The sequence below is a fragment of the Dicentrarchus labrax genome, unplaced genomic scaffold (genome assembly GCF_905237075.1).
Source record: "Dicentrarchus labrax unplaced genomic scaffold, dlabrax2021, whole genome shotgun sequence".
Lineage (NCBI taxonomy): Eukaryota > Metazoa > Chordata > Actinopteri > Moronidae > Dicentrarchus > Dicentrarchus labrax.
The window spans coordinates 19,548,645-19,604,631 of NW_026136720.1; the positions used below are offsets into that span (position 1 = coordinate 19,548,645).

The following is a 55,987-nucleotide window of genomic DNA, read 5'->3' on the forward strand; positions in this document are numbered from 1 at the left end:
TACAGTTGCTGTGAGTCACTTCTCTGTTTCATCAACCAACAGTTGCTCGTTCCCCAGTAAACAAACGTAACTATGGCAGTGAATCGCAACACAATGTGGCTTTACCAGGAATCTGAGGTGAGTAATAAAGAAACAATCAGAGCAAAGGCTGGCTGATCTCAAGCTTGATCACACTAAACGTAAGAAACCCTCATTATTTACATTCACTTTCTATATCCTCATACTTTTATGGTGTGTAATGACCACCAAGTCGGAAAACAGAAATCTAGTATGCTTGCACAACAACAGGACATACAGGTCCATCTTCAATAATCCAGATCACTATAGGCCTACATAATCCTTGCATATACTAGGCCTTAACTTCAGATTTAAAGGAGAATTATACTGCATACTGTGCATTCCAGGACTTATTTTTGACGCTGTCTTGTAATTTATCTCTTGCTGTACCTTTACCAGAAATCCCATGAATCAAACTTATAAATGAGTGAAAGTAAATGATCAACACATTGATTTAACAAGTAGTACTGATTTGAACTATGGTGGCAAATCAGAAAACGCTCATTAGTGTCATATCAGATGCAAAGTGCGCTTGATGGTGCAATGCACTATAGTAACTTAGGCCATTAAATGCATCGTGGGTTGCACATTCTGTTATTTAGACACATCAAATCACTTGTGCTATTTTATTTAAATGCTCAGTGTTTCTGTATATATATATAAAAACTTTATTGAGGCATTTGAACCCCTGAGAACTTGCCTGGACATGCCTGCTGTCAGTGTGGATGGACATAGAAATACTAGAACAATAAAACCAAGTTTCTCCAGTGACGAGACAAGAGAGTCACACAGTTTACTCATAAACATACATACTGGTATGTTGAGGCTTCTCTTAGCATAGAAATGTGTATCCCTTATTCTTTTGTGATGGGCGTCTCCCTGAGGGATGTTGCTACGGTCTGAACATAGACAGAAGCGTTTACAGTCCTGACACCACAGCTTGACGTTTTGACAGGTATGAAAACAAAATGGTCATGCTCAAGCACACACATCACTGTCAGTGTAACTGGAGGGCTTTATGTCTTTGATATCTTAAAAATAACATGAAAAAACATTCAGCTTTGCTTCTTTTGTTGCTTATTTCCCCAATATGGTTGATTGTTGATAATTATGAAATGTTGAAATTGGAGAAATGTGTGTGTTTCATTTTGTTTATCTGCGATTATTCAGAGCAGTTTACAGATTAAGTAGACAACCGCAGGGACACTGGTTAGGGGTTATTATTAGCACAGTTTTGGGTTCAAAGTGACACCTAATGACAATAGCAGTGGCTTGATGCTTATTACATTACAATGAGGCACTTACTTAGCTGTGATAAATAGAGCCTCATAAGTTATCCAGATGTCAGATGACGGGTATGTGATTTCTTTTTCTATGCAGGAATGTCTTGATGTGACAGACGTGATTACTTCCACTAAAAAGACAAAGATGAAGTTGATTGCCTCGTTTGTTTCACAGAATTAAGTGAGAAGAGACAACCTGGGTGGAGACAGCTGTTGGATTGAAACTTTGGTGTCATTATCTAGACGTAAACTTTCACATGCTAATCAATGCTAACGATAGCAAACGTTTGGCTTTATGATAACAAAAATTGTCCACCATTGCCTACTGAGAGGAAAGTGTAGGGCTAAAAGAGTGTACTTCTGGTATACCATATGAACAACAACACACACACAGGCACACTTACATAAACTAATTCACATATGTTTTAAAGGAAACCAGGGAAGGAATGATCTGTAAGTAAGCAGGCGCCTATAGATGAGTCAGGTTCAAGTGGGTCTTAAAACTGTCAGAATACACATCTGGTAGGCCTCTGGCAGCCTCATCACCACCCTGCTGTGAGAATCCCCCCAGTATTACTGAGCACCACGGTGAGGAGGAGATAGTTACAAGCATCCTGTCACCTCAGAGAATCAGAAAGGTGTTTGGTCCAACACATACAGTATCTGGTCCAGCTCAGTCAATTCTCAGTGGGGGCTGTTTGCCAGATTTCAGCTAATCTGGTTTTGCGGGACAAGAGACAAAGCTCTTATCCATCAAATCTGTAAGACTGACACTAGAAGCTCACTTATAATTCATACATACACCTCTTTTATTTATGTTCAATGAGACTGTCTGCAGCCTATGGCCCAGTTAAGGGCATCCCAAGTCCAATGATGTCACCTGCAGGTGAAAGTGACACTGTTGTTTTTGCGATCTCCTCCTTTTCTTCCTGTGCCACCATTACATAATCCCCTCTGAATAAAGAGCAGGGGATACTTACCTGCCTACTTTATTCACCATACATGGTGGCCCTATATCCCTTACCTGTGGTGAATAGTACTTAGTGCGGCAGGTTCTATTGTACCTGCAGATATAGAGAAGGAGGCCCGGGCCCCCTCGGTGATCCAGTGTCCTGCAGTCTCATGTTTCCTTCAGGGAACCCCTGGTATCTTTCCGTTTGGCCAACATTATGTGTGACTTCCTGTCTATGGCAGGAATATGACTGGAGGACCTCTCTGGGGACAAGGTGACAATTGTCCTCCTCTTTAGTTTCTCCTTCTTTTCTTCTTGTTTGGCCATTTTTTTTACAAACAAGAAGAGATGTCTGTGTAGTGTGTGTGTGTGTGTGTGTGTGTGTGTGTGTGTGTGTGTGTGAGCACGTGACAGAAATGTTGACAGAATAAGGCCCAATGTTGAAACTTATTGTCCCTCTCTATAACTCTGACTTCTGCTGGTTGTTAGTAAGTAAATAGAAAATAATTGGCTCCATTTCAAAGTTTATAACAGCAATAACACATCTGAAAAACACTTTATTTTTTGGTGTTGATGGTGTATGAACAGTGGATCTAAGACCTCCTCAAACAAGTTGGAGTTCCTGTTGCTAGGGATACTACATAGAGACCACAGGTACTCTAACTGGTCAAACTGATGGTCTTGTTTTTTATCCTACATAAAAAGATGTTAGTAGAGAATATTGATATGGAGAGAACAAAGTGAATTGAAAAATATGTTCCTTTTCAGGGCTCACAGCCTCCTGCTCCCTGCCATCATTGCTCGACATTACAATGTGAATACAAATTCTTTGTAGCATACCGTATGGTTAAAGAACAAATTCACATATCTATTTTAAAATACTCACTAGATGTGAACTGAAGGTTTAATGGTGGTTATAATCATTCCTCCCGTCTATACAGGCTGTAAAGTGGGCCCATCCCAGTGCAACTCCAATTGCAACTGAAGTAAAATGTCAAATTTATTCTGAAGTTCAGGTGAAGCTACTATGAGTTAGTCAAATGAAGCAGGTATCTTCTTTTGAGTACAACATTCCCTCTGTGAGTTACTATCTCTCGACTGAAGGATATTGTGTACTATCAGTGTACATATGGGCATGTGAGTATTGTATTAAGACAGACATGAAGAACCGTAATCTATCTTTTAACACAGCCTGATAATGTACAACACATTCAGCTAGTGCTGTGGTTGTGTCAACACCGGGGTGAAATCCAACACTGAACTATAAATCAGAAGCACCCACTGCTGTATGCTGTGATGCAGGAGCATAAATCCACTTTTAGATACATTTGTGGCTCCTTCTGTCACAGTGTGCCTTTCGCAAAACCTGCAAAGGTAACACTAGCGGGTAAGATCTTCAAAGGTATTTCTGTGATCGCACAGATGTCTGGAAAGCTAAAACCAATGTTTCATAAATCCAAAATTTCCATAGACTGTGTGGCTACACTAGCTGTGGCGCTGTCTGAGGAAATGCTGGATTTAAACGCTGGTTTTGCCCAGGGCAAACATTTTATCATTCAGAGCAGACAGGACACATCTGTGGGATCACAAAAATACTTTTGAATATGTGTCTGACTGCTGGAAAACAGGTTAGAAAAGTCACAGTATAACGTATGCAGTGTTGACTCACAAATGGGACTAGGTAAGAAGGCACACTGTTTAAAAAAGTATATCTTTGCAATCAGTAACACCATCAGTTGTGCATCAATCAAGTTAAAACCACTTTCTCCAAACTCAGTTCATCTACAATGATGCCTATTAGTAGATATTTATACATTTCTGTACCTCTGTATCTATACTTATTCTTTCTTTCAAACTAATGTCACAGTTCTTTCTGTTCTGCTTTAGAAAAGGTTGTCATGTTTTTCTCAACCTGAGAAAAGCACATCCTAATGGGACTGGTAAAAGGTGAAACTCAAGATGATCTCTAGTTAGTGTAGCGTAGGTTAAAATGAGAAAGAGGGAAGGAGACAAATAGGTTCCCACCAACAGAGAGAGGTCAGCTCTCCTGGGAAGCCTCTCCACTATTCTCTCAGAGTGAGGTGTGCTAGAAAAGAGTTTTTTACTTGGGTCTAGAGTGAAGAAAAGGCTCCCACCCATAACCTCACAGTCTGCCTCCAATGTGCACGCAAAAACACGCACTATTCCTGTCTTGCACACACACACACACACACTGCATTAACCTGCTAATGGATCGACCCCCTCTGCCCTCACCTCTTTGTTTCGAGGCACAGATCACTTTCCTCCTGCTCGATTGGAGAACAGCAGGCGAGCTGCGTTCCCTCACACACCCGTCAAAATGTTCAAGAATAGGTGGACAACCTTTCATATACATTGTGTTATATGGAAGGAGGTCTGCGGTCTCACACAGGGACAGCAGCTGTGACTTGCATGGTTTCACTTGACTTCTTCCCATGTCTGCAACATTTGATGCCTCTGAATGGCCTTCATGCCAACATAATGCATAAATAAGATTATTTTCTGGCAGTTTTCCTTATTCTAATATATATTATTCTCTGGAACTCAAACCAAAACCATTTTTAACGAGGAAGCAATAATTTATGTAAATGTAATTTAAGTTATACTTCCACATGCACAGGCTTCTGCTCAAGCTACCTGAAGTAGTGTACACCAGTATAAATACACACAGTGATAATCATGGGATACATGTGCCAGATTTGATTTCATAACAAAAGAGACAAGTTTAGGTAGTTTAGAGTTTTTTAGCAACAAACAATATTAACAGAAAGAAGAAGGTTTTACAAGTGACTTTGTACAGTATATCACTTTCCATTGTATTAATTCACCAACCTATAATCTGGGGATTCATGAACATTCAAGAACCTTATGAGGTTTTGGTTGGTTCTTTCCTGTATTTCCACTGTATTTTACAGACCCAAATATTTTCTTCTTCTTTTTTGAGGTTTTAGGTGACGTCCTTGATGTTGCATTACTGCCACTAACCGGATATATTTCATTAAAAAGGCAAAGGGTGTTTGGTAGGCAAGTGAAGTAAATGTTGTTTTTTTATTGGGTAGACAACAACGCAGTCATTTAAATTGTTTTAGTAGTAATTGTCTTTCACATTTATGTGAAATGTAAATGGAAGTTTGATAAAGGCTTTATCAACCACAATCACCAGCACTGTTGGTACACCCTGAAAGTACCTGAAACTTAGCATTTAGTATCACCTCTTGAGCCGTGTGGCAATGTAGTTCCAGGAACTCGTCCCAAGGGCTGCAAAGAATAGTGGAAACAAAAGTGGAACCTGTGGCAAAAGTTATGTTGCATTTACTTTCTGTTGTGAAAAAGGGCTTTAAGTGTACTGTCGACTGGATGGATTGTGAGTTAATGCGTTCAGCTTGAACCCAACTTGGCAGGTTAGATCTGATTTAACTATTCCCTTTGGGCTTTAATCAGATTCAGATTGGGTATTATTTTATTAATTTAATGTATTTGGGCAAATTAAATGCTGAAGTTGTTGGATCAAGTCAGGTAAAAATAGAACCCATGACATTTATGTGACATTAACATCATTAGAAAATAATATAAATTATGGTAAATTTGATTTATGTTTGGATTAACATGAAGACTGATCAAACCTTTTTTCACAGTTCAGTTGTATGTCAAAACCAACATTATTTGAACAATTTTTGTCACACTAATCCTTTCAAAAGTAATCAGTTACTTGAACCTCTTTGTGTGATTCAGGATCCATCCTGTCTTTCCATTGATCTCAGCTGCTCCCTCACTCTGACCTTTCATTTTGAACAGATAATCCCTCTGTCCACAGACATGTGCGATGTTTGAGTATCTGATGAATGCCCTTGATCCACCTGGGTGAAGGATTTTGTGACAAACATGCTACTTCACACCAGTATCTGACTCTACACAACCGCTTCAAAGAGATCTGGGAGACTACTTGAGTTTCACATTTATCCGTCTTGTTTGGGCTTCAGCCCAGGAGTTGTATGTCTGTGTTTAAATGTATTTGAGCAGGACTGTTTGTGTGTGTGTGTGAGTGTTTGTGTGTCCCATCGCATCATTACTAGTACCACTCTGTGTACAGCGTGTGAATAGCTTCAAGCTTCCAGTCTAGTAAGGGTATTCACAACAGAGCTCGTCATGTACTGGAAGGTCACAGTTTTTTTCCCCCTGAACTGGCAGATGAGAACATCTTCAGCCTCTCTGTTTAGATGTTCTTCAACAAGACAGTGAACACTTACCTACTTGCTCATTAAACATTAGCCAAATACTTAAGGTGACATGTAAATGCATCAAGGAATGTCTTGTCTAAACACTGATCTTCAAGGCTGCGTTCACACTGTATAGTCTTTAAACGTTTTGTGCATTTGTCTCTTTGCCATTCTAAATGTGTACAGGCTAAATTGTTTCTCCCTACCCTAACTGTAGGAAATGGCAGTAAGAGTTTCAGCAGTTTAGCTAGAGAGTTTGTGTCATTTGGGTAACCGATATAAAATTGGACAAACTTAGAGAGAACCAGCCTAAAGAGAACTGAGCAAATTTAATTTCAAACCTGTTGGATATTTGTGAGAATCTGGATATTCAAATAATGGTGAGGATGAAAAAAAAGAAGACTAAGACACAGTTATAACAGCCAAGACAAAAACTATTTAATGATATCCCCAATGGAAAAACAACACCAAAATCTAATTATATGTAAATTAACGCTTAATATTTTCTATTTTAAGATATATGGCCATGCTTATAATGGATGATGCATATAAATATAAATCATTGGGGATTATGTGTCACATAATTTAGCCTACCTAAATTATGTGACACATAATAACCAATGAGTAACAAGGTAATTTATAACTTGTTACTGTGACAGAGGTATGAAAATATCTATTTTTTGTCTAGATGTATAGATGTTTACTCTTGCTTTGATCAGTTTCCCAAAATATCAATTAAATAATTTTACTTTTATTTACAAGTGGATTTGTAAAAAAGAGTGAGAACTTCTTGCTTTTCTCTCCAATTAGAAAACAATCTGGTGTCAACTGCGGGGGCGGGAAGCCAAGTTTGGGAAACTTTTGGCTGCAGTGTGAACTTTTCTAAATTCAAGGGTCAAATTCAGTTTCCCTGCCTGACAGATACAGCTGCATAATCCTTCAAAAACTGCAAACATGTACATTACCTCAGAGAAGAACTGTAACATAAACCATGTGTCTGTTGCTGTTGCTCAGATTATATGAGGAGGAGGAAACCGACCTCCAGTTTTATGGTATGTTTGTCTTTTTGTACTTCACAATTTATGCTGATCTGTGTAGCCAGAACATAAATGTTTGTCAATGTCTTTGTCTGTTTATAACAGACGAAATGGGGGAGAGATGTGAGTGTGTGTGTGTGTGTGTGTGTGTGTGTGTGTGTCTGTCTGTCTGTCTGTCTGTCTGTCTGTCTGTGTGTGTGTGTGTGTGTGTGTGTGTGTGTGTGTGTGTGTGTGTGTGTGCGCGCGGTTGAGTGGGTGGGTGTGAGTGGATGAAATGTGATCCCATTAAGCAGCCCCCCCCCCCACACCCCCACCCCAGGCCATTATAACTCTCTTCGCTCGCAGTCCCCCTTCCCTCCTCCAACCATCCCTTCCCTCTCTCAAAGTTTGGACACCTGCCAGGTCCCACAGTCATTATCCTAATGAGCACTGACAGCCTAAAGTCAGTCTGGCTACAACGCAAGCACACACACACACACACACACACACACACACATGCACAAACACCTAAACATTAACAGTGTCTAGAAGTGTTGCTCTGATACACACACAAATATACCGTAGATATGAATATGATTTAGTCTTACAGTGAATAAGCAGAGGTGTTTTGACACCATCATGCTAACATGCTCAGAGTGACAATGCGAACACAGAGATGTTGTGTAATATATTAACTAAACATGAGGTAGAGCTGCGGCTGAATGTCATTAGTTTTGGAGCTATTTGGTCATATTAAATGAAAAGTTTGACCTGATGCTGGCGCTATATGACAATTCAGGGGGTTCTCAAAAGTATTACAATTCAACATTAGGGGAACATAAATGTTTGTACAAAATTTCATGGTTATCCATCCAATAGCTGTTGAGATCATTTAGTCTAGATCAGTGGAGCTGACTGCCAGACCAAGACGGCCAGCCTTAAAACCACGCTGCTAGTGCAGCTAAATATGGTAGAAAAAGATGAAATAAATAAAAGAAAGAAATTTCATAGGTATTTAATCCCTTTTTTTGTTTAGGGCTCTTGAATGAGGATGACTGGCTTAGTTTGTAGGTAAGTCGAGATGGAACTAGCTGATGGCTAATATCCTGATTTGGTGATCCAACAAAGTTAATAACATTTCAATGATTCCTTATTCCTTTACTTGTAAGTTTTGGGGGGATTCTCACCATCTCGTATTAAAATCGTTACCTTAAAAGTGAAAGAAAAGTTGAGGTCCAAGCTCCTTCTTGCTTCTGAAAATCACTTTTTGTTTTTGTTTCATCTTCTCCGAGAAGAATAAAAATGTCACGAAACACGTTTTAAAGTTGGATGATAATAAGAGGAAACCAGGCAGGACAAATCACATTCAGCCATGTCGGTTTCACATGGGAAATTTCATGAGCGAGACACCTGCTAGAAGCAACGTGACCTGATGAGACAGCGCGCTTCCTGGCACGACACCGCTCGTCTGGTAGGAACACATACAGGAAACAGGTTAGTAAAGTAGCTGGTGTGTGTGTGTGTAAGTGTGCATGTCTCTGTGTGTGTGTGTGGACAAGCACTCAGGAGTGTGCCACCACGTTAAATGTCTTCGTGTGAACAATACCACCTGTCGCTCAGGGCTACCAGACAATGGAGGCCAGATGGGGAGCAAAGGGTGGAGGACTGAAACAAATGCCGACCTAAGCGGGGCCATCAAATCAGGTTCTTTAGGTATTCCTGATGCCAAGAGCCTATGGTTTTATTGTTTATCAGTGTTTGTATCGGTAATACAGTACATGGCCATCTGTCTTTCTGTTTTTTTATGTCTTTTTGTCTCTCTGTTTCTTTGTCTCTCTCGCTCTTTGATACACATACATACTGTAGGCAAGATGAAATGATCTAGTGATATTCTCTCTTTGGTGCATAGCAGTCATTGAGACTTACAGTTATATGGTACTTTTCTAAAATTGGAAACAAAGAAAAAGCTTTTAGGACTTTTAATCATTTTATAGTTATGGAAAAACCAGTGGCAGACTCAGGCTTGAGGGGCAGAGGGAAAAAAAACCTTTAAAGGTCACCAGCACGGAGAAAGTTGGGATGTATTTATGGTCAGGTTAGGATTAGCACCCTATGGCCCTTTTCTATACACATGTGCTGGCTTGACTAAGTCTGACTCGGCACACCAGCCCAGTGCGGCAGGAATTTGTGTCTCCATTACAACAGGGCTACCCGCTTAAAGGCGTGTCAGGCAGAGAGAGCAGCGATGGTCAGCAGAGCTCAAGACTGAACGAAGAGGGGGACCAGCGTTAGCGAGAACAAAGAAGTCAATCAAGTTTTTTTCTGATTGTTTCCCAGCGCTTACTTTCTAAAGCATAGATAAACATGGCCAACTTCCTCCCTGCAGTATGTAGACTAACTAAGCTCAGCTTATTGGGGATAAGCACATTTAATATCCTATAAATTCCTTACAATGAAAGTTCAAGGTTCTTATTTAAAAGCTTTTATTATGAAGCAGCATATTCAGGAAATTATTCATTAGCAGCTCCTATACAGCTGAAAGTGAACATGAAACAGTAAAATAAAGCAAATATCTGAGTCCAAACAGGGATAGGAGTAGGAGAGAAACTAACTTCAAACAACAGAGATTCAGTTAGTCCATAGTCCTTACTCCAGAGAGGATCCATCTTGGTGAGGCGTGGCGTGGCACAACTCGGCGCATTTAAAAAAATTGGTAATGGAAATGGAACGGCACCCTTGAGGGCACTCTATCATGTTTAATCTACCACAGGGGTGATTGCCCCACTTGCGTAGCTGGTGAAAGTATTCATTTCATTTTTATCTCAGAAGATTGAATTAGTATAGTGGATACAAATGGAGTGTTTTGATCTGCATAAGGGAAAGATTTAATGAATGAAAATGTCTCACTCCTCATTCCACATCATAATCATTTGATTATCATATCACTTGAAATTTATTGGCGTGTGGAGAAGTCAATTAAAAATCACTGCTATATTTTTTTTCTTGGATATAATGAAAACGTAGCCATCACTAATGTCAAGTGTGATTTATGATTGTTTTAACTCTCACAGACTATATAACAGCACCAGCTGTGTTGTGGAGCCTTTCCAATCTGCTATAGCGTTTTCTCTACGCATCTTAGCAATTTCACATAAATGAACAAAAGGCAAATTTCAGCATCCTTTGACTCTTCGAGTTGATGTTTTTCCACCTCAGAGTGCCACAGGTCTCACAGGTTATTGGTTTTCCATCATTCTGCAAATGCGAGTACACAGAAATTACTGCTAAACCTCTGGATCAAACAAATTTACTTAGATAGGTCAGGTAATTAAATGTCACTGTGTCTGTCTGAAAGGAGCAGAAATTGACCTTTGGCCCGGGAATCCACCAGTGCGAAGAGGCAGAAGGTTCGTTCACGATCCACTTCTTCTTCAGCCATCTTTGTCTTTGTCCTCAGATACATCCCTCATTTCCTCTCTTGTATCTTTCATGTCCTCCTCACCGTCTGTCTCAGTGATCCCCTTCTTCTTTCTCAAGAAACAGGATGTGAAGAAATGTTTGTGGCTTAGCGAGATAAACTACCCACTTACTTTTAAATATGAAACATGTCATTCTCGACTGCAGTATAAGCTGTATGTACATTTTGGGGAAATTGCCGCCTAAATAGTTCTAATGAATGAGAGATCATCAAGTTCTCAGAAAAGATATTCACTGTAACAAAGACTTATGTCAGCTGCTACTTTTTAGAGTCACTATTTGGTTATATAAAGTTGGTAGATCAGAGGATAATGTCAAATTAAATTGCTGACACTTGCTGAGTGCAATGTTGCAAACATTATAAAAATGTATGTCACTTTATTGTATTTCCCCAAACAATCAGTAAGTGATGCATCCGCCCCGCCAGCATCATTTTAGTTGACATGGAAGCTGTTCAATTCACATTGTCACAATGTTAACATTTATCAAAGAAATATGTTGATGTAAGAGTTATTTCTGAACCTATACAGCTGCTCGCTTGCTGCTATTTTTCTGTGGCCATTTTTCATTAATGTAGCCATTTGTAGCTGTAACTCTATAGGGAGATGACATTCTCAATCATGTCAACAAAAAGCTCTGATTGGTCAATTGTTCCCATAACTGAACGAAAAAAGGCAATCAATAGACACAACACTAGATCTATTTGAATAACTGAATATATCTAATATATGGAAGGTGAGTCAGGGGTCTAGAACCAGGATAAAAAGAAAACACCTTTGCAACACTGCAACTTTGAAACTAGTCCAACTGGGACCGTTTTACTAACATACTAACATAGTTCATACCACTGAAGCCTTAAAAGTGAAACATGAGCATTTTTAACTAATTTTCTTTCAGGAGTGTAACATATTTACACAAGCCGTCAGAAACTCCACGAAGAAGAAACACGATAAACAGGTTTGGAGAAACTCAATAGACAAGTAAGGCAACAAACAACCTATAAAATACCCAAAATACAACATCAGAATCAGAATCAGAATTTGTTTATTGCCAAGTAGGTTTTTATGCCTATGAGGAATGTGACCTGGTGCAGTTGGTGCATAAAAATATATACATATACAAATACAAATATACAAATATACAATTATTCAAATACAAATCACACAGAAATCACACAGAAAAATATAACATCCGGTATTATCCACTATTCCAAGTTAGCACTCCACAAGAGCCACCTCAAACTTCAGTTCAAACAGGATAAAATTATGTAGTTCACATTCATAGTTCACATTTTTTACAGTCCTGTAACTGTTTCCTGTTCATTTCTTCCCTTTTTTTTTAATGACTAAATAAAGTTTGCCTTGGATGGAGGGACTTTGCTGCTATTGGATTGTGGTCTTACCCTTTGTGAATTATAACTAGTGATCACCATTTACTTGCAGATATTTCTCCAGGCTGGTTCGATGCTCCTCGAAGTGTCAGTTCAAATTTGTTGTTGATGTGGCTGACAATCAACCCAGCGGCAAAAAAAGGTGTGTTATAAAATACAATTTGAAGGTAGACTGGAATCTGATCTGCATTTCAATGCAGATCAGATTCCAGTCTCTGATAGGATTTTGTGACAGTAAAATAGGGTTTTTTGAATCAGTCTCTGTGCTGAGCTGATGTCAAATGAAGCAAAAATAATAAAGAGAATATGGAAAGACTGTTGAATTAATGCTTAAAAGTGCGCATTGTAAATGTATCATGCAGATCAAGTATATTTGTATATTAAGACAGTGGTGATTTTCTGCTAATCAGCCACCTAACCTCCATTCAAGTCTACAATACATGAGACTGTTCACTCTCTTATCATGGCAAAGGGGTCATAATTGCCCAGTTCCCATAACTTGTATGATTACCCCATGAAAAGAAAAAGTATGCACAAGAGAGCAGACGTTTTTGTTCCTTTTTTATTTCTTAAAAACGATGGCGCATTCAAGTATAAATCTAAGCAATCCCTGCCACACATGCCATGCTGCCATTGGAAGTATAGGAGTGAAGGTTGAATAGAACAGGAGAATGTGGGAACTGGAGGTTTTCTGCCCTGTCAAGGTCGCCATCTGCTCTTTATCCACGCTGGCACCAAGCCCTGGTCCAACCCTTGGCACCTACACACACACACACACACGCGCATATTGCATGCGTAATAAAATTGTTACTTTGCGAAGCACGACTTAAGAAGCAAACAATGCATTTCAACCAAAAAAAAAATGTGATTACGCTGATTTAAAACGTGTAAAATGTGATCTAAATTAGTGGGTTTGAATATCTAGAGTTTCCTACAGCGTTCCTGGCTTTTATTTGAAATGAGTCAGTGAATGGAAGAACAAGAGTAAGTGTTTGTTTGTGGATGTTCTTGTGTGCGTGTTTGTGGGAGGGGAGTGCTTGAGTTTGTATATGTGTGTGAGTATTTGTACGCAAAAACAAAGAATATGTCTTAGCGTTTGAGTGGAAAGACAAGAGGGCCATAAGTATTTTGTGTGTTTGTGTGTACCACAGTGTGAATACAAACCCAAAGTGATTGGCTTTTGTTTTGCAAAGGAGTGGGTGGGGAAGGTGCGTGACAAGCGCATTTCTCTCCTTTTGGGTTACTTGGCTCAGTCTGGGTGTTAGTATGGGTGTGCGTGTGTGTGTGTGCGTGTGTGTGTGTGTGGTGATGATGTTGGTTCCCAAAACAAAACTAGCAGCTGTTTTTACAGGCAGACACACACACAGCCCTCCATTTGTTGTCATCTTAGACCTTCCCTTCCCCCCGCTTTCCTCCTTTAGCGATTTATTTACACTTTCAAATAAACAAAAATAAAAGAAGTTTTAAATATTTACATTCAATAAAATCTCAAAAAGCACAAGACTTCATAGAAACAGTACAGCAGTAATAATACAGCAGATGATGTTTTCTTTTGTATACAATACCATCAAGGGCATTATAGCTTTTAAACAACAACTACCAACCCAAATATTGTGCCTAAAAAGTTTACTGAATGACCACAGCAGCAGTAGACAGCATTGTGACACAAATCTGTAATGCACAAATAAATATGCATGTTGACTATTAGCTTTTTTTTTTATTTTAGGAACCTAAATGTACAGGAACATTTATTCAGAAAGGTTACAATATTTTAGAGCTACCCCTAAATCTCTCTAATGAGGCTAATGTCTCTTTCAGGAGAGCCGAGCTCCCCCGTAGCTCCCCCGTATTTTTAACTGTAATATGAAAGATTATCAAAGAGGAGAAAAGAATGATGGCTCACTAGCTCCATGGTGACAGGCAGAGTTGGCATAGCAACCAATGAAGAATAACTCGCTGAGGTTTACAGCTGGTACCACATCTGTGACCAATCATGTTATTTGGCTAAATCCTCTCGTTGTTTAATGGCGTTTGAAAACATCCCTCATCAGAAACTCACAAACATGTATGTGTAACCTAGAAGGCGTGAGAGGAGATTTAGAGAAGTATGACTTCATCGATTTGAAGAGCTATGAAGACTATGAGGTTTTTCCAGTAACACGTCACTTCAGCCACAACAACTTCTGCAGCTGGTAATGGTAACAGGATGTTACCATTGTCGCATACATAAATAAAAACATACAACAGTGGCGTGTTGAGCACAGGTTGAAAAGCAAAAACCTTTACATATAGAGAACAAGTAAACAAAAAACATTTCTGACATGCTGATATATTTAGCTGTACTCTAAGGATCAGTATGCTGTAAAACTTCAATTAATAGCCCAGGCTTTTATTGGCCTTAATCACTGAACTCAACCTGCTTTTATTTGGAACATTTTGATCATTTTGTACATAAAGCTTGTCCAGCAAAAATAGGATATATCTATCTATCAAATTGTTTATTTAAATCAATATGAATGTTATTTGTATAAAAATGCAGCTTATAACTAGCTCAAGCAGGCTATAAGAAGTTTTATACATCCGAAGAACTATAAAATCCAGACTAGGTGTCTAATTGACCACACCAGACTGTTAAAGGAGATCTGCATCTAATTGGGACCCTGCTATTAACTGAAGTTTTATGGTAGTCACATTACAGTTTCGACATATTGTTACTGTTCTGTCCCGCTACCTACACATGTCTCAACACTGGTGAAGTTCTGGTCGTATTGTTTCACACAAAGTCATAATGTATCTAACTTCTAAAACACTGTTTACATGTGAAAAAGATCCACGACAGCATGTCCAGGTCCACAATGAAAAACCAATACAAAAAGTAAACAGCAGAATCCCTTTTTCATCGTCCTCTTTTCAGCTGGTAAACGAAAAAGAATCTAGTAAGGAGTGGGACAGACACAACTGAGTCTCAGCTGGTCTCTTTCTGTCCCCCTCCTGCCCTCTGTTACTGGTGCACTCACAATTTAGTTTCATTACATTCTTATTTACATATTTTCCTGTGTCTGATGTCTAGATGGTGGCAGCTTTAATGAAATATGTTACCACAGAAAAAGTTGACAAAAAGTTGTCTTCGTAATTCGTGATTGGGTGCGTGAAACTTTGTTTTGATCACTGTGAGTAGTCTGGTTAAGACGGATAATCTGATAATGTGGTTAAGTGTTTAAGCCCTTAGTTACCAGTTTACATTCAGTACGTAATCAGATTCCCTCCACAGCCACAATGTGTCTGACATCATTATCAGTTTCATTGTCCTTTGTGAACTGTTTCATGCAGAGATGTAGGCGACCATGTAGAACAAATTAGGAAGGCCTTATTTACAGTGCAGTGATCATTCTTCTACATCCAAAATCCTGCTGTTGAAACCGAGTTGTGCTTATTATTTAACAGGCCTTTTATTTTCATGTAGATTTCTGTGAGTGGAAAATCAGATGACTGCAGTGAACCAATCATATACACACACACTGAAGACCATCAAACAACTAGCAAACAAGTCAGAGTCGTCTACAGACACTGACTGACCAGCACATCACTGTTGTTGTTGTTAGTCATAGTTTGTGTGTGAGAGTGTGTATGTGCCTGTGTTTATGTGTATATGGATGTGTGTGTGTGGTTGTGGCTTAGGAGTCAATCCCTCCAAACAGGACTGTCATTAACCCTTGTAGCTCTTGAAGGACCACCCAGGTGTGTGTGTGTGGCCTGCAGACTGGCATTGTATTGTGTGTTATCTATCTACTCCAGCCTGTGAATTTATATTGCTAAGACAACAATCCCCCATAGGAGTGAAAGAGAGGAGTGTATTACATCACCATGGTAACACACAGCACTCAAAATGGAGGGAGAAAATTGGCACACAAAAAAAAGCTTAATCAGAATAACCTGAAATTTATAAGATGATATGAAACTGGGATATTGCAGGGGTAATTACCCCAGGCCTTTTGTTTGACTTAAAGAGGTCATGTCTGTGCCCTAATGTGACACTTCCTTGTTTCATTTTCTCCTAATGACCCACCAGAAGGACACTTGAGGGGCCCACATGCCCTCAGATTGGCCCAACGACCCCTTTGGTTGGCTCAAATGCCCTCTGGTTGGTCAGTGTGCCCTCCAACTGGCCCAAGTGCTCCTCCGGTCAACCTAAATGGCCTTCTGGTCTGCGGTGAGAAGACATCCCTGTTTGTCCCTGTGATTGTTCTGGTTTCAAGCTGGGTGTCCTGAGTCCCGCCAAATATCTGTAAAACACCAAACTGTCCCAGTTTTTACCACAATTAAAGTATTAATCATGAGTCCAACCATTTATCTTACACATTAAAAAGTAACAGTCAAACAAAATATAACACACAATCTCTAAACAAAATACTGCGAGGCAAATTATTCAATTATCAGGCAACATGAGGAGTAAGTGAAAGGAAATTTTGTTTTTTTCCCCCTCTTTTAGTAAGATGGTGAATATTACAATAAAATGTACACTTTAAGTATCAAAATGTTTCTCTTTAAACATTTAATATAAACTACTGAACTACTAAAATACTAGAAATACTAGCTTTACATGGAAGCTATCTTACAGAGGCAAGTAAATCGCAGCTAATTGGATGAAACCGGCACTTGTGGATCTGTTGTTTCCCTTTCAGCTGGCAACTGCTCAACCTCAATAACTGTTGTGACTTGCAACTCTTATGAAGCTCAACGTTATTACACAGAGCATCTACTTCAAGTTCAATATGGAGGCTCGGAGGTGCTCGTTCTCTGTGTCACGTTCACTTCTTCCTGCTCGCAAAATGCATCCCAAAACTTCCTGTCAATCATAGCAAGGGGCGGAACAACCGTAGTTTTTAATAACAGAAGAAGTATTAAGTTAAAAGGCAATAGTTTGATTGTTTATTTGTATTTTAACCCATCTGGTCCAGCTGGGTTACATAATATTTTAAGCTGAGTTCGTTTTAGTTAGACATTCTTGAAGACCTCATTCCATTCCTCATTTGCTATATCACATCTGAAATCCATGGTATCTGCCTCAAATATCTTAAATCTTTGGGTTGGGTTATGCTTGAACAGAAATAATACACTAGTATGCAGTATTACACTGCAATGTTTCAATATTTGAGTTGTTTTTCCTGTTCACACAACCAAAGCAAACCACTGTTTAGAGACTTATTTACTTTAAAAAGAACCTTCAAGTAGATCTACAGTAGTTGTGAGGAAAATGAGAGTATGTCCTGTTCACTTTTCTGAGCCTCACCTTGATTTTGTGCTTTAACATGACAGTCTAGCAGTAACCAGAGCACTAAGAGTCTCCTGCAGCTGCTGAAACACACAAAGAGTCCCTTCTTTGTAACTTTATATTCAACACACTGGTCCTCTGCATGGGATATGTTCAAAGACGGAAGGAGAAAGAGCATTACATGGGAGTTTCAAAGGGCAAGCTCGGCTGCAAGACCTGAAACGCACTCACACACACACACACACACCCTTCACACACCTGTGCAAACTCTCCGTCTGACTTCCTCTCTTCAAGTCACACACACACAAACGCACACATATTTCCTGTGGGCTCTTACACTGCCCAGTCTGTTCTCCAGGGCGTTGGCTGCTGGGCACTTGGTCAATGTGTACCCAAGTGTAATGCTTCAGTGCTCTGGGACTGGCATGCAGACAGCACACACACACACACACACACACACACACACACACACACACACACACACACACACGCACACACACACACATACATACATACAAATATTACATGGTACATGTTTACACTCACTGTCTGATCATAGCTAGTTTGATACCATTTGTGTATAGGAGACAGGATTGGCTTATCATGGCTCGTACTGCAGCCAGCTTCATTTTGTGTTAGTTTAGGAGACTTTTTGCCTTCAGTCTGGTCTTCAGCAAGTTAATTTGAGATGAATTGAGGTGAATGACAAGCTCAGTCAAGACACTGACACTTTCAGGCCATAAAAACATCATTGTTGCCTGGTCTGTATATGTTTGCGACCAATGTCCTAAAGTTGTTTAAATTATTAAAATGAGCTGAGTCCTAGACTGCTCACCTGGAATGGAAAACAAAATACCCTCAAAACTGATATTTTGCACTTGAACCCTTGAGTCAATATTTCATGTTAGATCCAATGTGCTGGAGTTCTGAGCCAGAACAACGACAAACACACAATTATCCAATAAAGTCCTGCCGTATCTACACAGTTTGGAAGCTGGGAGGGAAAGAAAAGAGCTGGATTACACACACAAACCCGTAGGCAAACCTTACGGTGCGGATGAGATCTCACTCAGCATTGACCCAATGTCAGTCCACACCATAGAGGTGAAACTGCACACCAGTTGTAAACGCACTACACACAATTCATCTCTCACCACCTCTCCATAGAAGGCTTAATTGCTTCAGTAGCACTGGGCAATAGGAAGATGCTGATAATTGTATGGCTGAGGTACTATTACTATGTACCAACAAATTAGTGTAATATAATTTGCATATGATGTTTGGAAGACATGATGCATTATAACAACAATTTTAAAAAGCAACACATGCGCTTTTATAAAGAGTTTAACAGTTAGAAATAAAAGAAAATAAAGAAAGTACTGAAAAAAGTGTTTAACTATTTTAAAATCATCAAATATCTAACCAATATAAAACAAAAAATCTGCCTCAAATTCACTCATCATACTGCCTGACTCATGCTGACTGTATGCATTCTTTCACTATAGAAATACCCCAATTTCCACTCTAAATGTAGTTTGAATCTTTTATTGGTTTAATTAAGAGTATATGACATTAAAACCATTATAAACATTACGGAATGCAAAATGATGAGTTAGGCATTGTTTTAAAAAAAACAATACCCAAATGAAGACAGTGAGATCAGGTTGAAAACTCCAGAAAAAACTAAGTGGGTCTTTGCCACTATATATTTCTATAACTATATTTCTGTGTTGAAGAATTAACTTTCATGCTCAGTTAATTGTCACTGTATGAAAAGAGTTTGAACGTGTGTCAAAGCCTCTGCAGTGATTGTATCTGTTTCAGAATCACTGTAAAGAGAGAAACAGACACAAAAGGGGGAAAACATGTAAGATGAATGAAAATACAACAGTACATACAATCCTCCACATCCATCTCACAGTATTTACCTACCCGCCGGCCTTTTACTTCCTACTGACCAAGACAATCTCTCCCTCTGACCTGGACTCTGACCTTTCCCCTGGGTATCACCTGCCATAAACGCCTAGCGTTTGAACAAGGCATTCTTAGTCGGGGTGAGGCTACAATCTGTATCAGGAGGCAACAGTGGCCCTCGAGGAAGGCTGGAGCCGACCCCCTCTCTGCTTTATGGCGCTCATTTAGGACTGCAGGCAACCAGAGTAATGTGTGTGATGATTGTGTGTGTTTGTGTGTGTGTGTGTGTGTGTGTGTGTGTGTGTGTGTGTGTGTGTGTGTGTGTGTGTGTGTGTGTGTGTGTGTGCATGTGCGAGACAATTGTGTGCTTGTGCATGTGTGTAAGAGCTGATTTAGGGCCGAAGGCAATTAGTGTAGACCAGTGCTGGAATCCAGCTGGCTCCATGGGTTAGCTAACCATCAACTAGTAATGAGTCCTTGAGACAGACAGACAGACAGATTGACAGACAGATAGACAATAATAACTACAGACAAATAAAAAAGGGAACAGATGTGGATAGAGCACAGGAAATACATGAAAGATGGATTACTGATGTGTTTGAAAAAATGTATTGGCGAAATAAAGCTACTATAGACAATTTTGCCACACTCTGAGAATCCAAAGCAAATCCTGGTGTTCGGTCTGGATCTTCTTCTGTCCTCTTAAAGTGAGGAAATCAAAACACAGACTGTATTTGAAACAGCAATCTGTCCTGAGATAGCTGAACACCTTCTTAATTTTTTGCCTCTTACATTTTTCTGGTTTACACAAATCCAGTCAATGACTGAGTTGATAAATATACAATTTGCAACACCCTTCTGCATATTTTCAGGGTATTTAAGTGCTAATTTGTCAACATTTTGCCTCTCAAAGCTCACAGAGTGCAAAGAGAGTTTAAATGAATGCTATCACACCTCATAGGGCATGAGGTATGATGAACGAAAAGGGTGTTTGCATGTGTCTACAAGCTGTGGCAGAGGTAGACAGAGGATATCAACTCCATAATTATTACCCTTTTTATTTTACCAATACATACTTTTCCACTACAGTAAAGGTATATAAAGTACAAGAGTGCAATGATACATGATATGCGGGTCTAAGCCAATAATGTTAGGTAGGGGATGAAACAAAAAGAACACTGTGTAATATCCAGAGTTGTCCTAACACAACGCTTTCTTCTGTAAAGATTCTCTATAAATACTGGACTTCCACTGTAATGTTTCTCAAAGTTCATGAGTTAAAGAACTTTTTATTTCTTAAGATTTTATACTGAAGGTTTTGGTAGGCAATAATTAGTGCTAAAAGGTGAGATGCCCCCACGTGCTTACACACAACATAGCCTCTCTCTTTGATAGGAAGGAAGAGTTGCTGTAAATTTGTTACACACTCAGCAGGGGACATCTGTTGGAGCGTGGGGTGGAGAGTGGTGGTAGAAGGGGGTCACACTACAGGAAAACAGCCTGCAGGAAACAGGACGTCATGATTTTGTTGTCAATAGGAAGGTTGTTTGTATGTTTGTACATTATGTGTGTGTGTGTGTGTGTGTGTGTGTGTGTGTGTGTGAAAAAAGTCACAACATCATTCTGTACATGAGGTGCAACAGTCTGTATACATATTTTATGTGTAATAATAAAGTGGAGTTCTTTTTGATGCCTACAATTCCTCTGACACTTTCAGTCTATTGATGCCTATTAGCGTGACCAATTTTGTCATATTTACAAAACAAGTTGTCAACATTCAGTAGCATAGACGCGCTGATCCAGGCAGTAAATAGATGGGTTTCATCCACCAGTTTCTATGAGCAAACATCAATTTCAGTCCAATTCAGTAAATCAGTGTAGTGTGACAGCAGAGTCAGAGCTCCTGTCAAGCACTGAATGATTTGATGACTACTACATGATTCTTACGTAAAAAATTCAAGCAGACCTCAAACAGTGAATGAATAAAAGAGAAGTTGCTATGAGATGTAAGAAAATATAGAAAATATTAACCTATAGTGCAACATTATATATTTTGTTGAGAGACAGTTCAGATTTGTTTTGTTAACCCTTGCTGGCTCATCTTTCCTGTAGGAGACCTTATGTATCAGGTTTTGGTATCCATTTAGTACCAGATGGTAAGCACAAAGTTGGGAAGATGCCTTTAAACAGGTAACCTTATATAGCAAATCCACACAGAGCTGTGGATAATGTTTCAAAATATCTGTTGAACCTTGAAATATCACCACTTATCTGTTTAAAATGGGCAGGCATTATTTTCTTAGTACAGTGGATTTCTCTTCTTCAGCAACACAACCTGATTCCTGCCAGGTGCTTTGGGTTTGAAAAGTCTGACAGGCCAATTGTTCTAGTTTAATGACTGTGAGATGAAAGCTTGTATTATTGTCTGGAACCAACATTATGTTGAGATAAGTTCATGTTCACCTGCACAAGCCATTGCTTCTGTGTAATCCTAGGACATCTCAAATGTATCTTTCCTTTAATGCTGTTCTTCTAAAAGTTACATTAATTACCTGTTGAGACGACTTGTAACCTGTTATGCCTCAAATCTTATTTGTTGCTTTGTTCCTGAATGTGTGTCTGTGGTGAAAACCACAGACACACATTTTCACTCTTAAAAACCAAATCACTTGGCCCACCATCAACCGGCTATAGTGAATCTCTCATTTATGCATTTAGCTTGCTTCTTTATCTTATTTCATTCTCTACAGTAAACCCATTAATTCAGCAATGATGTCTTTCTGTTGACCACGCTGCTCTGACTTCACACAGCTGATTTCCACTGGACATTTTGCACTGTATTAATAAAGAAAATAAGACTGCATGCAAACAAAGACACACATTTTGTTCAACAAAGTGATTTCCACAAATCTGCATGCTTTCTGCCATATTTGCACCGCAAACAAGATTCAAAATAGAAATCAAATTCCTGCCTTAGATATGCATCAACAACACAACACTTCTGTAAACTACAGACCTTAGTTTCAGCTTGAATTGAAAACTGTAACAAATTAAACATCTGCAACATCTTTTTAATTTTTTTATGTTCATTCTAACACATTTCAGATGGTGGAAAAATAAAGAGCAAAACTGATTTATAACAACTCCTGTTTGGGGTTAGAGCAAACTTCACTGTTAGCTCAAGTGTACAGTGAAAAGTTTGGCCATTTCACATCTGCACAGACAATAGTGCCTGCAATGCTTTTTTTTCTGTCTCACAATCCTCCCATCCCCCCACTGACTTCCTTCTTTCTTTGTGTGTGTGTGTGTGTGTGTGTGTGTGTGTGTGTGTGTGTGTGTGTGTGTGTGTGTGTGTGTGTGTGTGTGTGTGTGTGTGTGTGTGTGTGTGTGTCAACAAGTGTGTATATTCTCCCTACACAGCACAAAGCTGCCACTGGTTGGCCAGATTAGTTGGAGGGAAAAAAAGGAGCGAAGTAGCAGGGAGAGTGAAGCAGGGAGATAGTGCTGACTCGGCACTCGGCCCATTGTTCTTGTCATCTCGTAACCCTACACCTCCCGGCCTCCAGCCCGACAGCCCATTGGCTAGCCACAAGTGCTGGAGCCAGGGGGACTGCGGTGTTAAACAGCACCAAAAAATCTTATCTCTTCCTCCATTAGTCCCACAATGAGAGAATTCAGCAGCCAAAATCACAAAGGACACAGAGCCATTCAGGTTGCGATATCTCTGCTGCATCTTGACGAGTTAAAGAGAGTTATTTTGGTGATAATCAGGACATTTTATGTCAGGAGTTCTGAATGATTGTTGGGGTGTTTTGACAGAAAATACACACTTTGTAAGGGCTTTCTGAAAGTGTAGCTGGGTCAGTCAGGTCTGTTTGTTGTTAGAAACAACAAAGTTTTGTAGTTCACACCGGTGCGTCTCAACCTTTTTGTTTGTGGCCGCTAAAGCAAACCAATGTCAATGCCAGTTTTACCAAAAAGGTTTTTTTTGCTTTTTTAGTGACCCTAAAACGGAAAAAAAAATATCAACTAATTCACAAGAAAAAGGCAAACATTAGAGGAGAGACTAAATGAACATTATTTTGTTTTCACTTTTTGTCTGTTTTATTACCTTGTTGATCATGTTGTGAACCATCATGTTTATTATGAGTTGGTCATTTCCAGATGCTGGTTTGGACACATTTCACATTATTCCATGTTCAGATGTAATATTCTCACCACAGTGGCAGGCACTTTGAGTTAATTGAAATTAATTTGAGGGGATTTTGAGAACCAATATTTAAATGAAGAAAGGCAACATACTGTTTTTTCAATAAATCTATGTTACTTAAAATGTCTCTTTCCCAAGGAATAAAGTATTAAAGGTATAAAACAGCAGCATTGGACATCTTTTTGCAGTGCTGTTTCTGAAAACCTTTTCATATGATTTCTTACCATCCCTTTCGGTTCTGGTACAGAGCCTTGGCAGACTTTTAAAACTGTAAACATAGCACATATTGTCACATACCACAGGAAAAATGATATGGGGGAAATGCTCGCCTTGGGGAGACAGATTACCAGGTAACAAATCAAAGCTCGACAGGGGAGGAAAGTGAGAGTTGTGGCAGCGCCAGTAATGGGATCCTCAGTTAACTAGGCCATTTAGATCCTCAAGGTGATAAATTGTCTTCATTTGCTACAGAGGGCTGAGTTTAGTGAGTTGAAACCTGTAAGAAAGAAGCTAAAAAAATTGGTGTAACATATTTTATGTCCCCTTGCATCATCTTCCTGTCTGTGTTGTTTTGTATCATTATTATGTTGCTGCACCGAAGGTTATGTGTATTAAATGACAGTGCTGACATCAGGCACAGTAAAAATAAAACACTAAAAACACATTATGTTCCGCCTTTGTTGATTATATGTTTATGTGCTTAAACAGGTCCAAAACATAGAAGGAAAAACACACCAAACAATAGTTTGTGGAGATTATTACAGATTTTGATCATTTCTAATGTTTCACTCCAAGTGTCAAGAGTTTAAAATATTTTACCTTTTTGGAAAAAAGTTTTATATGTTCCCTTTAGCAAGGCATTTGTTTACAGTGTTGTGCTTCTGCCAATATAGGCCTACTACACAAGAGGAAGCTGCAGGTGTACATGTCAGGGAACCCAGAACACCCCTAATCACACATAAAACAATAGTGGAGGAAATATTCAGACCTAGTAATATATATCAGTGTAAGAATACTTCCTTACAACTGCATTCAGTATTTTGTCAGTACTAGAGTACTAATAAAGTTACCAGGGGCGGATCTAGAGAAGAATTCATGGGAAGGCCACCCTATGCCACCCCTCTAGCGCTGCCCCTAAAGGTCGCAGTCTGTATTTTATATTACATTCATTTGGCACATGTTTTTGTTTATAGCGACTTACAATAAGTGCATTCAGCCTCCAGCTAGATGTCATCAAAAATTATAAGATAATATTAAGAATATTGTAGTGAGGTGCTGGAAGAAAAGTTCGGCTTTTCAAAGATTTCACCTGCGTTGATTTTGAAGAAGGCCGGAGGGCCAAAATGTCATTATTGAATGATAAGGAAATTGACACAGAGTGTGCAACATCAAAAATTACTGGGACTTAATTAGCCTACTGCACTTGTATCTAAATGCCGTCATTTTTACATTTCACCTTTGAAGTGTTTTCTTTGTAACGACAGCATTCAATTCCCTTACAAGTTAATAAAATAAAAATGTCGGCTTCATAGATCCACAGAACAAAATCAGTCAAAAACATCAAACAGCTCGAGGGCCACACTTAGGTGAGTAACATAACTCTGCACAGGACAACCTGAGATCTGACGTTCAGATTAGACACGATACTTCATTCTCGGAGGGCAGTAACAGGCCTGTGACTGCCTGTGGGGGCACAGTAGCTACGTAAGTGTCGTCTTGGTTTCAAAGCTATGGTCGATTGTATTTCTGCATGACAAAATGTATTTTACCTAAGTTGGTTTTAGCTGTTTGAACATGTTCTTAAGAAACACATTTTCAAAAGTGAAGACCCTTTCTAGAGCCAGTGTTTGGTTTGTCCTTTCTGGGCTACTGTAGAAACATGGCAGTTCAACATGGCAGACTCCGTAGAAGAGGACCCGCTCCCTCTGTGGAGAAAAACCACAACATTTTTCACATTTTCAGGGGATTATACACTTATTAATGAAAACATATCTTTGAATATTATATTCCATTTCTACCCATAGATCCTCCTCAGTGTTACAAACTCGAACTTTACAATTTGTGTGAGAACCGCAAAAATATGGCAGAGGGAACGTGAGAACAGGAATATTTAAAGATGTAGAAATGTACGCCTACAGGGACTGCTCAGCCTACACGCATGTTCACACGGATATATCCACCCTCACTGGCGTTCTTTACGTTCTCAACAGTGAACACATCACATACATAATCACAACAGTCCGTTTCCAAGCTCGCATAGCTGAGGCATTGTTTGCCTGTGACGCCGGACAATTAGCTGCTTTTCCCATGTGAGACAATTGATTCCCCTAAGCCTACGTTTATTAGATTCCGCCCTGGTTGTATGAATATGGAGGAGGGCTGGCGCTGGGGGCACAATGCCTTGCTCCTGTCCGATCCTGCACATTAAGCTTGGTCATAGATTGAAAATTCTGCCCACGGCCACTACACGAGACAACAAGACTCTTTCAGATGGCGGGGCAGCCCAGACTCTGCCTTGGCAGCGTAATTTTGTGTATTTGTGTGTACACCTCTGTAGGGAGTGCTAGACAGAGGGTTAAGTGTCATTTATTCATGATCAGAATTACTTTCCAAATGTAATAAATGGTCTGAATCTGGAAACAGATGGGACAGTTACTCATTTGATTAGTTTTCCTCAGACTGAGCTCAAGATCCATGGTGACAGAGTTGCTGTTTGTGTTTTGGCTCTCCTTTTGTGTGAAGTTCAGTCACAAAGGATGAATCATCAGTGACCAAACTTAGCTTACTTTGAAGATATTTACCCATTGAAAACTCAGCTGAGCTCATATATTTATGAAAATAACTATAAACACACAACAGTGAGACAATGTCTGATCTGGTGCAATCAAATAAAGGCTCTACATGTCGGGTTCCCGTCAACCTTCTCCAGCAAGCGGATTTCTCAAATGTAATATAAATGAGAAACTTATGGAGGAGTGATTAGATAAACCTGGTATACCCAGCTGGATTTCTCCAGAGTAAAACTGATTTGCCATGTTATGTATGCATAACTGGCTTTCTAATCAGCTTTCTAATGTTGTCACAAACTAGCACGGGGACTGTGACGAGCAGGGAATCCACGCAAAAGATTAACTTAAAACAAGAGTAATTTATTAAACTAGCATTAATGCAAATCCTAAGGCAAGACAGGACAACTCCAAAGTGGGATGGGCGTCACAATGTATTGTACATGGCTTTGACAAGATTTCAGGAGAATCCATTTGAGGTTTCAATGCAATTTTCTATCCAAAATAATAATTGCATCCAAAACAGTAACTAACATAAAGTTGCCTTTCTATGAGTCACATTGCGGAAAATGTAACTGTTTCTAAAATGATGACACATTAAAGGCGGTGCTGCAAAATATGGTTGGAGATAGCTCCGCTCATTCGTCTTCCCTCCCCTCATTCTTTGCTTCCTTTCCCCTCCTCTTTTTCCTCCCTTCACCTCTTGGATTGTGTTGAACGATCAGCTGTCTGGCCCCCTTTTTTCATCCCCATGTTCCTTCAAAGAGTCAAAGCGGGGCCTCTCTGAGGTATTAAATATCTTTATTAAACTGCTGTTTTGGGGGCTCCCCCTTCAGCCCCCCTGCCTTTTCCCTTTCTCCTCCTTAAACCCCAACTATCCCCACAAACTTGGCCCCTGTCGGCTTCTCTTCAAAGGCTCCTGCCATGCGGCTTCTGCCGGCTACCTGCTGCGCTGCAAGATCATGCACAATAGCCTACGCTGGTCCCCGCTGCGTTAAACCAGGCAAGCTCCACCACACTCGGCTGGGCCACATCTGACGGGGGGACTTTGCCCAGTCCACAGGATGAGGGAGTTGAGTGAGACAGAGGGGGAGGAGGAGGAGGGGGTTGAGGATAGCTGGGAGAGAGGGGAGTGGATTTCGTAGGCCAGCTGTGTCATGGTTTAGTGACTGCTATCAAAAGACGAGCTCTGGAGTAACCAAGTTGTCCCCCACGTACAAACACAAGCATCTTTTGATAGTTCCACTCATGCACATAGTGTCACTCTGTGTGTGAAGGTGTTCCAGTCTCACGCACACACACACACACACACACACACTCTTTAACAGATGGTTGCTACAAATTTGCACCCTCACATGCCGCACACCCCTCTCTCTGAGGGTGACTACACTCTGGGACGTTCCTGACTTGCATTATGCTAAATCTTCAAACTGTGACTTTCAGTATGTCATCTATCATCACAGTGACATCACAGGAAATCACATGGTTAGCTGCTAAGAAATATCACAATACACATAGCATAGTAGCACTGGAACGGGACATAGAAGATGAGCAAAAACAGCAGGCAGATTAAGTATTAGGCATGTGGGCTCCTATACTGTGAAACAACCTGTTAAAGAAGTTATATCAGTCTGAATTGTGGTGTAACACAAGGATGTCTGTACTTTGGATATTGAGAAATGTTGATCAGGTTTGTCAAGTTGCACCAGTCATGACATCTTTAGCTGCCTACAAATCTCATGTGAAGTTCAACAGTTCACATCAAATAGTAGTGTAAATGCAAGTGTTACCAGTGATTTAACGCTCTGTGCCATTCAGTGTAGCAGAGCCTTTCCAGTGAGCCAACATGCACAACAGCAGCAGCCTGACTTTGTTTGACCGTAAATGACACGGAACCTTAATTAGTATTTCTAACACCTGTGTTTACCCTACCGTTTCATGTCAAAATGGCGGCTTTGAAAAAGGTCTATTAGATTAATCACTTGCTCTTGTCTTAAAGATCCCACACAAACACTGTGGTGTTTTCAGTTATTCTGTTGATTAGCCCTCTGCTCAGGTTCACACTGGGCATCCTGTACTAATAAGAATGACAAAGATGTAGCCTACATTGCCAGGTGCAGCAAAACTAACAAGAGTCAAAGATATCAGTGAAATCAGTGCACTGCCACTCCTGAGAGGAGGTCTACACTGTAATCAGTCTGTAAACACCGGAGTGGGTTAATCATGTGTGAGCAGAGGCATTATAAAGCTGCTCTTTGAGAATCAAGTCTTGTCAAGACACTGATAAATGATCTGCATGAACAGTTCAGACAGCAATCTTTTTCCAGACTTTGCTTTCTGCCAGGTCGTGTTCTATAAACACAGCTGAACATGCCTCGCTTTTAATTTCATACACAATATTGTAGCTACAGGAATGAACAGGGTTTAAAATGGGCTGTGACATGAGTAAATGAAGCCATTAAATAATGAAAAATATCCATCAATAAAATAAAGTATAGATGTGTCACAAGCAGATTGTTTCTCCAGTGCTAGTGCAGGATAACAGAGATAACACGTTCCATCATTATATAAAGTATTAAAAAATTGATCTAGCTGTACTAAAGGACCAAGCCCGTTGCAAGCCTGATGTGATTTTTTTTTCTAAAATCATATGTAACTATATTACATTTATAATATGTGATTTCCTAAAAATTATTGTTATTATTAATTTTTTTATTACATTGACCGAATGCCTTTTTTGTCTAATGTATTTTATGTAAATGTATTATGGCCCACCAAACTTACAATGCTTAACTACAATTTGTTATTTTGCACTGTTCTGATGTTATACATCACAAATATGCAGTCACACTTAGCAAGGGAAACAAGTAACATGCTACACAAACCTTTCCACATAAAAAGTGCCATGGAAAAGTTTTAAATATTACATCTTTTTTGTCTTACATTTTGAATACTCCCAGTCTAGACCACATTCATCAAAATGTACAAACCATTTAGATGTAGAGCTCCTAAAATTAAAATAAATGTCAGTACCTATACTGGCATCTCAGTCATCTTCCCCAAACTTTTTCTCCCTGTTGACCGAGTGCTTCCAGTGTGAAGTGGCTGCTTGATAAACTACACTTTCAATGTATCCTCCCCCACACTGCCAGTTGCAGTGCGCTCTTTGTCCACCACAATGTGAGCTGAGGAAACAAAGGTGCCATTTTGGACCCTGAGGTTTTTTGGGTGCCTTGTGTCACTCAAAACCCATCGTTGACGTGTGCAAGGCTCAGAGGACAATGGCACTTTGTGTGAGGAGAGAGCCGGGACACACCCTCCTCCTCCTATATCTCTACCTCTTATCTGTCTCTCTGTCTCGGTGTCAGGTTGCTTTACACTTCTCTCTTATCCAGTGTATTTTTTTATCCAGTTTTATTCTTGCTTTAAAGTTCTTTTTTTTAAATTTTGACTTTTTATTTCACTCTTTGTTATCATGTTTTCAGTAACACCACAGCACTACATCAAAAAAACTAGTCGAGCTAATGGCTAACATGTTAGCAGGCAGGGAACTGGCTAACACACATCAACACCAGTAATAAAAGCTCTCTGAGAAACTTTCTATTTTCACTGTACTTTTTCTGGCATTTTGTTCTCAGGTTTGTACATTTCAGTCAATGAAGACTTACTGAGGGGGAAAAAGGTCTCTGAGTTTGCTAACTCATTAGCATGGTCGCTAACAGAACAATATATTCACACAGTTTATTACACTATTTGTACCATTGTTTTAAAAACCTATATAGTACTTTAAAAAATACACTTTTAGTGTAAATTATTCTTTCTTGACATTTCCAGTACTTGCTTTTAATTTTATTTTTATCTTACAACGTTTATTGTTATACAGTAAAATACCAAGGCAAATTCCTTATATGTGAAAACGTACTGCAATATATCTGATTCGGAAGTTTTTGCAACTGGCTGGTGCAACACAGCTAATAGCTTCCTCTATTTTGAATTCTTTAGCTCAGCTTTCCCTCAGAGCTCTGGACATTTTGCTATTATTCAATGGTGTACATTTGTGTGTCAGTTCAGTTGAACTAGTAACAAAGTGGCATTTGTTACAACAGGCACAGTGAGGTGACATTTCAATCAATTGTCCATATTCACAAAATCACTTTTTTTTTTTTAATGAAAAAAGGATGTTATAGATTACTGCTGGAAATACAACAAATAATTAAAGCTGGTTCTGGACATTAATTATTGATTAGACTCAGTAACAAAATGTTTCTTGACAGTTGAGTCGAAAATGATCCATTCTGTGTTTCTGGCTTCAACTTCTTTGTTTCCCTAGAGTCCTGTAACTGGACCAGTAGGTCAGAACGAATAAAGTTGGGGTTTGTAAGACCACAGGCAGACTGACTGTGTAGGCATCACAATCACCTGCCCTCTGACCCTGATGACATCATACGACTGGCTCTCGTGCGTCTTTCATGAACCGAGGAGGTCAAGATTATTCAGTGGACTTTCAAACAAGCAAAGAGTGTGTCAAGGAGCGAGAGGCTTGGACAATTATGTATGTTTGCTCTGAGAGGCACTGCTCTCTATGTGTATGTGTGGTCAGAGTCACTGACATTGTATGAGTCAACGTGTGTGTGTGTCTGTGTGTGAAAGACATAAAAACTGTCCTGACCAACCCATCACTAAAACGTCTAAAAACCTTTCATGAGCTCAGATAAGCAGCCCTGTTTTCCAGCTAATCCAAGATTTTTTTTTAATGTTTTTTCAATCATTCAATTTCAATCAAGAGAATTGAACTGAACCCATTAAGTAACAATTAATCCTTTGTCAGACACATTCAAATTCATTCATTCAAAATCATTTTGGAGAGATGGTTGGGTATCAATTATAATCTGAAAATTAAAGCTGTCAGACAAATGTAGTGTAGTAAGTATAAAGTATAAAATGGAAATACTCAAGTACAAGTACCTCACATTTGTACCTACGTTGGCCTACATACAGTACATTTCACCACTGCTCTGCTTCTCTCTTCTCTCCTCTCATCACTCCATCTGCTGTCCTTGCCCGCTATCCTTTTTTTTCACCTGAATCCTTTTGATTTTACAGTTTAATACCAAACAAACAATTAAAAAAAAGAGTTTTGGGTGTAGTAGAGACAAATTTACTATCAAGCTGCTAACCTCAAGCAGAGATGAGGAGTGGGCTGCAGAGGTCTGGTTCAACTCCACACCACAGACAGTCATTCCAGACTTGTAGTCTTCAGTGAGGCAAATCATCCACTTTTTTCTCAATGGTGCCACAAAAGGCTTTATGCAACTTTTTTCACATGAGCAGTAGTGCTTGATGAGTTCCCTGTTTAATATTTTTACACTTTAAACCAAAGGCCATGATCATAATAGCACAATTCATTATAAAATGCAACACAAAGTGCCCTATAAAACATTTACAATAAAGCAAGAAAACAAAGATGAATACAATTAAATAGGATAGCGTTTAATTAAAAAGACAAGACAAGGTTTCTGTTTGTAGTTTGACATGACATGTTCTGACACAAAAATCTGATAGTCGATATGACTTCAAGATGATCGGAAACTGTCACGCAAACAACCCCTCCAACCAAACCTTAGCCTTTGTCCCACTGTGTTTGGGTTGCATAAATGAAACTGGATGTGCGAACTGGAAATTTAACACTGCTGTTGTACATGAGACTAAAGTCAAACAAGTACAAATGAAAAGTACACCAAATGTGTTGTATACGTGAACACGTGTATGTATGATGGGTTGTCAGTGAGGCAATATATTAGTTTCCCCTCTTTGTCCTTTCCTGATCTTCAGGCTACTTCATGTTACACATGGTTGGTTTCTGAGAAATCACTTGCAAGTCCATTCAGTAGTCAAGGAGGAAGAATCGTTTGAGGTACATGTCATCAAATGATTACGCAATGATGGATTATGTAACTTGTACATCTCTTGGCTAAATGTTAACAGCTTGAAAAAAAGTGTTCTTTTCCCAATAGACATATCAATGGACATGTCCAAATTTTGCCCAATTTCCAAGCTTCCTTTCCTGATTTTTCCTCCTGATGTTCCCATCTTTACTCTGTGTCTGCTTCCGTCTATAAGTCTCTATTTTCACACGGATCATACTGATTCAATCACACAAACTATAATTCCCACCACAGCCAGAGTTTGAGAGCTGAATGTAAGGCTCATTGTTTTGGGTTTTGAACAATTTTTGCCAAAAAATAAACAGATTTTTATAGCAGAGGAGATAAATAAAGGTAAACTGATTTATATCCAAAAGCTGTTGTTTTCCCCACTTTATGAAAACACTGTTAAATAAATAAATAAATACATTTACAGTAAACAAGTTTCTGGTACAGCACAGGATATCCTTTCAATACTGGAAAATGAAAAAAAAGCTAAATCAGCTGTTTATGCCCCTAAAAGAAAATTAAAAAAGGTTAAACTACAATGTTTACAAAGCCTCTGCTGCTTTTAAAATTAAAATCAGCTATTTGTATACATTGTTTTAATTTTGTTTAAAAATAATTTAAAAAAGAATTGGACACTCCCTGAGCGCAGGAACTCATTTTAGCAAACTGCATTCCTACAGTCTCATCTTTATTGCCTTGCATAACTTAACACACCCACACACACATACAGCGGGGGGCGTGGACTGACCATGACACACACTATGCTGACTACAAAACAGAGAAATTAATAATGGCTAATGATGCGCAGACAGACTGGGACTAGGAAAGTTTATTTTATGTATACTTTCTGATCTGCAGTTAATGATATTGTGCTGCCACGCTTCAAAAGTGATGGCAAGAATAGCAGTATCTTTATTAAAGTGAATTACTGATGAATCACCCTCATGCACAAATCATAAATCAAGAGTAGCCCAAGTTTACTCATAATCCATGACATTGAAGATTTAGAAAAATAGAAATGTATGGCAAAAATAGAATGTTGTCAATATATTAAGACCCCCCCCCAAAAAAATTTCACAAATCATGTTTTCAGGGGAGCTTATGTCTTATTAAGAGGAGCCAAGCTCCCCCTGGTTGCCCTGTGGTTCACACCCTGCACACACACACACACACACACACACACACACACACACACACACACACACACCACACACACACACACACACACCCTGCACACGCGCACATACATTTTCTAGAAGCTCTATTTCTGGCCAAAGGCACGAAAAGCTCTCAGTAGCTTCTCCTGGCCTCTTAAGTCAACAGGGACAGGAGGTCAAAGGTCAGAACTGATTGAAAGAAGCCCAAGGAGAAAAGTGGAGGGTGAGGGCCAGGAGGAGGAACAACAGCAGGGGGAGGGAGTGGGGGGTATTTTTGGCGGGAAGCTGAGACAGACCTGGAAAGTCACCTGTTTCAGACAGACAGTGAGTCAGAGTCTGCCTCAGCCGAGCCAACCTGCAGCCTCTGAATCACACTCACATGATCATACACAAGCACAGAGCTCAGATATAAAGGCATGCACACACACACACACACACACACACACAGACAACCCAACCCCCTCCCCACACCTTCACAGCCTACACACTCACAGCAAACAATAGCTACACCCCTTGCAGTTGCCCCCCTCCTGCGCAAACACTTTGAGATGATGTCATCTTTCTTTGCTTCTGTGGCATTGCTACACAAGCATGACTCAACATTTTGTGTGTGTGTGTGTGTGTGTGTGTGTGTGTGTGTGTGTGTGTGTGTGTGTGTGTGTGTGTGTGTGAGAGAGAGCTTGTTTGTGTGTGTAAAGGTGACTCATGAGGTCAAGGTCCACATTTTGAGCCTGATGTCACTTATCACTGACTAATCCTTTCTGGAACATTTGAACAAAATAGGACCGAGGGCGGCAAGGAGGGGGAAACTGGAGGGAAATTTCAAGTGTGTGCGTGTGTGTGTGTGTGTGTGTGTGTGTGTGTGTGTGTGTGTGTGTGTGTGTGAGGCACAAAACACAACTTTTGTCCCCTGCCATTCACAAGTTTGCTACACATGCACATCACATCACTCTATAAGTCTTTAATTAGACACACACCCACGGTACTTACTATAGTAACCTAAAGAAACCCAAGCACCTCTCCTCTCTATCTCTTTCACACAACTAATAACAACTTTCACAGCAGGTATTTAAAAGTATGCAGACTGCTCTAATCACACTCATATTAGCTCCCCTCTGCAAATACGTGCACTTTTAGAGTCCACACACTTCCTCTAAATGACCAGTGTATAAACACGTCACCATCACCTCCACTTTAGTGAAATGATTAGAGCTGGGGGGCCAAATTAAACATCCCCTGGATCCTGGCCTGGGAAATGAACTCATAGCTAAACCCATGACATGGCCGACTAGACATGAAAGCCCTCATAGAGCGGGCCATTCAGCAAAAGGGAGCAATGGCAGAGTGGCACAGGGCCCGTGCGGATGTGGCAGGAGGGTGTGATGTCAGCATGATCTCTGTGCACCCTGCCAGGCAGCGTGGCAGCCAGGGATCATGCGGGTAGTCCAATGCCAACGCAGGTGCACTGAGGACACACACTAATAGTGACAGCTTGTCAGGAGCCCCCAGGGATGTGGATAGATAAGCTGCATATTTCACACTTGTTTGTGTGCCTGGCAGTGAGGGTATAATGTACGCACAATAGTCTAAGTATAACTGAATGTGTTTTTGTACCATTCATGAGTGCTGAGGGAAAGTGAGACCTGAGGCTGGTGACAGTAGACTTGGGCTGCTGCTCAAACAGAGAGACATCCAGTAGTGGAATGTAACCTAATACATTAACTCAAGTATTGTACTCAAGTGCACATTTGAGGTACTTCTACTTACTTGAGTATTTCCATTTAATGCAACGTTATACTCTTTTACTTCTCTACCCTTCCTTTTCAGTGAAAACCACATATCTCCAAAATTGGTCACTTTGAATTTTATTTTTTCTGAAGCTGAAGGATTAATTAAATTAACTGTTCCTTTCCTTGTACATACAACCCTAATTCTATTTTTTTCTTCATATATTATATTTTTTTATTTTATTTTATTATTCAATGTGTTTTCTTATCTGCTATGTTATATCTGAAGCTTCTGTAAGAAGTAAATTCCCCCATTGTAGCATCAATAAAGTCTATCTTATCTTTATGGGTTAAAGAATATCTCCTACTTCTATGAGGGATCAGCATTTAGAAGGCGGATGGCGGAAGCATTGAAGAAGCAAATGAAGAAGAAGCATAGTTTTAAGGAGTGTGAACTGGAGGTAACGTGGATCAAACTGATAAAAGAAAACGTGTGTTATTTGGATTCGTAATCTCTGGCATCAAGCAAGGTGAATGGCAGAAGGGAACTGAGGTAGTGAAAGCCATTAGCTCTAAATACTTGTTCTCGCCCTAAATTACGCAATAGCAATATCTTCCAGCAGTGCCAAAGCAGCCACTGAATCATTTGGCACACCCATTATACATGGCTTGTTAATTTATCACTCACACCTGAAGGTGTAGGTTATTCTTATTCCTCAATAATGAAGGAAAATAATGTATTTTTTTCTAAAATCATGTATTTATGTGATTATTTAGAAAATTATTATTATCATAATTATTATTATAATGCAGTGACAAACATCTTGATTTACTCAAGAACAGAATTAAGGCTTTTCAAAAATGTTGTTAATCATACATGCATCCCTATGTTAGTGAAGTTTTTTATTTAAACTACAGATCCTAACATAGTGCAGTGAAAGACAAAAAGCTCTAAATAACAATGATAAAATAAAATAAAATAATATTAATTGGCAACTCGCAACATCACACTATAACACTCAAAGGACTATATGGGGTATGCATAGTGTGAAAGATGTCTACCATGTTCTCACAGTGTGTGGGTTTTACATTTTTGGAAACCTGTGTGGAAAGTGGCATAAGGACACTTTCTGTGTGTATACATGATTTTACATATGGCCAGAGATGTTCACAAGTCTTTTTTTGCAAGACCAAGTCAAGTCTGAAGTATTTGGTCACGAGTCCAAGTCAAGTCGCAAGTCTCTAAAAAATAAAAGTCATATGTCTCTTCTGGTTGTAATGAGCCTTCTGTCATCTGCTGCTATCCGGTCTACTAAGAATACTGCACAGATATATATAAGAAATTCAAAGCATTTACTGTATTATTATCACTCCTTTATCTATTAGCATACAGTATCAGTACTGATTAGTTGTTTGTTATATGATCACTTTAAACAGGCTATTGCAATGCAATATGAAGGAAAACACACAATGAATACTTTCCTTTAAAGGAAACTGTATTCTTCCAACATGAACATACAGTTACAGTATATCTTGCCCCCTATTGTGCAGGCTCAGTGGGACCATAATAAGAACAAATACAGAAAATGTTACACCTCACCCAGTCAAAGACATTGTAATTAACATCATTCCAATTAGTGCAAAACATCACACTTTAGCTAAATGCAAACAACTTGTAAGCAAAACACTTTAAAAACTTGTATATGTTGCTTCTGTGTTATTTGCAATTAAAACTTTGGTCACAAAAAAAAAGCAAAACTGTTGCTGCCATATTATCTGAAATATACTGTAAGTCTATAAACTATTTATTCTATTTATAAGGCCAGTTTAGGAGTAACCAGGAGACATTTCACTGCATGTTACTCTGGGACTTGTGTATGTAACAAATAAAGTCATCTTGTAATCTTGTAATCTTGTAAATCTAAATCTAGTCATGCAATAATAACTAATCATCCAATCTCAGTTATAGTTAGTTTCATCTGCTGGACACAAAATTAACACCATTCAGATGCTGGTAAATCATGCAAGTGGCTGGTAGTATATGCTGCACTCACAAGCCAAAATAACAATGGTAATGTATTGAGTGGCTGGTAAAATTTCAACATTCACTAGTCTAGCCAGTTTGCCAGTGGACAAAAAAGTTAAAGGTTTGCACTCTGCAACCATATTGTTTAATTACACTGGGTCTCTAATGACACATTCCTCTATCCTCTCACTCAAACTCAGTGTAATGGTAACCTGGTAAACCTGTAACATTAACGTTACGTGGTCAACAATTAACCTGTAACCTGCCTGTAAGCCGACAGTATAACTATGTATTTTTCTACGGTTAACGTTAGCCGGTAGATGGTGGCAAAGCAGATGATTAACGTTACCCAACCTTTTTTTTTTTTTTTTTACGTCATGTCAACGCCACTCACTTTAGTCAGCGCTCCTTTTGTTGGTGCCGTCCTGTTTGAAGTTTTTATAACCAAATGTAATCACAAATGGTATAGCAGCAGCTGCAGGTGTGCCGCTGGTCGCCATAGTTGTCATCCGAGGCACTACTGCGTGAGGCCGCGAGGCGCGCACCCAGTGCGTAATGTGGTTACCATGGTTACCATGAAAAAAAGGAAGGAATCACATTAAGCCCATCAGATGTTTTAGAGTTTCCTCAATATTAATACGCCCAAAAAGAAAACATGAATGTTCACGAGTCCCAAAACACAAGTCCGAGTCGAGTCTGAAGTCTCTGTGTGTGCGACTTAAGTGCGACTCGAGTCTGAGTCGCAAACTCGAGTCCCCATCTCTGCATCTGGCCGATGGAAGACATTGCTTGGGCGGGAAGGATGCTTTGAATCACCCACCATACTGGATGGTAAATTCACCAGATAAGATAAGAAAGCCATCATACACTCTCTCAGCGAATTATTTCTAAGTAAAACAATGGCCCTGCGTCTTCTGTTATCACAGGGCGGCTGCATCAAGGTTTTGTTTTATAACTGCTTGAGTGAGTTACTGGGTGTTGATTTGTAGAAACTTAATTTTATACCCGTGTGGCAGCGTGGGAAAATATGAGACTACATAACAAAAATGTAGAACCAAAAAATACATGCCGTGAAGCAGATATAATTCACTCTAGCACAAGAGAGTAGTAAATATGGCTTTCTACAATAGTTGATCTGTAATCAAAGCTAAATTATGACTGAGATATATGACATCCCCCGTAGAAAACTACCAATCACTGTACCAATGTGTTCCCTAGACGTGATGTGGTTGAATCGAGATGGTTTGTAAATCCCGCACAGACACTAAATCATGCTAACAAGAGGGAGGGTGGTTTTCTTCAAACACTGTTGTGTTTTTTAGGAAGTTTCCAGGATTTTCTTTTTTATCGTGACCCTGGTTCACACTTTCACATGCTTGACTGGTGCCTTGCTAAATGATTCTGTAATTCTGATTGTTAAGGCTCTAGATAGGGCCTTTCATGTATTTTTGTGAGTTTTGTGGCCAGTGTAGTTTCTCCTGCCCATTCTCATCCCTAGGTCGGCAGATTCAGATAGTTACAATATGCAACTTCCCTGTTAGATGCCACTAACTACACACTGGTCCTTTAACATGCACTATGTAACATCAATGGGGGAACTTTGCTGACTTTGCACATAAAGGTCAGTTGTATAATTTCTTCTGTGGCTCGAGGAGCTTTGTCAAATCTGAGAAAACAACCCCCTGGTGGTGTCGGCAGGGTTACAGTACCTTGGTTTGGAGACTACAAGAGTTTGAAACACATTTACCAGGAAATGCAACAAGACCTTCAAATTAAAACACTAAATACATTGTTTGTACATAGAATGACACATAGAAGCACTTTCTGATCCGACGCTCATATCTGCAATCTGTTTTATGATCTGACAACACTACGGTTAGGGTTTGGGTCTGAATCTTAAAAATCTTACATCTCAATCTCTGTGTTATTATTTCTTTAATTTAACATTTATTTAACCAGATGGCAGAATACAAAAGTTGCAGACAACAGATGAAATAAGTTAGGACACGTTTACAATAATCACACCAGTCATTACAATAATCTTGTCAAGATTGGTTTCCTTACAATAACCACAATTAGTCCTTCCTAACCTTGCACTTATATGTGTCGTTATATAGGGCACTAATTCAATTTGTAAGACTTGTTGCTTGTGATCTGAGATAATGATTAACCTTTTAGATGCTAAGTTTGAGATCAGGTACTATTATGGTCATGTATTATTATAAGCAAACAGGGACTACATTCACAGTTTCCAAAGGAAGTAATAGGCAGAGGGTGAGAATGAGTAAGACCAGAAAGGCCACTGCTCAGCACATACAAATCTTCTCTTCGGTGTGTTAGCAGTTAAACTGAAAAAATGTCAATAAAGATTCAGTCTTAAGTTTTGTCGGAAAAATCATTTGTGTTTATTTCCTGTCTGGGCTGAGGTCCTAACACTCTCACGGTTCCACTAACAGGTGTGGTTTGTGAGCTCAAGGTCAAAGAGGTCACATCATGTGGACATCTGTGTCACTTTTTCAGCCAGATCTCAGTTTTTCTAGTAATGTGACATGTTTCAAATGCTTGTCCACAGGTAAAATATCTTTCTAGTTTCATTTTTGGGCCTCAGGTAGACCAAACCTGCAATCTTGAAACCTATTTATCATTCTCCTGAGTAATGGCTGCCTGAGGGCTACTTTCACTATCGACTCTTACTCACTCTTTGCCTTTTCCTCTTTCCACACTTTTATCTTGTCTTTTCGAACTCACTGATTCTTTTCGAACTCACTGATTCTTTCCTCATGTTCTTCCTCTAACACAAACGCACACACGCACAATGCAGTATTGGTTTATGCTTTGCTGCAGCTGTGTCACAATATGAGGAAGCATTTGACCTTCGACTCATTAATGGGAAAGTGCACAAGACTGTGAAGCAGCAGCCCTCCCAGGAGTCTGCATCTGGTTAACACACACACACACACACACACACACACACACACACACACACACACACACACACACACACACACACACAATAACTATATCATTTGTTTTGACCGTATCCGTGGAAAACAGAAAACATTTAGGAGGCATTGTTCAATCCAGAATTTGTTTGTTTGTTATACCTCAGATGAGAACAATAGGTGGAAGACCAGAGAAATGGGTGACCACTGCCATCCCGCCATGAAGTGTACCCTAACCTACCCTTATTAGTAATGAACCTCCTCCTGTGACTTCCTAGATTGTAGTGACAAACAAACACACATTCGGGCACATACAAAACATTTAAGAGGAGTGATGTGAGTTCAGTGATTTATCTCTCGGACACAATCTCTCCCTCTGTGTGTGTGTGTGTGTGTGTGTGTGTGTGTGTGTGTGTGTGTGTGTGACAGAGGGCTTGTTCTGACATAGTATTAACATGTTTTATTGGGCGATCTGATCACAAGTGGACACCTTTAAGTGTGTCAGTTCACACCTGGCATTAAAATGCATCTCCACATGTGTCTCAAGTGACCACTTGTGATTGGATCTCACTTCCCGGCCAATTAACATTTTAGTTTATTTTAGTTAGTTTTGTAAGTACACAATATTGTAAGTTAGTTTTCTGAGGTCTTGTTTTATTTTTTATTTCAGTTAACTAAAATGTTTGTTCACACCTAGTTTTAGTTTAAATTTAGTTAAATATAATAACCTTGGTCCAGATGAGCATTTGAGCACAATTTCAGAAATGAAATGCAACATGCTTGAAAATCCATGTCACATGACCATTCACATGCACTGGTCATGCGTGTGCTGGTGTAAACAGGAAGCAGGACACAAATAATGTTGCTGCTGTTATCCTCCCAGATAATGCTGTTTTTATTAAAACATTGTCCATAGCATTGTGCATTTGTCTCTTTTACACAATTTTATGTTTAAAGTCCGTCCTGTGTCTTGCTGTATAGACACTATAACATCAATGTAACATCGAAAATTCATACACAATATCACGACACATACTTTGAGTTCATGTTTGCCAATGATACTTATATCCGATATATAAATGACTGTACTCTTTGAACTGCATTTAAATTGTATTTGATTTTTACACAGAGAAAGAAATACAGTCCAGTGTGTACGATTAAGTGGCCTCTAGTGGTGCAGTTGCATACAGCAACTTCAACTCCCCTTCCAAGCACAAAGGAGAAACTACAGTGGCCAAAAACACAAACACCCCTAAACACTGCCATGTTGAACTGCAATGTAAGTTGCCCAGAATAGACACACCAAACACTGCTAAAACGAGTCCATAGACAGTGACCCACGGCGTCTGTATAAATGGCTAATTCTAAGATAACAAAAAACATAATTCCTATGCTCCGGTGATTATACACAAATTAAAAAAAACGTATGCATATTATGTTCCATTTTTTGCCAATAGATCCTCCTAAATGTTACACACTGGACCTTTGATGTATAAAATTTACCAAATTTACAAGAAGGCCCAGATTATTAAGAATCGTTTGTAGACAGCTTCTCCCCCAACAATTCTTAAAGTTGCATGATTTTTTAAGGGAGTCTGGTGATAGTGAGGTTGCTAACACGTAATTTGCATTAGAGTAAACCAAATGGAAATCAGACTGCGTGCTTCGTGTGTACTTACACAACATCAGTTGAGTAGGCAGTCCTTCAGTATGGCACAGCACACATTGCGTACACACTACTGAAAGAATGTGGTCACATGTGGCACAGACCTCCGAACGTGGTCTAATTCACACCTGTACTTAGAGCTATCCAGTTGTGATCAAATCACCCAAGACACATGTTAATACCAAGTGTAAACAGGGCCAGAGACACAGACAGAGAAAAGTGTCTCTCAACAAGCTTTTCTCTCCCAGAAGGGGAAGAAATGGACCTATACTGCCCCCTTCTGGTGTCTGTACACACATAAGGAAATAAGGTTTTCATGATTTTTTAAAATTTCTCGGCTCAGGATAAAATACAAAAATGATTTTGGTAAAACTTTAAATAGCTTAATTGCTAACTTAGATTTATTTTAGTCAATGCGCAGCTGAACATAGCAAAACATACAAAATATAAAAATATGTCTTTAGGCAAGCATATGATTTTGCCTATATGACGAACCAATGATGAATAAATAATGAATGATTATTTACTTGGGTTTATATGGAGTAGTTATTTCAAGGAAATTCCCATCCCCCAAATAACCAACTATCTTATCTTAACTTGATCCAAATCATATGTGTAACCTACTAACTAAAGTCCAAGCCTTCAAACTGCTCTTTAAAGAGGGTCAAAAATGTCCTCACTCCGAAGGTTAAATCTCATATTCTATACAAAGATAGAAATACAAGAGCACACACACACACACACACACACACACACACACACACACACACACACACACACACACACGCACAATAGTGCTTGGTGCTCTTTGAGAACCTTACATACAATCAGATCAGAAAGTTATTACACACAGACATGCTTCAGGAAATGAACCCCATTACCTTCACATCAAGTACAAAAGTGCTACCAAAACAGCACAGTCACCATTTTACACAGAGTGGCCTTTCATCGATACCATCCACACACAGTCCATGCATGCACACACAGACACACACGCATGCACACACAGCCCACACACACACACACACACACACACACACACACACACACACACACACACACACACACACACACCCAAACAAAGAGGCAGTTCTCTCCAACAAGGGTGTGGCTGACCAGAGGTGTGTTGCTAGACTGAGGTTGGCCTGTGTCTGTGTGTGTATATGTGTGTATCCTGCTCACACATGATGAGGCAGACTAGGCTAAATGGTGAAATAATTTAAAGACACTGGCATCACCAAACACTAGGATGAAGCAAGGATGGTGAAGTTGAACCTACATGTTGCAATATGAACAGTAAAAAAGTTCTGTAAAAACTCTCTCATCCATCATAAAATATAGCAAGGTTAAGCAGAGGTGCTGTCACCTCCTTCTCTATCTGTGGTCACTTGTTCTGTGTTTCAGTACAGACAAACACACCATACATTGACATATGTTTCTGCTGTCAGATGGCTAAATATAAAATTACATCCTGACATTTTCAGTAGTGATTGTTAATTGCCATTTTTGGTGAATTATACTAAACTAGACATAGGCCATATCATTTTGGAAAGAGTCACATTAAGTCCACGCTGTGTTTGAGGGAGACAGGAGGGTTGAATCTAAGCAAAACCTCCAGCGGGCTAACATCGCCTCCTGCTGGTGATACATAACCATTAAATTGTCAGGCGATTCAGTGATTTTTGGGAGCAACTGACATGTAAAAGGATGACCGTAATCTAAGTTCCCCACATTTTAACTGAGATCTCATGCATTACAGAGACATACATAGGCTATAATTCTGTGAGCCTTCTTGATCCGAAATAGGGATATTAAAAGACATTTTTACATAAAAACATTGTTTATTAGAAAAGGAAGAGCATCTTTATGATGATCTTTGTGTGGCTAAATTTAAATTAATTTAAAAATGTCCATGTCCAAATTTTTTATGCATCCAGATATATGAATTGATATTTGTTTATTGCTGGTGTGAAGGTAAAAAAAGGAAAACATATGTTATGTTATATGACTTAAAATAACTAATATAACTAATTATACCCACTAATTATAGCCTGTTGTAGTAAATAAAATACACTGTCCATTTAATCTTGCTATATATCTTAATATAAGTAATTAACGAAGTAACCAGATTACAGACTCTGGGTCATATAATGGATTATGTTAATTATATAGTTTTAGGAAGGTAATCTGTGATGATTAGTAACAGGTGGAGTGAAACCCTTTTCACACGGTTAATCACCTCTGTTCCCAGTCATTCTTCATGCAGGGAAGAAATTATTCAGTTAACAAAATAAACAAAGCACTGACGTACAACTCCAAAATATTACTGCTGAGACAATGTTTCATCTGCTATTTAGAAAAAATAAACATCCATAAAATGATGTCTAAAATTAGAAAGGAAATTGTCTTAATGGAATACAATAGTCAGATGTTTTCATTAAAGTGTAATGGCTGTAATGTTTCCTAAATAGATGTGCTGTACTGTGTGCAGTTTCTGGACATAAAACAATGAGGTCAGAATCTGTCTTTAATCAAGCACGGGAAACACTGATAAGCCGTTAACTCTGCTTCAAGATAGAAAGTAATTAAGTTCACCACTTACTGATTTTATCTCAGCGTGGCCAGGAGAAAACACACAATCTCGTGCAACCTCATACACTCAGATTGTGGGACTTTCCCGCAAGCTAGGAGGGCTGATAGAAGAGGCCTGTATTTGATAACAAACACAAAGAGACACAGACGTCACCAAACACTGAGATTAAACAGCGGTCGACAGGAAAGAACCGACACCTGACACACAGAGAGGTGAGAGAGGGAAATGACGTGTGTGAGGTGGGAATGAGGATGAGCTTGTGTGTGTGTGTGTGTGTGATGGCATTTAATACAGTGAACCTCATTTTATCAATGTGAGGATTAAAAAAACTAATTAACAGGATTTCAATGGAAAATGCTGTAGAACAGATGCAAAAATGAATCCAAGACTCACTTTACAGTCTGCATCTTTATCGACTTTATAAGGTGATAATAACACTGTATGCTAGTGTTTTGTTTACTGGTTGTTATACTGCCCCTAACTGGCCAAACAATATATTGATATTGCTGATAAATCTGATTTACAACTTGGCTCTTATTGTCATAGTTTTTTTTGCCCCACCATCTCTGTCAGTGAGAATGGACTCACTCAGTTAAATGCAGAGCTCTGGGAACACAGTGACATTGCTAAAAACAAGCCAGACAGGGCGAGAAACATGAGCCAACAGACCATCAGCCGGTTTCTAACAGCAAACCCACACACATAGACACACATGAAGAATATTTACTAAAATCATACATTTGACAACACAAGAGAGGTTTAGGTCCCAACAGCGCAGTACAGTACAGCATTTTGGCATTTAATAAGCCTTCAACCGTATTGATCAACAACTCAAACCAGCCTTCATAGATTGTCTTTCATCATCTCAACCCACAACACACAGCTCCTTGGCTGTTTTCATAAGGAATGCCCTCTTAATGTTCTCATGGACTCTCTGTGCAGTTTTTAGGGGGGAAAAGTCCTCTAAGGCACTTTTGGGGACCCTATCACCTCCCATTTGCTTGCAAACCTGTGCTCCCCACGCATCAAGCAACTTGTTCTGATCATTTGATCATGTTTCTTGCCTCGTCAGTGTGTCAGTGTAGCAATGTGTTCCACCAGATTTCAGTATTTACTTTGGTGAGTAGGATGTTATCCTCGCTAGCAGAAAATGGCCAAAGCCATTAAATGAGACCCAAGTTCAAATAATATCTTACCTACACACTCAAACCTGTGCCTGTGTCTGAATAGTTTTCGTGTCACATCTCTGTGATATGAATATTAAACCTTCAAGCTTCTCAGTCTTTGTTCTTTGACAAGGTTGACCTCACAAAAATAACAACAAATGATTCAATATGTTCCAGTGGCAGTCTGGAATAAATTATGGCAATATGGTCAGTTCAATGAGTCCATTACCACAATACCCTCGTTAAAACGTACAATACAAACATCAGCACAGCTTTCCAAAGCCACTCAGTGCTTTGTCAGTCATCTGTCATCCATTGTTCTGCTCTTAATCCCACCATTGACAGTGAGGTCCATTTCCAACATCGGGGACCCAGAATTAATCAGCAGGCTTAAATTAGCCCAGGGCAATTAAAACATCCAGCAAATGGTTAATTAATTGACCTTGGTGGTCATTAAACAATTCATTGAATCAATAAGGGATCAATGGTCACCAGCGACCTTTCATGCTCTGAGCAGATGGGCTGTGGCCACTTAGATGAAACTGTAGCTGGATAACAGTGGAGGTAGATTGATCATGCTTTATTTACCAGACAGATGGATATATATAGGCCCCATCCTCCACCTCCTCCTCCCTCCTCTCTTCTTATCCTCAACTCTCCCCCCAAACCAAAGGTTTTATCTTTTTAACCCTGAGGATACAGTGAACTTAAGTGCCTAAGCTGTGGGTTTTCTCCTAATTTATCGCAAATAAAAACTTATCAACATGTCTTGTTCCTTCAAACGATTCTAAATAGTGCATGTGAAGGGGCATTGGTTGTTATTTTAATTAGGGCTAACCCTAACCCAATTATTTTCAACATTGATTAGTCTGTAGATTATTTGCTTCATTATTGGTTTGTCTATCAAATGTAAGAAAATTGTAAAAAATTAAAACTTTTTTTCCGGCAGCCTAAACAAATTTCTACCCAAAATCCAAAGATATTCAGTTTACAATGATAGAAAACAGAGAAAATTTTAAAAAAGACTAACTTTTAAGAAGCCGATGCTATATTAGGTTTGGCATTTGGCTTGAAAAGTGACTAATTGATTATAAAAATAGCTTCCAATAAATTGTCTGTTGATTGATTAATCAAAATCATTTTAGGTCTAATTTAATTAACAAAAAGGTTTTTATCTATATACCATCCGTTAGCTGGTAATCATTTATTTATGCACAGGAATTAAAATGTGATCAAAAGCTCACCACATACTAATATTGTTTATGTGTCATTACAATAGAAACACTTCAGTATCTATGAAATCTATCTATGAAATTCTGACATAAATAAAATAATTAATGAATTTCTTGACAAATATACCCCAGTATTCAGTTTATATTACATACATAAGTATAACATAACAGTTAATATTTTAAACCTTCAAATGTTTGTTTTTTGGATAATCACAAGGGAACTGTGTGACATCAGCCTCTCTTCCTTTCTTTGCCTCTCTCTTGAACCAAGGTTTGTTTCTGACCCCTGAATGGCCAGACTACATGAGGACAAAGGAGCTCTGCTTTCTAGTACATCTCCTCACCTCCTCCTCCTCCTCCTCCTCCTCCTTTCCTTCTCAACTACGACTTCTGCCGATTTAAACTCCCCCATCCCCCAAACACATACAACAACACAACCTCCACCCAACCCCCACACCCTGTCCTTCCTTTACAATGTCCTAGTGATGATTTGTGTCCTGGATTGGCATGTGGCTAAATAGATGTGGATGCCAAAACTTGCCCTGACCTTTAGTCCATATGGCAACACATTTAATTTAATTATTATATGTATGGATATGTCATGCTTTGGCTACACAGACAATACTTGTTACTCTTTGTTCATACTTCAGAACAGACACAGACAGCTGCAGAGATGCACACTACAGTTACACCTACAATTGGGTGTCTGTGTAAACCTTCCAAACATGCGCACTAGAAAACAACATGGCGACCTCACGGCAGCGAGAAGAGGAGATATTTAGTTTTTTTGGCTGAACAAGAAAAAGTTCTGTGTGTGTGTGTGTGTGTGTGTGTGTGGACCAAGGATATGGAATACAGTTCAATCAAGAGATAACTGACAATTTAATTGACATGTGCACAATAAAGATGAGAAATGTGAAGTGTTTGGAGATTATCTGAAGGGTTTGATTAGTATAGGACCCCGCTGATGGAGCCTAGTGGTGGTGGTGATGAAGGGATGAGAATTTAGAATGGCTGAAGGTCATGATGTGAAGAGGAGTGGATTTAAGCTTAATCTGGGCACTGGATATGATGAACTGCAGGTGAATGGGGTGCTATGACAGCTGAACAGAGAGGAGAACAAATTTAAACTTTGACAGCGACAACATGTCTTGTTGGATGAGAGGGAAGTCTGATTGGTTTAATTGAGAGAGTAAATGTTCATAGACAGCTGACGAGAGTGAGAGGGTATTGTCAATGAATGAGGCATAGAGATATCTTCTTGACTGAACTTGCGTTGAGCTTCATTATTGTACATAGAAACAGCATGCAATGGCCTCACAGCCATAGGTTTTGTCTTGTTAATGGTCATGGATTGGCCTTTAGTAGGATCAATTCATTATTATTTTTCTGTTTTTCATTAGATTTGTTGACAGAAACAAGAAAAATATAGAAAGTCCCCCTTGTCCTGTAATCCAAAATGAAGGTATTTGATGCCAAAACTTGAGACACCACAGCGCTGCAACCAATCAACAGGATCAAAACAGTGTATGTTAATGTGTGTATGTGTTCAAATGCATCACTTTGGCAGTGATGTCATCGCTGCTTGGTCTACCCCCACCCAACTCAATGCACACACATTAACACACCCTCACCCTCCTCTCTCCCTGGCAGCACCGACCAGCTGTCTCTCCTGCTGGTCTCAGCTGATGGAGTATGGGGGAACTGGGGGGGCACGAAGGAAGAGTGGGGGGTGGGTGGGTCGACAGCTGAGCAGATGCAGAAGCCCTTCCTGGGTTTGCCGGGGACGGGCTCTTTCCCAGCCACCCCGCAGCCGTGCAGCTGCCCAGGCACCAGCTGTCCTGATGATCACACCAAACAGACCAGGGACTTCCTCATTGTGGTGGTTGGCTGAGGAGGGAGTGGAGGTGGTGTATACTGTAGTCGCACTATATGGACCAGCTGACACTCTGTGAACACCCACAACCCCCCAGTCACCACTACTGCAGACCAAAACTATCCCAGACAAAACATGCCTGGAAATGTCTCCCCTTTGACCTCTGACCGCTGGCTCGCACACAACAGCACACACAAGGGATAAACTTATACATGGCAAATTAAGATATTGGCCGGTAGATCAGTATATTTACATGGAAATAAATAACAGTGCAGATCCAGATTAAAGGCATCAGTATACCTCAAGCAAACTAAGCTGCTCAGCCTGTTAGATGATCCAACAAGTACTTCCTTTGCAACATACTGTGGCGTGAAGCTTATAGGTTCAGTGTCATTTTGAGTTTCTATTTGCTGTGGCCAGATCCTTTCTCCCTTTCTAACAAGCTGAAAGATGATAACATTTGTTTCACCTAAACAAACATATATAACATATATGCACCTTGTGATATTAACTGAGATATTTTGTCATCATTCAACAACATGAGGTTGCAGATTGAAATGCCGCCTGCTTCACCCTCCCCTTCCAAACGCAAATGAGGAACAATAGTGGCCGCGAAACATGCGATAGACACAAATGTCCCTAGCTAGAGCCAATGTTTGGTTTGTCCATTCTTTGCTACTCTAGAAAGATGACGGTTCAACATGGTGGCCTCCACGGAAGGTGAACTGTGACATCTGTTGATAAAAATGACTCATTGTAAGGTAACAAAAACATAACGATTCTTATTTTCATTATACAATAACTAAAACATACCTAAATATTATATTTTAATTGTGCCAATAGATCCCTGTTATGCGCACTGGAACTTTAAGAGCAGCTAAAGAAACAAGTTTGGTTTTTATGTTAACAGAGATGACGTTCACAGAGTTCATTGTCTAAATAATTAGCAGATACCCATTGGGTTTATAATGTGATCATAAAACCCTAGTATTCTATATTCTCAAGAAGATCCCATAGAAATCCCACAGACAACCATATCAGTATAAATGTAGGTGACTTAAAGCTTATGTATAATGAAATATGAGCATGAGGATGTGGATTACTGACTCTTCAAAACTGTTGGCATGTAACACTATTTGCTGTAACTTCTGCCTTTAGTGTACAAATTGTCGGTGTAAATGTTCACAATATAATGTCCCCAAAAATTCCCATAAAGGAAAATATTAATAATTTAATGATTATGATAGAGTGAAGTATTGAGTGTCTATTATGTAAGGAGTAGTGAATAAGTGAATGATGTGATTTTGGGCTGTGCACTGGCTTTGAACTGAGAAGTGTAGATTGACATAACAGTTTCACAGACTTTAAAACTTTAAAATATTCTCTCTCTTGCATAACACTGGGTTGCCTCAACCCAAGTTGCAAGGAAAGTTATATCTGTGTAAGATAAGTGTATTTGTTTATGCAGTCAGTTATCAGTTAGGGCTAAGGCTATTGGCACACATCAGCTTCTCTCAGGCCATATTTAGGCCAGAAAAAAATAGTGTTTAAAACAACTGAGCACATTAACAACATTTGATAATAAACGATTCACCATTATAGACATGTATGAGTTCTGCCACACTTTGCCATGTTTGGTTTTCTTTTGTAGGAAATTAAAAAAACTGATCAGTGGATGCAGAAAGCAGATTATGTGTCTATAAGGAGTGAAACGTTTCCCAGTCTGACCTTGGCTATGGTCATATCCACTTTAGTCACGCTAAATGAGTCCATTAGCACAGCTGGATAAACAGACCTGAAGTATCAAATACATGATGCTTGTCTAACTGCCTGATTTATTTTAATTTTATTTACCCCAAATAGGTTTGTTCAGCTTTTGTTTACCATGTTTCAGATCTTGCCTTGGTATCTTGGTAATAAGCAACTGTATAATTCAATTTATTCTTAATATTATTATTCATTTGAATAGGGTGATAACCTTTGTCTTGTTACAAGGTTGCAGGGCCCAACAAATACAAGTTTTGAGGTACAAAATTATGTTGAAATTTAACTTGAGAGGTGGGATACTGCCTTTGTGGGGATCTTGTTGAGGCTGTGTTGGAACTAGAAGGAGGCACTGAAGTCCATTAGAATTGAAAATACAGCACATTTTGCAGGCCTGTTGTGCAGCACTGCATTATTTTATGCATGTCCGCACTGTCTGCACTTACAGATGTTTCTGGTAGTTTAGTGTGCTTTTATCAGTTTTAGTGATAAAGAACAAAAGGAAAATTAGAGAAAATACACATGGGGACTGATAGTAAGAAACAAATATACTGTACTGAGTCAGATGATATGCTTAGATTATATAATTTATTTTCTGTTACATTTACAGGAGCAGAGCATTTCCAGTGAGCCCACATGCACAGTTGCAGGACCTTGACTCTGTTTGACCTGAATGAAAGGAGCATTAATTAGTGTCATTAGTAAAACCGGTGTTTACCCTACTATTTCATGTAAAAAATGGCTGCTGTGAAAAAGGTCTTACAGGGGATTCTGTGTTTCTGTCTCTTCATGTGCATGTTTATGTGTGTAGGGAGGGGTGGAAGGATTGATCGGATGACCAAGCAGACAGCAGTGTGTGCGTGTGTGTGTGTGTGTGTGTGTGTGTGTGTGTGTGTGTGTGTGTGTGTGTGAGAGAGAGAGAGAGGGATGAAGAGAGGTGGGGGCCCCAGATGGATAATGGATGGGAAGTCGAGGGTCAGAGCTGACGTGACCATCCTTCCAGCTGACACTAAATTAAATCACTCTGTAATTGCATGTAATGAAACTGTAAATGAAATTAGTATAATTTAACGTAATGAAATTGCACATTAGAATTACACTGTAATTTCATTCTCTCTCCCACATCATTGCCTCTGAGTCCATTTGGTGACTGGAAATGGAAGGGTACAAAAAAGAAAGTTAAAATGATGCAGGCCTACAAGTTCTTAAATTGTAGTTTTTTTTTTTTTAAATATGCAAAATTACAGCAGGACTAATGCTCAGGGATTAAATTAGATATTTTCCCCCTTTACTTCCAGGAAGAATAATAACAAATATTTAAAGTTTAAATCAAATTTAATTGCTGTTTTTACAGACTGTTTATAATTCTGAGGTCAGGGGGCAGCCTTGGGCATATCAGTGGCAGTATATACATCTGATATCTAATAAAAAACCTATAAACTGTCCAGCAAACTGATACATCGCTATAATCCTACTTCTCACTGAGTAAATACAATATATATAAAATCCAGAGAAGGCTGTCGGGGGTCGGGGTGTCCTCAGGGTCAGGTTGTGCCCTCACTCAGCCCTCATTAGATCAGTTTACCCCAACCAGGATCGTCTCAGCTGTACCAATCCATCACAGAGGCCCCGGGCACTGGCCTCGGAGCCCCTAAACCAACACTGAGTGACTGACCACAGAGAAAGGTGAGCTGCTGTCCCCATCCCTCCCTCCATCACCTGTCACCTGTTATTGCCGTCACACATCAGCAACCCTCTGACTCCTGGCTACAAACAATAAAACTGGGCGGCAGCTGGCCTGGTGGAGCAGAGCATCCACTGTGTGCGTTGGGGGTTGCCTCTGAAAGTGTGTTTAGGGTTGGCTTCTTGCCTGGATCCAGACACTAATCCTCTCTACTGTAGATGAAGGCTTCTTTTGCCCAGAGGGGAGAAAACCAGATCACAATGGCACATGCAGCACCTTTATCTAAGGGGAGAAAACACTTGCAGACCTGAAAGCAAAAAAGGAAAATGGCTGTCATTTAGCAGGAAGGGGCGGCAAATGACTGGGACAGTGTCAATGATCAAAAGCTTTCCATGCTTTGAAGTTATCCCATTGATCCACCTCTGTGGTATTTCATGTGAACAGCACTGGGTCATTCTTTCATTTTTATGGACCAAAAATTATATGAAAAAGATATGATGAAGACAAAGCTGCTGTGTATAGTTCAAAATAAAAGCCCCAAAATAATGATAATGAGGATGTAACATAGTACTTGGAGGGACATTTTTATTTGTATTACACTAAAACAAAAGTTACAAAGTGCTTTACAGGATGAAGAAAAGAAAAAAGGGGTTGGGGGGTGGGGTAAAAGAAGAACAAAGAGGACAATATATCGACAAGGACAGAGTGGACAGAATAGAAGGATAGGAGTGAGTGTACAAACTATAAAGTTATCAAACTAATATGGGTTTGAAAAGACTTCTCCCACAATTCAGTAGTGCCCCAAAATGTCGGAGGACTCAATTTGGAAGCAGCACAGACAGAGAGGATCTAATGTGTGTTTGGGTCAAGCTCCAAACACACATTAGATCTCCCCTGCCTTCTGAATGCATTCAAGCATCACACCTCCAATTTATAACACATATTTTCTAGTTTAAAAAATGTTTGAAATTAAAAAAGTTTGAGATAACTCTGTTAGCACCATTGGGGTTATTTTTTCAAATGTTTAAAGCACCCTTCAGAGCCACAGAAGACATTATAAAACTGTTTTCACAGGCTAAGAGGAGGCCCTCTGCATGACAAATAAACTGAATTGTAAAATAGTATGTAGTGCCCCTTTAAGTTGCTTTTAATGATTTACACTGATTTGCCTCTCTGAGTCTCTGTGGGAAGCTTCTAAAGTTGATGAGCATCTTTCAAATGTACCTTACAGCTTTAGTTTTTGTTTGTAGAAAAATAAGCTAATCCCTGTTGTTTTCAGTCCATTTGGTGTTTTGGGGGCAACCACTCGGGGGCGCAAAAGTTAAGAATGATCCAATTCTACATGGCTCACAGCAAAATAAAACCCTAACATATAATCCTCCTCTCATCTATTGTAGTTGAGGAATCAACCGAGATTGGAATCTCAGTTGATTATTGTTGTTTAATTTGTTTTTAGGGTACATTGATTTCAGCAAAAGACTTAACTAAAAAGAAGTATTGATGCAATTGATCTAATATAGCACTCAAAGCAGGAATAATTGATCAGCAGCTGGTTAGCAAATAGTGGCTTCTCTTCTCCTCTAATCTCTTTTCTTATTTTCTCTCTTCTCCTCCCTTCTTTTCTCTTCTATGCGCACCTCCTCTCTTCACTCCTTTACACCTTTAGTAACAGAGTAACAGGACACAGCAGGATCCCGTCAGCTCATGATGTTTAGTGTGAAGTCATGCTGCTCTGTGACGCTTCTGTTTCAGGACTCAAATGTCACTTCCCATGAATGTGGGACAGGGTTGGAGTTGGCCTTAGCGCCGGCAAGTGAGAAAATCTTCACTACTCACAGGAGCTGACTGTTCACAGGAAGTGTCAGTTTGACAGCCATTTGAAGGATTTAACCCTGTCAGTATATTACACAAGCTTGTGAGGATACGTGTGAGAGATGTGAGAGAATTTACGCAAAAACCTAAGCACATGCAGCTGCACTGAGTGACGCAGGCCACCTGTTTTTACCACAGCGGCACAACAGCACTATCATGCATTAATCACTCACTAATAGATGCAGTGCTTTTCAAGTGGCTGATACTTGACACAGTTCTTATGCACATGAGACTTTTTAAACTCTTATGCTCTGACTGTCATAGTTGGTTGAAGCTTTTGTATGAATCTACTTATAAAAACTACACAAAGTTAAGTTTCTGAGACAGATTTTATCAACATTTGTTGTGTTAGTTTTGTTTATTTAGTGACATTAAGCTACTGTCTTTAAATTAGTGTGCTAATGATGTGTTTATGTTAAAATCCTACATGTACACAACAAAAGGGCAGATAAAACTATTATTATTTTATTCATATTTAGTTAAAGTTGAAAGAATGAAGACACAAATTCCTTCTTCAAAAATCCAATCTAATTGCTATGAGAAGAGAAAAAGTGTGGTGAATAAATTAAGGTGATAACATGAAGTGGCAGAATAAAATGGACCTAGGATTATCCTAAGTGGGAAACACATGGAAACAACTGTTTTGGTGTCATTAGGACCTCACACACAGACAAGGCCATCCAACACCTCAGCTGTCTGTTGACATGCGGGTGCAAGAGCCAGAAGCTGGTGGTCATGATATCCAGCAGTGTGTAAACCACACAGAGGAAATTAAATCCACTCGCCACTACAAAGTGAAAAGAAGGGATAAAAGGGAGAGTGTTATCCTCTTGTCTTATTTTTATTTGTTCTTCCCTTCATTTCAGTTTGACCTTGAAAAAACCAACACATGAACCACCTGGTTTACAAGAGCACAGAGAAGAGCCTGTTTCACACATTGAGCCCAGACTGGCTTTTTTCTGTCAGTGCAAGTAGTTTCCCCTCTTCACACTATGAGCTGTATGACGGTTTCACATAGGTGAGAAGAAGCCCGCAAGCCAGATGTTGCAGTTATGGTAGACACCAGAAAATGTCACTTGTTGTTTTGGAAAGATTGAAAATGTTTCTTCCGGCAGCCACCCGTCCGATGCAGCTGAGGTTAGGGATGAGTCCTTAAATCAGACTGATCTTTGTTGTGAAGTCTAATACAGCACACCCAGACCTCCTGCTGGTTTGCGGTGGTGTATGTAATAATCTTGTTCATGCTGGCTCCTTTCCACCCCTCACAGTCTGTATAGCTAACATGGCATTTACTGAATAATTCATCATAGTTTCATGAAAACTAGCTTTAGAAATAACCAGTGACGCCGCAACGGGGCAGGCAACTCAGGCTATTGCCTAGGGCCCTGAGCTGAAGGGGGCCCGAGGGACGGCTGACGTCAATGACAAACAGACGGCTGATATCGCTCCATATCAGCGACACAACTTGAAACCCCCGTAGACACTGCAATGACACGTCAGGAATCTCCCTAATGGGGCCCCCTTACTAGCCGGCATCGACGTGCGGTCCCGGTCAAACACACAGATGAAAAAATGAAGCGAACATATCTCTCTGGGCACACGAAAAGAAAAACAAACAAGAAGAGGATGAAAAGAAAAAACGTGACAGTGGTAAGTGGGAATGTGTAAGCTATGTGTGTTACATTATAAAAAATTAGTGCTGCCAGCCAGCCTGCCACTTTATCCCAAACTCCCAGTCATCCACCAAGCACCAAAAA

General features: G+C 39.5%; 1 long non-coding RNA gene across 1 annotated transcript; it reads right to left on the reverse strand.

The window, feature by feature from the left end:
• Positions 1-12,963: 12,963 nt before the first annotated feature.
• LOC127352801 (uncharacterized) lies at positions 12,964-29,694 on the reverse strand. The gene is made up of 3 exons (XR_007881189.1): positions 29,626-29,694; positions 16,477-16,693; positions 12,964-13,170 (listed from the first exon to the last, which is right to left on the reverse strand). It is a non-coding gene; the product is annotated as an uncharacterized LOC127352801 (long non-coding RNA).
• Positions 29,695-55,987: the final 26,293 nt, after the last annotated feature.